Below are 69,709 nucleotides of genomic sequence, written 5' to 3' on the forward strand. Positions count from 1 at the left end.
CGTCAATATTGAAGGGGGGTTTGGGGCGATTGGGATGGCGGAGAGAGGGAGGGGGGAAAAGAGAAGATGAAGAGAGTAATAGGGAGTTTGGGGTTCGGTCACCGGCAAGGGTTGGGCTTCGACAGGATAGCACGGGAATGGGCTCCGATGGAGGTAGAGAGAGAGAGGGTGTGTGTTCAAATTTGAAAGAGATGAGAGTGTGTGTGTGAGAGAGAGAGGGTCTGTAATGGACCAAATAGAGAGTGAGTGACCTTTTCAGCCTTGGATTGAATTGAATCAGCGTGCGTGCTTGGTGGTTTTTTTTTTTTTTTTTGGTAGGAGTTTTTTTAGTTGTAAGATATTATTGGATAAAAAATTGTTGTGTGAAGGAAGATAGTTAGATTTTTTTGTGTAGTTAGATGTGATATTTGTGAGAGAAAAAGTGAAATGATAAGGGATTTGATGTAATATTTTGTTTGGATTTATTTTTTTTGATTTTGTAATCAATATATCTTTTAGTGAAAAAAATTAAAAAAAAGAAAAATCCAAAAAATTTGTTCCCAAACAACACTAATGGTATAAATTTTGACAAAGGGACAAAAGTCCCATTAGCAATTTGAGGTTGTTATTTATTTATATATATATTTTTTTGTAATGTATAATTATTTGATAGTCAATAGTATTATTTTTAATATTATAAAAATTAGTAATTATGATTTTACGTTCTTTTTAATATATATATATTTTTAATATATAATAATTTTTTTATGAAATGAGATTTGTGTTTTTTTTAATGTATAATTATTTGTTATGAGATGAGATATAGGTAGGGGTACAACTTGGGCGGGTTCAACCCGAACAACCTGAGCTTAGCCCGAATTTTTTTAGGACTTTGACAAAATATTTTCAAATTTGGTACGGGCTTAGGTAAAAATTCAGAAGCCCGAATTAAATTTGGGCGGACTTGTGCAAAGACGTCAAACAACCCAAGCAACTTGAGACCCAAGTTATATATATATATATATATATATATAAATATATAAAAATATTAAATATACATATAAATTTTAGCCATTACATGATATTAAAGTAATTTATATTATTAAATCATATTGAATATATATCATATATACAAATAACATAAAATCTTACTTTTTTTTCTTTTTATTTTCACTCATAAATTGTAAAGATTACTACAGTGGCACCTCTCTTATATTATATAAATTATTTTGATGGTATTAATAATTTTCTATAAAAACAAAAAAAATATAAATAGAGTCAAATTTTAATAATTTAATAATGTATCTGCAAAATATATATATATATATATATATTGAAATTCATTTACAACTCGGGCAACTTGGGAAAATTGGGTATAACTCGGGTTGGGCTTGGCCAGATAACCTCAAATTACAATTCAGGTTTGGGTAGACTTGGGCAGGTCTTCGCACAACTTGAGCTGGAATTGGATAACCTTCCAATCCGACCGAATCCGCATGAGTTACACCCTAGATTTAAGAAAGAGATAAATATTAAAGAATAGATTTTTGAAACTTGTAATTCAAAATTTTAGGTAGTTTTTTCTTTTATTTCTTTAATCTATAATTACTTTGTTAGCCAATAGAATTAATTTTAAATATTTTTAAAATCACAAAAATTAGCAATTTTAAAAATAAAACTTTAAAACTTTCACAAGCTTTCTCACTAAAAACTCCATTTTTCTTATATAATATACTAGCATATCATCTGTGCTATGCACAGAATAAAATAATATATTATTTATTAAAAATACGATAATTATATTTATTTTTTTATATTTTGTCGCTCTTAAATAAAATTTTACATATAAATTTAAAGGTTTTGTTTCAAATGTTCATTTACTATAATATATAGTATAGATAGAGGCAATTAATAATTTAAATTATGCTTTGTTATTAAAAAAAATGACATAGTTCTAATACTTCACTGTTTTAGAATAAAAATATATGAATTTTAAAAAATTATCATATTGGTTTTTCAAAGGAAATAATTAAAGAAATTTTAAAAACTTAATGAGTAAGAAAGAATTATCATAACATGTAAAATCACTAAAATCAAGGTTAAACCAACAAATCATTCAAATAAAAAATGGTTTAGCTTAATTAGTTAGGTCAAAAGACCAAACAGTTTACACAAAAACTAATTAATTAAAACTTTAAAATTTTATTTTATTAAAATTTCAACTATCATTAAATATGGAAAGTAATCTATTAATTTAAGTTTAAAATCGACATAATATAAATTTAAAATTATAATAATCTATCTCATAATTTATAAGTTTTAAATACAAATTTAAAATTATCATAATTATTCCATAATTTTTGTATTAAGGAACAATAAGAGTGATATTGAGATTATCGATATATCTGTATATTTTATAAAAGAATACTCTATTTTTTCTCCTTATTTTACCGATGTGGGATTATCATCAAATAAAAGTTAGTCAATAGAGATTTTCTTAATTGTTCAAAATTAATAAAATCAAGACAATTAGTATGAGATACTGAAACTTTCACAATGCTTTTCTCTAAATGGAATTGGAGTATAAGATTTACTTTTTATGAATAAAACAACTCATTTTTTCATTATTTTCTCGATGTGAAATTATCAAATAAAAATTTGTCAATGGAGATTTTCTTAATTGTTTAAAATTAAAAAAATCAATAAAATTTGTATGAGATATTGAAATCTCACAAGGCTCCTCACTAAATTTAAAATCGACACTATATAAATTTAAAATTATAATAATCTATCTCATAATTTATAAGTTTTAAATACAAATTTAAAATTATCATAATTATTTAATAATTTTTGTATTAAGGAGTAGTAAGAGTGACATTGAGATTATCGATATATCTATATATTTTATAAAATAATACTTTTAAGGAGAGATATTATGAGAGTTTCAAAATCCCATACAAAATTATTTTTAAAATCAAAATCTCTATGTGAGATTGTAAAATAAAAGTTAAATAGAAGCTAGCCAATGAGAATTTTCTTAATTGTTCAAAATTAAGAAAATCAAAAAAATTAGTATGAGATATTAGTCATAAGGCTTCTGACTAAATATCTCATTTTGCTTAGATAAATGGGAGCATAAGATTCACTATATGTAAGTGAAACAATTTATTTTTTTCCTTATTTTCTCGATCTGGGAATATAAAATAAAAATTAAATGGACGTTAGCCAATGGGAATTTTGTTAATTGTTTAAAAGTTAACAATTGGTTAGACGGAAAGTTTATTTCGAATCAAACAATCTTAGCCATTTAGTCTTTAATTAGGTCAATTTTTAATTTATTTCGAATCAAACGAATTTAACTAATATATTTTGATAAAACTGTTAAAATCGTAATTAAACCAACGAATCAGACAAGCCGAAAATGGTTCACCCTATCCGTTAGGTCAAAGTACCAATCAATTCATACAAAAATTAATTAATTACAACTTTTAAATTTTATTTTAATTTTAAAATTTAAATTGTCTTGAACTGAAATATACACAACACTACAATATTAAACAGGAGCACAAGGTTTATATAGTAAAACAACTCATTTTTTTTTTCTCATTTTCCTAATGTGGGATTGAAAAATAAAAGTTAACAGTTGTTAGATAAGAAGTTTATTTCTAATTAAGCAATCCCAGTCGTTCAATTTTTAATATGGTCAATCTTATTTTATTTCAAATGAAACAGATCTAAGCAATATATTTTGATAAAATAATTAAAATCGCAGTTAAACCAGTGAATCAGCCAAATCGAAGAAGATTTAGCCTAATCGACTAAGTAAAAAACCCAACCAATTTACAACAAAATTATTAATTAAAATTTTAATTTTATTTTAAAATTTAAACAATTTTGAACTCAAACATGTACAATACTATAATATTAAATGAGATTAAAGATTCACTTTATATAAATAGAACAACTTACATTTTCTCTTCTTTTTTTTTTATGTGAAATTGTAATTATTTTAAAGTTAAATATTATGAGAGTTTCAAAACCTCATACAAAATTATTTTTAAAATCAAAACGTCTATGTGAGATTATAAAATAAAAGTTAAATTGAAACTAGCCAATGGAGATTTTCTTAATTGTTTAAAATTAAGAAAATCAAAAAAATAAGTATGAGATATTGATCATAGAGATTTTCACTAAAAATCTCATTTTACTTATATAAATTAGTTTATTTCGAATTTAATCAATATATTTGATAAAATCACTAAAGTCCCGGTTAAACTAACGAATCAATCTAATCAAAAATGATTTAACCTAATCAGCTAGGTCATAATTAATTAATTAAAACTTTTAAAATTTGAAATATATTGAATTGAAACATGCACAACAGTAAAATATTAAATGGGATGGGAGATTCACTTTATATGAGTAAAACAACTCAGTTTTTTTTCTTTATTTTCCCGATGTGGGATTATTAATTAAAAGCTAACCAAGAAAGATTTTCTTAATTGTTTAAAATTAAAAAAATCAAGAAAATTAGTATGAGGAAACTCTCACATAACTCTTCACTAAATGTAGTCAATCAATAGAGATTTTCTTAATTGTTTAAATTATGAAAATTAAAAAAATTAGTATAAAATATTGAAACTCTCACAAGATTCATCACTAAATGGGATGTGAGTATAAGATTTACTTTATATGAGTAAAATAATTTTTTTTTTCATTCTTTTTCCGTTTTAAAATTATCAAATAAAAATTAATCAATAGTTGTTTTTTTAATTATTTAAAATTTAAAAAATTTAAAAAATTAATACGAGATATAAACTCTCATAAAATTTTTGACTAAAAATTTTATTTTTTTATATAAATAGATAGATAAGACCGTCTGATCTAATCCTACATAAATTATAGATGAGAGTGTCCGACTATTTGGAGGAGCTCACCACGTTTTGGACTTATCGGCCCACTAGCGATTTGAATGGATTGGAGAGTCCATTCTCCCATTAAGATAATGTTCAACTACTTCATGAGTTCTTTCATTAATTCAGGTGGAGCCCATATTTATGAATCAATAGCTAATTGGTTGTTGGACATTGGCCCGTTTAGTAGAGCGGTGTGAAAGTGATTATAACTTATATCTTAATAGTTTATAGCTTAGAACTATAAACATAAACTGATTTTTGACTTATAAATTAAGTTTTTCCTCCCCACTTAAAGAATAAGTTGATTTTTGACTTACAAAAAGTTATAAACTGTATTGTTAAGCTGAACCAAACATATCAAAATAGCTTAAATTAAGCTAAAAGTTGAAATAAGTTAGAAATAAGGCTTACCAAACAGGGCCATTGTAACCAGGGGCAAAATAATAAAATAAATAAAACAATTAGGCTTTGGCATATTTATTTTATTTTATTTAATCTTTTTTTAAGTTATATTATTTTTTATAAAAAACTAAAAATATATTTATTTAAATCATTCATAACAATTCCTTAGGCCAAGTTTGGCATGAGACAAAAAAGATAAAAAGTCAAAAAGTCACTATCCTATTTAAGTCACATCATCTTATTTAAGTCACATCACCTCTCTAACACATCACTTCAAACCCAACCCAAACCCAACCCATATTTCATAAAAAGTCAAAAAGTGCACTTATTTAGTCTTCCCAAACTAGGCCTTAGTGTTTTAAAAATATTTATAAGATCAGTAATGTTATACAAATAAAAAATATATAATTTTTATACATAATAATATAATTTATTACTGATCTTTTATTTAAAAATAAAATATTATTAAAAAAATTATTATTTGTAAATAATTTTTTTTTAATAAAAATATTTGTCTATTCAATAATGAAGAGTTACGTGACAAAATAAATGGGTATAGAGGCCAACAAGGAGGGGGCAATGACCTGGCAAAGCAAGAGTGACGCCAGACTGGCATCCTGGGCACATCATCGGTGGTTCGGTCCCACATTGCCGCACTTTCCTCCACTGTTGAACCACATGCCTCCTCTCTCCCCCTGTTCCCCCACACACTAGATCTCAATCCCCCCTTCCGTCCCAACACGACACAACGCAACACACCTTTCAAAATTTAATAGTTGTTTTCATGTGTTAAAATAATATAGGTTATTTTAACATATTATTTTACTTAGGTTATAATTATTTTATTTAAGTTATATTATTTTTTTATTATATTATTTTAAATTTAATTTATATTTTATATTTTTTTTAAAAATAAAAAATATATTAATTTAGTACTTTCTAAATAACTTTTTATTTAGGGATTGTTTGTAATGTCTTAAATAAGTATATTTTTTGATTTTTTGAATTAAAAAGTTAAGAAAAAAATATGATTATTTAAGTTAATTTTTTGAATTTTTATAAAAAAATGTGTATTAAAAAATTATATAAATTAGTGTGTAGAAAAAAATTAGAATTAAGAGTTGTGCAGCCGTAATTTTTGACTTTTGATGAATAATAATAATTTTTTAATTTTTTGAGTGACTTTTTAATTTTTTAACCACATGCCAAACTTGACCTTACAGTATTTGATTGCTAAAAAAAAATAATTTATTTATTTATTTCCGTACTAATTAATAATAAATAAATCGGAATTAAAGATCCTCTCTCTAAACTATCTTGAAAAAAAAATAGATTCTCTCTCTAAAAGTCACACAAATCACACACCCCACCGCCTTGTTGATCCCATCTCTTTCTCATCTGTTATCGGCCGTCTTTGGCCAATTCACAATTCAGTGTCGGCAATTCCAGTTTGGAATAGCGATTTTATTGAGCTGATTAATGGTAATTATGTATGATTTGCTTCATATTATACATGTATATAGAGGGCTATATATATGTATAGTGTCTTTGTTTCTTTTTTTCTTGGGCTGTCGCTTTCATTCACCATCTGTTCGTATAGTAATTAATTGAACTAGTACCATTTTTCCCTCTTCTTCTTCTCTGCCTTCAGGTCGAGTCACTGTTGTTATTCACTCTCCTAGTTGCTCGTGGGTGGTCCTGACTCAGACCCAAGAAAAACAACACATTCATCATGATGATGAAAAGGCTAGTAAGTACGTTTATTTTTCTGCTTTTAATGTTTTTGCTCTTACTTTCTCTTCATTTGTAGTTATGGTTTATTGTGATTAATTGTCAAATCAGCATCTGGGTATCTGAAATATATGTTGTCATCCGACTTTTCATTTCTAATTCCATTCAATTCAATTCATTTTTTTATTTTATTTATTTAATGCTGCCCAATTGTTGATTTTGATGGATTGGCTGATTCTTTGCCGTGAATTTGAGTTTTAGAGTGCGTTGCAATGCTAATTAGAAAATCCCATCTTATGTAGTCATGTTGTATTGTACTAATTTGCTGGGTTTCTGATATATATATATATATATATTCTGGGTCAAAATCAACTTGATCTTTACATTTGTTGTAGTGTTTATTCATTTTTCTACTTGGTTCTACTACATTGTTTTTGCCCTTGAAGTTCACTAACCAAAGAATGAGATGCAATGTGTTCTTTCATGGAAATGGATTTAGGTTTTGTTTTCTTTTTTCTGAATGTATATGATGGTAAGGAACTATGTTTGAGGTGCTTTTTTTTCTTCTAATTTTCATTTTATTGCTTTGAAATCAATTGGCTGCACAAACTCTCAGATTTACTCTTTATTTCAAGATTTCAACATTTAAAAAAAAAAAAAAAAAAAAATTTCTGATACTTCGAGTTACAGCTCCCTTGTTCTTCATGCGCAAGCAGGTAAAACTCGTAACAGGACAGAAGAAGGCCTCACTTAAGATGGCTTTTGTTTGGATGGATTTCTTTCTCGGATTCCAGGATGGATTTCCTTCTAAGGACCCAAATTGTACTGAATATCTGTAGATTTTGTTGAACTTATTTTTATAATATAGTATCTATTGGTTTGCTTGTGGCTAGATGATGTACATAGCTCTGAATTACAGACTATGAGAGTTGTATGTTCTTTTATTTTCTGGTTAAAGTTTTCATCATTGTTGGCTCATATTGATTTCTTTTTCCTTTGATGTGAGTATGAGAATAATATTAGTATAGTATATATTATAGTGAGGTTAATAAATTTTCCTGAAATTGTTGAAAACTTTGCACAGTTTTAGTATGACTATCAGTTTTAGTGATTTTGCTAGTTGAATTGGCCTTCAATATTTTTCCTATTTAATTTTTTTTTTTTTTTTTTCAATATGTAATTAGTTAGGATTCTTCTTTAATTGTTAATCTATAAATATTGAAATGGTATAACAGTTTCAGCCAAAAAGAGAGATTGTAGGGACTGCTTGCAACTGCAAGTTGAATTTCTGTTTTACAATGCTCTTTACCTTTATCTTTTGTTCCCTCTTCTTTTCAGGTGGCACTACTTTTGCTTCTGGCATTAAGTGATGCTGTTGGAACCCTTGGGGCTCAAAATGAAGGACAATGTGAATTCAACGGGCCTTTGGAACCCAGACCTCACAGTGTGTCCATCTTGGAATTCGGGGCTGTTGGGGATGGGAAGACGTTGAACACAGTTGCTTTCCAAAATGCTATTTTCTACCTAAAGTCATTTGCTGACAAGGGTGGTGCTCAGCTCTATGTTCCGAAGGGCAGGTGGCTTACTGGAAGCTTCAATCTTACGAGCCACCTTACACTTTTCCTGGCAAGAGAAGCTGTAGTTCTGGGATCGCAGGTTCTTATTTTGGACTTAATTTTATCCATTTCATTAGAAATAAAAGAAAATTGCATTCTTCTTGTGATACAACTAAGAGTCCCTTAGTTATGCTGTGGTAGCCATGGAAACTATTGCGTTAAGTGCTTGGCTTGGAACCATACTTGCTACTTTCTTTCTCAGTATTTGTTTACGGGGGTTATATGCTATGTACAAAAGTGGCAGCAGTGCATGATCATTTTTCTAAAAACCAAAAAACCCTTGACTTTCATTTGGGGTTGCATGTTATCTACCTGTTTATTTTTGCCAAATATGGGACAAAAACAATCATGTATAATGTTGATCTCACACATAACCAATCCCTTCGTCAATGTGTATATTTTTATGGGGATGTGGAACATTTTGGAATTCTATGCATGATTTGTTTTGTTTTACCATCACCTGAATTAGATTCTAGCATACTCCTATTTAAACCTATTTAATGGATAGAAAGATGACATGTCAATTTGCTGCACGGAAATGATACTATTTGTTTATTTTCTGTTTTTAGTTTGGCGGGGTATCGATAAGAGACAAACTGGACAATTTTCTTCTGCCGAAATTGGTCTTTTATCTTCCATTCATTTTGCTTGTGGTAAAATCAGAATTTTTTTTCTTTCTTTTAGGCTTTTAGCCCTTGTTGGTTCTTGACCTCCATCTTCAATGCTTTTGCTACAAAATCATGTCTTTATTCCAATTGCCAAAAATATAGTAGCTCAACTGGTAAAATTTTTTTTTCAGTAACTCGAAGAAAATTTAAGGGCTTGTGCTTGACTAAACAAGAAATATGGACATTAACAGAAAGCCAACAACTAATGGGGCAAGATAAGGATATAATACTCATTCAATAGGTGTGATTTTTCTTGTTACGAGAGAATTAATGTGCAGTTGGAAAGAGGCCAAGATAACAACAGCCTAGAACTTTCCAAAACCAATCTTGTTGTGCGCCATAATTTTCTCATGCTCCTATTTAATAACAATTTGGCCAAGCCAGTGTAAAAAAAGTTGGCAATTCACTGTCATATTTTGCAATTTAGCATATCTTTTCTAGCTAATGGATTTGTAATCTGAATTAGTTGATCATATCAATACTCGCATCCTTCAAATAAAGGTGAGTTTAGTTTATCCTTTATTTTTTTCACATTGCAGGATTTATCTCACTGGGAAATCGTTGAACCTTTACCATCTTATGGCCGGGGGATTGAACTGCCAGGTGGAAGATATCGCAGCTTGATTACTGGATATAATTTAACTGATGTGGTGATAACAGGTAAGTGTATCTCCTCATTTCTTCTTTTTCTGCCTACTCTTTCCGTTTTGGTAGTTCGTAATTTTTCTTTTTTACATACGTCCGTTGATTGCACCAGGTGGCAACGGAACTATTGATGGCGAGGGTTCTATGTGGTGGAACCAGTTCAGTTCTCATTCCTTAAACAACAGCCGTCCACCTCTCGTCGAATTTATTAGCTCTAGTGATATTGTTATATCAAATATAACCTTTTTAAATTCACCTGCATGGAACATCCATCCAGTATATTGCAGGTATCTTGGCTAACCACCTCTAACGACTAGTTTGTCTCTAATGGATTCTTAACTTTAAGCGTTATAAAGTTTAGTTTGATTGATAATAACTAGTGGATATGATGCAGTTATGTGCTAATTCAAAACATAACCGTCCATTCTCCTCCCAATTCTCCTTACACTAGTGGAATAATCCCAGGTTCGTACGAAAATATTTCTTTATTTATCTTAGTTCTTGGTTGCATCTTTCACAGAGAATTTTTATTTTTTTTATTTTTTTTTATAGGCTTTCACTGGGGATAGGACTGTTATGTATTGATAATTTTCCTAATTATTGATATTTTGGCTTAAATATAAGATGAATGCAAACATTCAAAAAACCAACCCGCTATAAGTACACAAAATGTTTCACATGAGATATTGGTTTCGTTTTCTTTCCTTTCTTTTATAAACCACCCCCAATAATCGTGTTTCATCTACAACAATGCTACTCGTAATATCACTGAACCATTATTTTTGCCTCTTCTATATATTGGTGTAAACTTATGCAGTTTCTTTCTTAATATTGAGTGCAAGATTGTTGAGATCATATAATATAGATTATCTTTTTCTAACAAAAGATGAAATGAAATTTATCAGATTCTTGTGACCATGTGTGCATCGAGAATAGCAACATTAGTATGGGTTACGATGCCATTGCGCTCAAGAGTGGATGGGACGAGTATGGAATTGCCTATGGCAGACCAACCACAGATGTCCACATCAGGGATGTTCACCTTCAGTCTTTTTCTGGCTCTGGTCTGGCTTTTGGCAGTGAGATGTCCGGTGGCATCTCTAACATACTTACCGAGCACCTTCACATATCCAATTCATTCATTGGCATAGAAGTGAAGACATCAAGAGGTCGGGGTGGTTACATAAAAGATATTCTCATATCAGATGTGGAAATGGTAAATGTTGATATCGCTATTGAGGCTACAGGTCAATGTGAATCGCACCCGGATGACAAATTTGATCCTTATGCACTTCCTGTTGTCAAGGGCATCACTTTTAAGGACATAGTTGGCACGAACATCACTACCGCGGGGAAGTTTTCAGGAATTGATGAATCTCCTTTCACTTCAATTTGCCTATCAAATATTTCCTTTTCCATTGCCTTTGATCCTTCTCCTTCATGGGTATGTTCCAATGTGTCAGGTTTTTCTGAGGCAGTGTCTCCTGAACCATGTCCTAATCTTCAGACCCCACTTTCGAATTCTTCTTCAGCTTGCTTCATTTTCTTGTATCCAAGCAGTCGCATAGCGATTTTATGATACCAACACCTTAAATTACATTTATCAGTTTCATCCAATCCATACAATGAGGTTCTAAATGCGTCTTTGGGTTTCTGCTTTGAATTCAAGTGGATAATCGTCGAAAAAGTTGCAGATTCAGCATCTTCCATCGATTTAATTGAACATTGTCAAGTCCTGCAATGGAACCCTTCCAATCTGGCATCTCATCCAGGTCGGTTGCTCATGTACAGCCTCATTTTCTTCATTCACGTTTGAGGAAATTTTTGGCAGTGCACTAAGCACATACTTCTTTTAATTTTTTTTTTTTATAAAATTATTTTATGATGTTTACTCTTTAAATTTTGTTTTGTTACTTTATGTTACACTGTGAATTTGTGTATTGGTGATGGCCAATAGGATTGTGTAGTAGTGGATGGGCAAAGGGTGTTCAAGGAGTGATGTTGTTCTGTCAATAAAAAACAAAAAGAATAGAAAAGGGAGTGATATTGATATTGTTGGAATAAAATTGTCTTTTATAGCTTGTCAATAATTATGATTACCGGCTGGATCTCAAACAGTTTATTGATTATTTATTATTATTTTTTGTCTGCATTAAGATATGTTAATAATTGTTGCAATTTCTTCGTCAAAGAACAATACCAAATAATTCTCTATTTGAATTTGAATGGAGCTACTAGGCTTGGATTGTTTAGTCTGGATCTGCCTGATTTGCAGATCAGGTGTCCGATTCAAAATATCCAACCCGATCCAATTATCCAATCCCAATTGGATACGCATATATTTGATCGACTATATATATGATCTAATTATAATATTCAAGATTTTAGTATCTTCAAAGCTTTTGCTGCAATTTGGAACGTTGCAAAAACAAATTGAGAAACTTGACGGATAAACTTGTCATATATAAAAGGGTAAATTATATTAACGGTTTTTATAATTTTAAGTTTGGAATTTGTGTCACTTTAATTCTTGACTTTTCAATTGTAATATATTTGATCTTAAATTTTGAGTCTTGCTTTAAATAAAAACAATTGAATATATCATTAATCAATTTCAAGGGAAAAATCGTCAATTTATTAAAATATAACTAATTTGACAAAAATAAATGTTAGTAAAATATTTTAAAATTTTTAAAAATTATTTATACCCATCAAACATAAAAAGGTAAATTACAAATACATCTGCTGAGATTTGCTTAAAATATATATTCCCCTCTTATTAGAATTTTTTATTTAACATAATTAACTAAAAAAATGAAATTCATAATTACTCTCTTATACAATAATAAAATTACCTAAATTATTAATTGAAACATATTTTTTAACATCATTAAAAACTGTTAATTGACTTGATGATTTATTAATAAAAGTGATGTTTTGTTATGAAATTAGAAACCTCAGGGAGTGAAATGTAATTTTTAAAATTACAAGGGGCGATTTGTATTTTAATCAAATCTCTGGGGGTGTATTTGTAATTTATCCAACATAAAATTATGTAAAATTAATAAATCTTTTACACATTTATTTATTTACCAATTAATTTTTATTATGCGTTTGGATAATGATCATGTAATGGATGGTCGTTTTTATTTTCATTAAATTACTTTCTTTTTTTTCAAAAGTCAAATATGACGACAATTTTAATATCATTGTTAAATCAGTCCATTAAATCAAAAAATCCAAAACTAAAAACATTTCATATATTAAATTATAAAGCTAAGAAAAACCAATACAACCGACAAAACCGATTGAACCGGACCAAACTAGCTATATTTGGTCTGTTTTTTAATAAGAATTAGTCTGTATGGTTTTTAAATTTGAATTTTTGTGATTTTCGATTCGGTATCAATTTAAGTACCTAATGCACCAATCTAAATCGAAACCAACCGCTTCAACATATATTGTATTTATTTATATAATCTAATGATATAATGATTAATAAATATAATAAATTATTGACCTTAATTAATTAACCTTATCATCTTTATAGTCTAAATTTGTAAACTCTTATTACATATAATCTTAACTCTACTCATTATTCTTGAAACGTTAGTATTTTTAAACTTTTTTTTTTGTTTTTATTTTTGTTAATTTAGGAATTGAAAAGTATGTATTAAATTGGATATGTTTGGAATGGTAGACAAATAATTAATTTTAATATTTTTTATATAGATTAATGATTATATTTAAAAGTGGCTTTCGTTTAAAAAATCTTAAACCGATTAAACCGCACCAAACCGAACCGTTTCAACCGGTTTGATTGGAAAAGCGATCTGTATCAGTGTTCAAAATAGTAAAACTGACATTATCGGTTTGGTGTAATTTTTTATCTAAATACCGATCGTACCGAACCGATTACACCTATATTAAATATATTGATTTCACATTAAAAGTCGATTATCATCTAAACACATAATAAAAATTAATTTGGTAAAATAAATAAATAAATAAATGCATAGAAGATTTATTAATTTTACATAATTTTATCTTTGGTGGGTAGAAATAATTTTAAAAATTCAAAAATATTTTTTTGACATTTATTTTTGTCAAATTAGTTTATATTTTATCAAATTGACTACTTTACCCTTGAAATTGAGCAATTGTATCTTCAATTATCCTTATTTGAAATAAGATTCAAAATTTAAAGTCAAATGTGTCACAATTAAAAAGTTAAGAACTAAATTGATACGAGTTTCAAACTATAAGGATTTGTTAGTATAATCCGCCCTATACAAATATAGATTACATAAGCAAATAACGCAAAACAATTGCTACATTTGTGGCAACTCATCATGTGTCACAGAAAATCAAAATAAATGACAAAAAAGAAAAGAGAAGAAAAGAAAAGAATAGATAAAAAAAGGGAGATTTGGTGATAGCCCTCTTACTATTTAATTTGTCTTTTAAAAGGACAAGAATTATATAAGTTCTTTCAAAACTCCATAATATTTTAAAACATGTTTCTTTTACTATATTACCCTCATATCTATCAGCTCTCCTATTAAGCCATCTTCACTGTGTATTTCAGAGTAAAATTTTACTCTGTATAAAAGTAAAATTTTACTCTGAAAAACTAGTAAAATGTTAGACTCTACACAAAAATAAAATTTTACTCTGTATAAAAGTAAAATTTTATTCTGAAAAACGAGCAAACTGTGAGACTCTGAAGCTAAAAGTAAAATTTTACTCTGAAAAACTAGTAAAATGTTAGACTCTACACATATTTTACTTTTACTCTGTATAAAAATAAATTTTACTTTGAAAAACAAGCAAACTGTGAGACTCTGAAGCTAAAAGTAAAATTTTACTCTGTATAAAAGTAAAATTTTACTCTGAAAAATTAGTAAAATGTTAGACTCTACACAAAAGTAAAATTTTACTCTGCATAAAAGTAAAATTTTACTTTGAAAAACGAGTAAATTGTGAGACTCTGAAATTAAAAGTAAAATGTTACTCTGCACAAAAATAAAAAAGCGAAGGCAGTGTTTGTGGCGGCTGAAGTGTTTGGCAATGACCACCTCTTGACAGTAAAATTTTACTGTCATTCTAACACCAGAGTAAAATTTTATTGTAATTCTCTCAAACAAAAAACAGAGCAATAGAACAAGAGTAAAATTTTACTCTGATTATCTGAACCAAAAAACAGAGCAATGGTTCTTCAAATAAAATTAGATCAAAAACAACAAAAATAAATCAAAAAAAAAAAAAAAAAACAAACAAAAACAAAACAAATTAATCAATAAATCAACATATCTAATTAAGAAGAAAAACTTCTAAAACTCGATCAACAATCACAAATCTCAATGAAAAGAATACATGTGTTCAACAACACTCATACACACAAATATATATATATATATATATACATACATTCAAAACTCAAATCTGTGTTTAAAAAAATATGTATAACCAAACAACTCCACCAAACATGCCTCAATTTAGAGACGATCTGTTTCTCCTAGTAGACGATCTCCTTCGATTCCGGCACCGGAGGACAACTTTCTGGCCCGTAGTTGATTTCGTTCCCGATGTTCTTGATGAGTTCATCGTAGAGATCGGTTTCGGCATTGTTGATCGCCGGAGTTTCGCCTAATAACTGACCGGACTTGGCTAGGAGAGTGATGACGATGACGTTGTTATCATCCCCGGAGAAGAAGAAGTTACCAAAATTGTCAAGAAACAGCGCTTTAGATCTGGAAGGGAATCATCATAGTCGTCGTTGCTATCATCGCTGGAGAAGAATCTAGAAGTTTCTGACGGTAATCTAATCATGTCACGGTCATCGACGGCGATCGAGGCAACTAGAAGGAGGAGGAGCACATCGGCGGAGAACAAAGTCAGAAGGGAAAGAGGGAGGAGAGAGACAGAGAAGGTGGGAAGAGAGGGGTGGAAAAGGTGGAAAAATTTAGTTAAGGGTATAATAGTCTAATAAAATATTTAAATAATAAATTTTGTCCTTTATGCAAGACTTTATAATTATGAGGAGGTTTAGAAAATATAATTTTTTTCTTAGTTCTTTTAACAATGAAAGGAAGGTAAAGAGGGTTTATAGCCAAATTTCCCATAAAAGAACTCCCCAAGCCCCAATTGGAAAAACAAGTTGGAAAAACAAAAAGCATCCTTGTCAAAATTTCATATGTATATTATCAAGGTACTGGAGCAGATTGGGAAGCAAACTGAACCCAGCCAAATTCCTCTTTATAAGCCCCGGTTCCCTCGCAAGAGGCTTCACATGCACAGACAACAATAGTTGCCCAATCAAGAGAATTCACATAATTTTTCACGCCAAAATAATAAAGCAACTGTGGCAAAATCTGGAATCATAAAAAATCCAAACATAAGCAAAAAGGTTTCAATGGAAGATCAGATTTTATTAAATGTTGAAGAAGAAAAATTTCCACACCTGAAATTCGAAACCTTGGGGACCACCACAATAACTGCATTTTGTAATATCAGTCTTCGATGGCCGGCCACTAGAAATGGGCCACAAGGGTTTAGCTCTTTCATAATACCTGCTGTTGATGTAAATTGTAAATAATAAATCACCACTCCACCTACCACCTCCACTACCACCCACTCCACCTACCACCTCCACTTCACTCCACCTACCACCTACACCTACTACCACATTTTCTTCTATATATATGATCATTGTAAACATAACAATACACATCAATTAATAATACATACAATTTATTCTCTCTCTATCAATGTATTTAACATGGTATCAGAGCTAGGTTAACAACCTAGTCATTCTGCTTCACCGGCGGGCGGCAGCCTCTCCTTGGCCGCCCGCCGGACCTCTACACATACCTTCACTCCGCTGCCACAAATTCCATAGCTGCTCTCTTCTCTGATGAAGGAATCCCACCACTACTGCTTCCTATGACCTCATTTGTCCTGCACTAGAGCACCGTCACCACAATACACGGTGATACGATCAGAACTAGGTGTGGAGATCAGGCTCTACAAAGAATCCTCATGGATGTCTTCTGTGGTCCGTGGCGGCACTTCCTTCGAGACGTCCACCAAAGAAGGCTTTCATAGGTTGTATCATTTCAGATCTACTAGTGCAAATGAAATCATAGCTCCCTCTAGTATTCAAATCAAAATTTACGGAACTGCCTTCAACTTTAAGCTTGATGTCTTTCCTTTCCTCTAATATTGTTTGCAAGTACTTCCCTTGGGCCTCTATTCTCATCTGCAACTTCTTTTGTACCTCGAGTTGCTCTTGTAATCTTTTCTGTACTTCAACCTGACACCGCAGTGCCTCTGCAATTGGCAGTTCTCCTTGTTCAGTATTCACTCCCAGTGAATGGGTAGTTGCGCTTGAGGAATGCACTTGGTAATCTCTGTAGGAACCATCATTGTTCTCTCTGTTTTGTTCTATAGTATTGTGTTTCTTGGCCTGCTGCCCAAGTCTATACTTCTGTAAATGACTCTTTAAATGGTACAACGTCAAGCCCATTTACGCCCATCACTCTCAGCACCGACTTGGGAGTTGCTTTGTCAGGGCCACCAAGCTTGGTGACTGCATCGACAAATCGGTCATGGAGATCGGCGGTCCACCTCAGCCTGGGCTTTGGGTCTCTGGACATAGGCTTTCAACTCCACCACCACCACCACCGCCACCGACATCCACCGCAGCACCAGCTCCGGCTCCGAGACAACCTGGACTACCGCTTCCTCCTCCGTCAGCCACCTCGGCCCCGCCATCGCCGCCGCAGCCGCCAAGCCCCACACTCCCTCCGGCAATCCCTGCTGGGACGCAATCCGCCACCCCAGATCCGAATCCTCCTCGGGCCAAATCTCCCTCCCGGCCCTCCGATTCATCCACCGCCTCGGCTCCGATGACATCGGCTCGGTCTACTTGGCTGAGCTCAAGTGCGGAGCCATCAACGGAGAAGCAGTGTTCGCAGCGAAGGTGATGGACACGAAGGAGTGAATGAAACAAAAAAAAAAAAAAAAAATTGAAGCTAAGACGACTATGCTTGGCCTCCATCCCATGGCACAGAAGACCAAACCCAGCTCTCTCTCTCTAACAGAGCTCTCTCACTCTCTCGGCACCTCTCTCTCAGACTTCTTCCTTTATTTTCTTTTTTATTTCCACCACCTCCCTTTCTTTTTTTCTTTTTTTTTTAACCACTATTTTTGACCAACCCACCCAACAACCCATGTGCTGGTTTTACCAATTCCTCCTTTATTTTATTTTTTATTTCCACCACCTCCCTTTCTTTTTTTTTTTTAAACCACTATTTTTGAACAACCAACCCAACACCCCGAATCTTCTTCTTTTTCTTTTATCTGTTTCTTTTAATTTTTTAATTCCTTCCCCTCTTCAATTAAATAACTCTCTCTCTTCCTTTTGGCCGAATTGCATACCCACTATCTCATATTTTATTATACTATCAACATACACAACACTACCTTTTTCTCTTCCGGCCAGAGAGCACTTTATTATATAACCCTTTTTCCATTCTCACATATTCTCCACCCAAAACCATCATCACATTATCCACACTCATACAGTGTCTTGTACACCGGTCAGCTTTATCAATCCCTTTTCAACCTCAAATAGGTTTCTATCTTCACACCTATTTAAGTTTGAGGGGGGGTTATACACAGTATCATGTATAAGTCGCTCATGGCGCACTCCCTAAGTCGCCCCCTTGGTGCACCACCACAACCTCTGCTACAACGGTCCGACATGACCCCGTAAACTGTCTTCTACAACGGTCCGACATGACCCCATAAACTGTCTTCTACAACGGTCCGACATGACCCCATAAACTGTCTGCTACAACGGTCTGACACGACTAGGGGTGAGCAGCGGATATACCGATCCGCCAAAACCGACCGAACCAAACCGATCCGCCGCATTTTGGATGGATGCGTGATGACGAGCGGACGGTTGCGGATTGATTTTCTCAAATCCGCCAATTTGGCGGACGGATGGCGGATTTGAGATTTTTTGGCCGCAACCGAACCGCCAAACCGCCAAATCGCAAGCACCCCTAGTAATTTATAAGACTTTGTATTTTTAATTTGTTTAAATATTATATTTGTGTTTTCAATTGAAAAAGAGTTTAAATATTCTGTTGAAAAAAAGTTTTCAACTTGAATATATTTTTTGAATTGAAAAAAATAAACGTATTATTCATATATATTTTTTAGTTTTTAAATGTATCTCTAAAAATAATAAATAGAAAATATGATATATGTTGGTTGGTTTTTGTTTTCAAAAACATATGTAGATGTAACAATACAGAGACATTCAATCTCTACTACTGCTCTGTTCATGGTTTTGGTGATTTGAATTGTTATTATATTTTAAGAATCACAGATTGTAATACTTTATGGGGATGAATCATACTGTGATTGTAATATGTGGATGAGGCATGCAGTGATCATGATATTCTAAAGTTTCAAACTTTTTTTCTTTAGATAAGGCATACAGTGATTGTAATATTTTTTTAAGTCATTGACGGTAATACTTTCTTTTTATTTTTTTTCTTTTTTCGTTTGAGGAAGTGCACAAGTTGAATTATGTTGAAAATTTATAAAATTTTAAACCGCCAAACCGATTCGCATCCATCCGCCAAACCGCCAATCCGCTCAATCCACATCCGCCGGATTGGCGGACGGATGCGGATTGATTTTCTTCAATCCGCCAATCTGGCGGACGGATGGCGGATTGGAGGTTCCGTGGCCGCAACCGACCCGCGCCCACCCCTAGACACGACCACACAGTGTCTGCTACAACGGTCCGGCATGACCTCGTAAACTGTCCTGCTACACCGGTCCGACATGACCCCATAAACTGTCTTCTACAACGGTCCGACATGACCCCATAAACTGTCTTCTACATCGGTCTGACACGACCACACAGTGTCTGCTACACCGGTCCGCCATGACCCCGTAAACTGTCTGCTACAACGGTCCGACACGACCATACCGTGTCTTCTACAACGGTCTGACACAACCATACAGTGTCTCCTATCCCATTTTTAATTTTATTTGTCAGCTTATTTTTCTGTTTTGTTACTCTCTCCAAACTCAAGTTGGCTAGTACCTATCCTCCTTGAGTTTGAGGGGGGCTGTTGATGTAAATTGTAAATAATAAATCACCACTCCACCTACCACCTCCACTACCACCCACTCCACCTACCACCTCCACTTCACTCCACCTACCACCTACACCTACTACCACATTTTCTTCTATATATATGATCATTGTAAACATAACAATACACATCAATTAATAATACATACAATTTATTCTCTCTCTATCAATGTATTTAACACCTGCAATACCTGTTATATTCAAAGAAATAAATGACTTAACAACCAACCAGATGAATATTATAGTCCAGTCAATGAGTGGAAGAGGGGGAAAATTAAAAATGATTAATGACTCCAACATGTGACTTGGCTAATATATATATATATATATATATATATATATTTTAGATTTGCCTTGGCTAATAATTAAATTTAAAAAATGTCCCACCTCAAAATCACACTGCCAAAATCATGGGTGGTTAGTCAACAAGGCCAGTGCTAGCAAAAGAAAATTTCAAAGTATTCTTTAAATTACATATTTCCATATTATAGACAGGGCAGACTATCCTTCAATTAGTAATGTGATGCATATATATTACATAACGGCTTGAGCAACAAATTTTTTATTTTTTTCCCAACCAGAGACGTATATGTTTCACCAGTGTAAGAACTGCGGTTAATAGGCCTACAAGGCCAACAGTGGTAAAGAAAATTTCAAGGAAATTCAAAGTTTTCCTAAATCATGCAGCCTAAAGACCTACGGTGGTCAGCCAACGGCAATGTAACCAACAAAAAGTTTCAAAGTCTTTTTTGCTGCTCTTATTTATTTTTCTTGACTACAACTGATCAAAATATATATAAACAAGACATCTACTTTAGAAATGATTTTCCCCATGAAGGCAAGAGGTCACAAATTTTCCACTAGATCTTATATTGTTTCCCAAAATCGTGTCGGCTTTCAATTTGTTTATTTTTATTTCACATGCGATATGGTGCAAAAGCTCATAAAACAGAACGATTTGCATTCTCATATTAGAGGTAAGAAATCACCTCAAAACTTGTTCAGGTGCCCTGGCTATGCGTTCTTGGAAGGAGGCCCAACTCTTTCTGTCACCATCACCCTGTTTACCAGCAATGAGACAGAACCTGTGCATTAGATAAAATTCCGACATCATTTATATAGCAATCCATACCTCAAAATTGGCTAGCAAATGAATTGACGGTTTCATTTTTTCGGCTCCCTGAAACCAATGAATTAGCATATCCATTATCTTTAGACATTTGTGTGTCAAATTCACATTCGTCTTCGTTTATGATCCCATCTCAATAATGTTAGGTATCATGAAAACAATGTCATGAAAAGTTTTTATGAAGATTCTCCATCCTTGGATTGGATTATAGTGTTTGTAGTGTTTTATTGTATGTTATGCATTCACCCTTGGATTAGTTTCATGAAGTTTTTCATGATATTTATTTCATAATACGTAGCATTATCCATCTCGTATTCGGGCCATATGCTGTTGCTTGCAACTGTTCACAAAGAAAAAATTGTTTGGTTGTGAAATTCTGCAAAATACAGTCTCATAGATAACCTTTGCTAGAGAAGCACCAGATTAAGAGCTAATGCTCACTAAATAGCTTATTTATCCCCAAATGCTTCCAACATGGGCAGCAGAATATTACAAGGTACCTCCAACTCCAGATGGTTTGTCAGTCCCATCATGTCTTGGGGGTTCACTTGAGTAAAAAGAATTTGAGCGGGCCAGTTGGCCACGAAAAACCATGGATGAACACATGAATACAAAAGATGCAACTTCTGCAATATATAACCTACACATGGGGCTTTAGTAGAAGTTACATTAGACAATCTTTTGGAGTCTAAACTCGACATGAAACAGAAGGTCGCAGTATAGATCAATAAATCTCTAGTCATTCATTGTAATAATTTCTAGCCCCTACGTAACATTCTTCTTCATTTTCATTTATTTATTGAACAAGCATCTACCCTCGCACTACAAACCAGGATGACAACTAAAAATGCTAAGTCATTTGAAGGGTCATTTGAATCATGAGAAGCACTCATAAATTGGCTATTGGACAAGTAACAATGCATGTGAAGCAAAGGTGGGAATGCTGGGTTCATAATAGCCTATCCCTACGATTATGAATTGAATAGTTTATACCACTATAAATGGCTTCGGACGTGGTAAAAAAAAAGAAGGGTAAGTCAGCATTCCTGCTTCCTAATTTAGAGAGGAAAAAAAAATGCAAAATTGCTGAAAGAATTGCCAGACTTTTTATTTTTATTTTTTTAACAATTTGAATAAATTTAAAAATAGGAACAATTTACCAAAGTGAAGTGTACACCAATAATTTTGTGTGCAATTGCGAGAGCCCAAAAATGATCAAAGATGTAAATTAGATTTCGAAAGATTGTTTCACGCTGCTATAGAAAATTGTGTATGCTCATCTATGTACATTTTTCTTCTTTCATCTTCTTCGGTGAATGAGGAGAGTAGGGCTAGGGTTTTGCCGCACCTCAACCCGCCCCATCTAATTAACCCATTATCCAAACCCATCTCGTTTGAGTTGGAGCGGGTCTGGACATTGCCTGTTGGACTTATTGTTTGGTTTTAATTGATTTTTCTAAAATTGAGTTTTTTGTTTTACTTTTAGTAATTTTTTAAATTTTTTTTTTTTTACTTTTTAGATGTACTAACTTACACACATAAAAAGTAAAATCTTTGTAAAAGTATATATTAAAAAATAATAAATACAAAAAAAATGAAAATATACTATATATATATTTTTTGTATTTGATGATTTTGTTAAAGATTTTTTTTTACAACATATTATACTTTTAAATGTACCTAGATTAGTTGTACATAAAAAGTAAAAATATTATGTAATATATTTTCTAAAAAAAAAAAAAGAAAAAAAAATCAGTTTTCAAACCAGAAAAAACCAAAATTGAAACTGACAGTTTTTTTTTTTTCTTTTCAATTGGCAATTGATTATTTATAATATGAAAATAATTATATTTTAACAATCATAGTCTAGTCTTATAATAGGAGATAAATTATCAATATTATATTTACTAAGAACAATTTTCTTGATAAAGCAATTAGTTTAATTTCTGATCTTCAGTATTGAGCATCTTTTCACTATGAGGATGAAATCAGTTGAAATTTCAATATAAAATACTGTGTTTAATTAAATGAAACAGATATCACAATTAGCTTTCCTAACACAACTTTAAGGTCATGTTTGATTCACAATACTAATAGTGAGGTATTAATAATCCTATCAAATTAGTGTGGTATTAACTATCCCACCCCTACCCTATTACTAATAATCCTACAAATTTATTGGATTAATTATCCATTGAATTAATAGTCCTAAACCAAAATGTCAAAACAAACATAGGATGATTGGGCCCACGGATTAATAATCCTAATCCCATGCTTTAATCCTTCCAATCAAATATGCCCTAAGGTCATGTTTGATTCACAATACTAATAGTGAGGTATTAATAATCCTATCAAATTAATGTGGTATTAACTATCCCACCCCTACCCCATTACTAATAATCCTACAAATTTGTTGGATTAATTATCCATTGGATTAATAGTCCTAAACTAAAATGTCAAAACAAACATAGGATGATTGGGCCCACGGATTAATAATCCTAATCCCATGCTTTAATCCTTCCAATCAAACATGCCATAAGAGTATTAAACTTCTTATTTTATTCATTTTGGTTTTACATGCTTCAATTCTAGTACACTCAATATCCAACATTAAAATAAGAGACTTGCTAAACACCTATTTTGGAAAGTAAGTTAAAAGCTACTTTCTAATTTTTAATCCACTTCACTCTCTCACAAAAAAATTAAAAAAAAGTCAAAAAGTAACTTTTAAGCATCTTCTCAAAACACCCTTTATTCTCATGCTAAAGGTAACTCTTCAAAAAAGAAACCAAAAATTCACACCTTCAATTACAACACACTAATAGATAATAGTGAAGTAATTTAACTGAAGCAAATTTTGATTCAAGCGTAGACATCTGGGTTTGCGATCAGATAGTCTTCGACAACCTTGAACATTCCCATGCCCTTGTCCTTTCCGGCTGCCATTTCCTCTTCTTTGAGCTCAATGCCACCCTTGGCATGATAATAGCTTATGCTTGTCACCTTAGTCTCGCATCCATTACCAGTAGGCTCAAACTTAACCTCATAAGAGAGAGATTCCAACTTGTCATCCAATGCATCCCCTTCAATCACAGTGTACTTGCACTTATAGTTCTCAACATCAAGTAAATCAATCTTGTGCTTCAAACACTTCATTGGACTTCCTGCAATAGCACAAAGATAACAATCATTTATTTCAGTATCTCTACTCTCTTTGTTAATTCTATTGTCATTAAATAATAATAAAAAGTAATTTTATGATAAAAAATCATAGCAAGTGCAGAAATTGAGAGATATAGATAAACCAACCTTCAGGGAAGTTGGTTTGCTTGATACTTCCAGCACCACCATCACCTTGAATGTATTCGATGCTCTTGATGGATTGAGGGAGAAGCTTAGGGATGAGATTATGAGAGTCAAGCATCAAAGCCTTGAACATTCTGTTGGCTGCTACTGAGGTGGTGAACTCTTGGGTATAAGTAGTGACACCCATTTTTTTTTTTAATTTTTTATCCTAAAGGAATGAATGTATAAAGTGGTGTAATGTGGCAAATGAGAATCACAGTAGGTTGTGGTGGGTTGTGAAGAAGTGCATTAAGACATGGGTATTTATAGACTGGGAACAGAGGCATCTTTTGGTTGGGTATAGTATATTCTTCTTCTTCTAGTTGTCCATATAAAATTCAATAGTCATAGCACTCCAATGTAGAATAATATATAGCTCTCTGTAGCCTTCTTGACCCATTCTTCTCTTATCCATATTATGTCACATATTCAACCGTCTTAGCCCACCTTGTAAGATGATTGGCCATTTACTTCTTGTCCTGACTTTTATATTCTAGAGTCATTACAGCTCATCAATTCAGCTTTTCTCATTAGGTAGTATTGGGGCAATATTTTATATGACACTAGTCATTTTGTTTTTCAAAATCAATACAAAAATATTCGAATCCACTATTTTGATATAGACTTGTGCCAAGAGAATCATATAATTTTGGAGAAACTATCAATAAGTGAAAGGTTGGAGAAATATTTACCAAAATGTGAGAATTTTTTTAAGGTGCAAGTTTTACTTTATATATATATATATATATAGGGAAAGAGTTGCACCACATATTTATATAAATATTGTTAGTCAAACAAGCTTATTTGTAAATTTTCCAATAATTTTCCCCTATGTTAACAGCAACTGTATCCATCATGACTTCATTTTTTCCTGCATCTTTTGTGTGCAATGGTTGATTCACACCGGCAGATTTTTGGCTGATTGTAGAGGTGTTTGTCCAGGGGGAGTTGTTACCCATTAGAATTTTAAGTCCATTTCCTAATTTGTGTATTTTTTTACTACTAGCTTTCTATTGTCACTTTCCTAACATGAGATTAGATGAGAGCTATGAAATTGGATCTAAAATTTGCTCAACATCAAAAGTGGGTGATATCATTGAATCCAGATTTATTGAATTTGGAATCACAACTGTCCTGTGGAAGAATGTTAAACCTCACTGAAAAATATGGAGAAATGGTTCATAATCTCATGAGAAAAATGAAGGAAGAGAGAATGATTGGGATATTTTCAATTTTATTGCTCCAGTTGGAACTCTAAATTCAACAACTGTAAATTCATTTCATTGTGGTAATTGAAACTTCTAAATTTTAATGTCCGTTTGTCAGAATTCTTGTACCTCGCTAGGAGACAAGTGTTTTTTAATGTCTTCTCCATGATTTTTTTTGAGTTTCTCACTCACATCTTTTGATTTATTTGAATTAATTGGATGCTATAATTGATTTATATTGCGATTGCATTAATTAAAATAAACTTATAATGCTAAGGACATATTCCCTCAAGCATTTAGAAGTCAATTTAGAGTTGCACAATAAATCAATTTTCAGAGGAAGGTAATTTTCCTACGTAAGAATCACTTCTTCACCCATGAAGAACTTAGGTTGAGTCTTAGGCCTCGTTTGGAAAGTAATAGTTTTATCTTAAAAGTCAAAAAGTTATTAAAAAAAATTAAAAAGTCTATAACTTATAGCAAAAAGTTAAAGATTTCTTTTTTTCTTTACTTTTTGTATATCTTTTCGTAAAAAATTAAAAAATTATTTCAAATATACAATTTTTTTATCTTATATTTTAACTAAAAATTAAAAAGTTACTAAAATAATTTATTTCTAAACGAGGGCTTAATATCCTATTTCATCTAATATGTGATGCTATCAAGTGGTAACATGTATATTGAGTTTGCCTAATGTTTCTTGAGTCGACAACAAAGATGTTTTTAAAAATAGATATTGTGCAATATTTTTTGATATTAAATTAAATAAATATTGAGAGGGTGATTTATGCTCCGGCGTTGGGCCGAGGTATAAACCGAACAGGTTGAGGGCCCAGCAGAGCATTGGGCCGAGATGATCGACTGTTCACCCGGAGATGGGCTACCAGAACTTGGGCCGGGCAGAGTTTGGACTGTGTGCTGCCCCGAACCGTGCAGAAGGTGCTCGGCCAGGAAGTGACCGGTCAGACCGGGATGCTCGGTCCGAGGATTGTCGAGACCAGACAGACCGAGAGGCCGGCGCTCGGAAAGGCGCGGTCAGCCGAGGTAGTTGACTGACCGGCGAGAAGACCGACCAAAGGAGGAGCCCGGGCTAAGCTTTGCCGAGATGCCGCCTAGCCCGGTCCTTCATTCGGTTATCCGGTCAGGCGCTTAAGGTATGAAGCATGGTATGACCGAGGTAAGGCAGCTCGGCTGCCGAGCTCCAGCTATGCTGGCAGGCAGTTGAGAGCAGGTGATGAACGGCATGGTTTATGCTGACAGATGGGATAGCAGAGCCACGTGTCAGGAGATGACAGGGAGTGGATATGGGGCACAGAAGGTATATAAGCATGTCTGCGCCCCCCATACGAGACACACGAACACTCTGTAAGGAATTTCTTACACTCAAACACTCTCTCCCTTCTCTCTATTCCCTCTAAGGTGTGTGCTAACTTGACCGTCGGAGGGTTTTTCCGGCCACACACCGCCGGGTAGCTCACCATTATTTGCTCGCAGGTGATCGGACATCGACGGAGCTCGGAAGAAAGGAATACGGGCACGCCGGAATATTTGCTCCCCGTACAATTGGCGCCGTCTGTGGGAAACTTGACAGACAAAACCTTGTCTTCCAGGTTCATCTGATCGCCGTCCATGGCAAACAACGACGAGTTCCCGTTGAGGTGCGGATTGATGCCGAGCAGCCGGACAGATTCTTCTTGCTCGGTTCAAGTCTCTCGGCCATGGAGAGAACCGAGATGATTGAGTTTTTGATGGCAAATATCGAAGTCTTTGCATGGTCGCCCTACGACATGCCCGGCCTTGACCCAAGTTTTATCTGCCATCACCTCAATGTCTTCCCTGGCGTAAAGCCAGTCATCCAGCGAACAAGGAGGTCGGCACTGCATCACGCCGAGGTAGTAGCAGAGGAGGTAAAAAACTTGCTTGAAGCACGAGCAATACAGGAAGTGCACTACCCTCGGTGGATTTCCAACACGGTGGTGGTGCCTAAGAAGAATGGAAAGTGGCGAGTTTGTGTTGACTACAAGACAGTCAACCGAGCTTGTCCAAAAGACAGCTTCCCTTTGCCGCGCATTGACCAGCTAGTGGATTTGACGGCTGGACACAATCGGCTCAGTTTCTTGGATGCGTACCGCGGCTATCACCAGATTTCCATGCATGGACCTGACCAAGAGATCACCTCCTTCACGACTCCAAGGGGACTCTTTTGCTATCGAGTTATGCCTTTTGGTTTGAAAAACGCCGGGGCAACCTTTCAGAGGATGGTGACCAAAATGTTTGCTTCTTTGCTCGGTCGGACAATGGAGGCTTACATCGATGATATGGTGGTAAAGAGCCGTCATGAGGCAAACCATTTGTCCGACTTAACCGAGATGTTCGCCATTCTGAAGAAGCACAAGCTGCGCTTGAACGCCTCTAAGTGTGCCTTTGGTGTGGGATCCGGGAAATTTTTGGGTTTCTTAGTCACGAACCGGGGCATCGAAGCAGACCCCACTCAGATTAGAGCCGTGCAAGAGTTGAAGCAGCCCAGCTCGGCCAAGGACGTGCAGCATCTGGCCGGGATGGCCGCCGCGCTCAATCGATTTATAAGCCGGTCATCAGATCGCTGCCGCCCTTTCTTTCAAGCATTGAAGTCAAAGTTCTCATGGGATGACGAGTGTGACCGAGCTTTGGCTGAGCTCAAGGATTATTTGTCTTCTCCGCCACTGCTGGTTACACCAGAGCCCGGTGAGGAACTCTACCTTTACCTTGCCGTCTCCCAGCACGCAGTGAGTGCGGTGTTAGTCCGGGCTGAAGGGATCAAGCACCTCCCAATTTTTTACGTCAGTAAGACCTTGCTGCCGGCTGAGACGAGGTACTTGCCTTTGGAAAAGCTTGCGTTGGCACTGATGATGGCTTCGAGGAAATTGGCACATTACTTTCACGCCCATCCCATCGTCGTACTGACCGAGTTCCCCCTAAAGGCCTTGTTTGAGCGCGCAGACTTTTCAAGCAGAATCTTAAAATGGGCGGTCGAGTTGGGACAGTTCGATGTGAAGTTCCAGCCGCGCACTGCAATCAAGGCCCAAACCTTGGCCGATTTTGTTGCCGAGTTCTCACCTGGCACTCATCCGGTATGCCCGGTCGACATTGCCGGGGCAGATGATGAGACGCCCACAATGCCAACCGAGGAACTAGCCGCTGCAGAAGGTAGCGCCGCGGAGTTAGTGCGCACCATCGAAATTCCCTCAGTTTGCACGGTCATACCTCCCGGTGCTGCGATGACGGAGTTGTGTATCACCAACCCATCTACTCCGTCCGGTACCGCATCACCAAGGGGGGAAGGAATGGTTCCACACAGCTCAGAACTTGACGATTCGCCTACGGACTTGGGCATTCTGAACCAACTTGCTGAGTCCGGTGCCGAATCCTCAAGAGAGGAAGGAATGGTTCCACACAGCTCAGAACTTGACGATTCGCCTACGGACTTGGGCATTCTGAACCAACTTGCTGAGTCCGGTGCCGAATCCTCAAGAGAGGGAGGAATGGTTCCAGGCAGCTCAGAACTTGCGGCCGGCTTCACACCGCAACCTGGTGTTTCGCCTACGGACTTGGGCATTACGGACCAACTTGCTGAGTCCGGTGTCGAATCACCAAGGGGCACTGACTTTGAACCGGTCAACACCAAACTTGACACCGCACAGCCGAGCAGTTGTGATCCCATTGCCCTTCGCAACTCTCAGGACCCATCTGACTGCTGGAAGCTTTTCGTGGGGGACATGTGGAAGCTTTTTGTTGATGGAGCGTCCAACCGCCATGGTGCCGGCCTAGGTATTGTTCTTATATCCCCGGACGGCCTAACCATAGAGCATTCTATCACACTCGGCTTCCCGGCGTCTAACAACGAGGCTGAGTACGAGGCGCTTCTTGCTGGGCTCAAGAGCGCAATCCAAATGAAGGCTGCCGAGCTTCTCGTATATAGTGATTCCCAGCTTGTGGTTAATCAAGTTTCCGGGATTTATGAAGCGAAGGACGACAGGATGGCGAAGTACCAAGCTCTGGTCAGGGACCATATCAAGCAGTTTGAGGCAATCAGAGTCCAGCAGATTGGCCGGGAAGAAAACAGCCGGGCTGATGAACTCGCCGGCCTCGCTTCCATGGTAGATAGCACATTTCCAAACCCCCTGTTGATTGACTTTCTTCCGCGGCCAAGCATTGAAAACGCCGGGCAGACGGATGTACTCTGCGCCGAGCTAGGTCCTTCATGGATGGACCCCTTGATCTCGTTCCTCAGAGACCGGACTCTTCCAGCGGACAAGAAAGAAGCACACAAAATCCGGGTGAAGTCCGAGCGGTTTTGGCTCTCTCCATCAGGCGCGTTGTATAAGAAGTCCTTCACCGGTCCTTATCTCAAGTGCGTGCACCCGAACAGTGTGGAGGCCTTCTTGTTTGAAATTCATGAAGGCAGTTGTGGCAGCCACGTCGGGGGACGGTCCTTGGCCTACCGAGCTATTTCGCAGGGATACTGGTGGCCGTGCATGCAGGCCGACGCCCAAAAATATGTCCGCAAGTGCGAGAAATGCCAAAAATTCGCCCATCAGATCCACCAGCCTGCCAGGGAACTTCTTCCCCTCACCAGTCCTTGGCCTTTCGCCATGTGGGGGCTAGATATAGTGGGACCGTTGCCAACAGCACCGGGCAACCGGAAATTCTTCATCGCGGCCACAGATTACTTCACAAAGTGGGTTGAAGCTGAGCCCTTGGCAACCATCAAAGAAAAAGACGTGAAGCGATTTGTCTGGCAGAACATTGTCACGCGGTTTGGCGTCCCCAAGATTTTGATCTCTGACAACGGTACCCAGTTTGACGGTCGCCTATTCAGAGGATTTTGTAAAGATCTGAAGATAGAATTCTACAACTCCACCCCGGCCTACCCGCAGTCCAATGGTCAAGCCGAAGCATCAAACAAGACTATACTGGATGGGTTGAAGAAACGGTTGGAAAAGGCTAAGGGCAAGTGGGCTGAAGAATTACCGAGCGTCCTTTGGGCATATCGAACAACCCCGCGACGTTCGACCGGGGAAACTCCATTTGCTTTGGCTTATGGCATGGAGGCGGTCATACCCTTGGAAGTTGAAATGCCCACCCTCAGAACTGAGAGTTTTGAGCCCGAGCTAAATGCCGAGGCTATTGCCTTGGAGTTGGACCTAGCGGAAGAGCGCCGGGAGAAAGCCCTCATCCATGTTGCCGCTTACCAACAAGAGCTCTCCAAGAAGTATAACAAGACAGTGCACCCCAGACCGTTCAAAGTTGGGGATTGGGTTTTGAGGAAGATTATGGGCAACACCCTGGTGCCAGGAGAAGGCAAACTTGGGGCAAATTGGGAAGGACCCTACAAGATCACTGGTCTGGCAGGCAAGGGGGCTTACCACTTGGAGGATCTAGAGGGAAGAGCCATACCCCGGCCATGGAATGCGGCCAACTTGAAATTGTATTATTTTTAAGCTTTTTACTTTCCTCTTTTTTGTAAAGCAATTTTTTGGCTTGCAAAGCAGAATGTAATTCTTTTTGTCAAATTATAGAAGTCATTTTGCATTAGCACTTGGATTGTTCTTTTAATGTTTAAAACCGAGATGATTTGCTCCGGTTGGAAGAGTTGGTGTTTTGTCCAACTTCGGATCCCCAACCGAGATGATTTGCTCCGGTTGGAAGAGTTGGTGTTTTGTCCAACTTCGGATCCCCAACCGAGATGATTTACTCCGGTTGGAAGAGTTGGTGTTCTGTCCAGCTTAGGATTCCCAACCGAGATGGTGTATTCCAGTTGGAAGAGTTGGTGTCTTGTCCAACTTAGGCTTCCCAACCGAGATGGTGTACTCCGGCTGGAAGAGTTGGTGTTTTGTCCAACTTCGGATCCCAACCGAGATGATGTACTCCGGTTGGAAGAGTTGGTGATTTGTCCAACTTAAAATTCCCAACCGAGATGGTGTATTCCGGTTGGAAGAGTAGGTGTTCTGTCCAACTTGGGATTCCCAACCGTGATGAAGTACTCCGGTTGGAAGAGTTGGCGTCTTGTCCAACATGGTATCTTGTCCAAACTTAGCAACAACCGAGATGGGTATTTCGGTGCATGAATTTGTTTAGTTATGCTCAAGTGCTTCGACCATGTTATGGACTCCGGTCGACCAAGTGTTCAAATGATAAGTCATACCGAGATAGTTTGCTGAAGATGGAATTAATTACTACCGGGCAAACACTTGGCGAAAATTCAAAATTTTGCATTGATAAAGAAATTCATTACAAGAGGTGGGGACAGAGCCCGGTTACATCTAAAGTATTGAAAGAAAAAATGCAAAGAAAAGAAAACTAAATCAGGGGGGATAGATTGGTGAATTCATCCTCGGCAGTCTCAAGGTTGGTGGTTGGGCTCGCTTCTTGGGCACCGGGCTCAACTTGACCGGGCTGCACTTCCACTACGGCGTCTTCAGCCTCCGAATCTGTCTCATCACTCCCTTCTTCAAGCCCCTCCTCGGCCTCCGCTTGAAGCGCACTGAATACATCATTTGCATATGGCACGAGGTAGACCGGTAGTGAAGCTTTGGGAGGATTGGCAAAAACGTCGGTGTCAGAGCCCTGGCCGAGCTGTTCGCAAGCGGATTTCCAGCCAGCCTTGAAGTATATGTCTTGTGTTGCAAAGACTTGCTTCTTGTAATTCATCTCGGCCTCGTTGAAACCCGCATTGTTGGCAGCCCGGCAAGCCTTCTTCTTCGCCTTCTTCAAAGTGTCAACCTCGGCCTGGAGCTCGGTTTGTTTTTTCTCGGCTGCATTCAGTTGACCGAGCAGCCTATTATTGTCATGGTTGGCCATCTCGAGAGAAGCTTTAGCCCGGCCGAGCTCGGCTTGAAGGCTTTCAACATGGCTGGCAGTGTCGTTGGCTTTCTGCCTAAGCCGGTGGATGCGCTCCAAGACCAAATGTTGTTTTTGAATGGCCTGCACAAAGAAGCAAAGTACATCAGAAAGGGGACCGAACAAAAAGGACCGAGCAAACACTTGAGAAATGTTAAAAAGAACGCCGACTTACCCTGGCCATCGACTTCACGGAAGATTTTACCAGCCGGGTGTCAGGGACGTGGTCACTGCCTACCACGTCGCCCGGTAGGAGAAATGCTTTGGAGAGATCGAAGGCAAGCAAATGTTCTTTGTCTGCCTTGATCGATGCAGTCGCCGGGATGTCCTGCCCCCGGTGCTTCAGCTGAGGACGCCAAGCGGGCACGGGAGCCTGAGTTTCAGCAGGATGTTCGGTTGTCAGCTCGGTGACAAGCTCGGCGGAGGGATCTGCCCTTGGTCTTTTTCCAGCCCGGCGTGCTTCTCTGGCGGATTGCACGGCAGCTGGAGCTGGAGAAGCAAGGGCTACGACGGCTGCACTCGATTGACCGGCAGCCGGGGAACGGGTGGTGACGCTCGGTATCTCGGCTGAGGTCGCGGTAAGAAGGTTTTTGATCCGAGATCTTTTGGCCATTTCTTGCTCGTCGGTTAACCGGATTAATGGGACGTCTGGTAGGGTTGGATCTGGAGGTGGCGAAGGAGCTCTGAGGAAGTCAGTTACTCTACTCCGGCGCGGAGCAGAATATCTGTAAGTCGGTGTGTAGCCGAGCAATTCGTTGCAGTCTCGGTGACGGTACCTAAGCACGGCCCGAATTGCCTCGACGTTGGGGAATTGGTAGTTGGCTTGCAAGGCTTGGATAGCTGCAAAAGAAACAGGGAAACCGGTTAGTAAAACTAAAGAATAAAGTTAACCGAGCAAGTTTGAGTGGCTTACATGAAGAACCGAAGTCCTTGCTTATGAACCAGCCCGGCACCTCGGCTGTTTCGTAGTTGCCGGACACCCAGAAGAAATCATCATCGTGCATATCTTTGTCCGGGGTGCCGGTTACGATTTTTTCCTTGCCCGGTCTTATTTTCAAGTAGTAAGCCAAGCCGTCACCGGTGTGGCCCATTGTGTATTGCCTTAATATCTCGGCTAGGCCTAAGTTGGTGCCTAGCCGTTGGTTCAATTCGTGTACGCCGTTGATTATTCTATATGTGTTGGTGGACACCTGTGTGGGTGCCAGCCCGGTTCGGCGGAGGAACTCGGTTATGAGAGGGTTGAGTGGGAAACGAAGACCCCCTTCAACGATGGATAGCACGGTGAAGGGGCATTCCTCCCTACCCCAAGGCGTGGTCTCTTCTTCGGCCAGCTCGAGATGGACGTCGGCCGGGACGCCGTAGTCCTCTCTGAAAGCGGCTAGCGCGGCCGGAGTATCCACAAGGAAGCGAAACTTCCCCATTTGTGGCCGACTTACTATAGCCCGGTTGATGGGTTGGGCACGGTGATAAATTGCTGCAGCTCGGTCCTGAGAGGTTCAGGAATGACAGGGGTCCCCTTGGACTCTGCAGGAAAAGGACGGTAAGTGTAAGTGTGTGGTTTCGCTAAAAGAGCTAGACTTCAGCTCGGTCGGTAAGGGGGCCAAACTACCTTGGTTGTCTGATTAAGGAGCTCGGTCGCCCAAGCAGACCTGATGTTAGCCCGGTTAAGCGACCAAGTCCTTTGGTTATCTCGGTTTTTGCCATGATTGGAACAAACACGTTGTTTGCCCGGTTTGGCTAACTTTTTGGATCAAAAGAAGGCCCAGAGCCCGGTTCACCCCAGTTCTTCGATGTTCTTCAGGAAGACGAAGAACACCAAGAACAGTGGGAGGTTTAGGACGTTTTCTATGGTCTAAGCCCTAAAAGCTACGTTTTTGGGTCCTAATGTGTGCAAAATAAGAGCAAATAGCAACATAAGAGAGATTGGGTATCTTACCTGTGAAGGGCTGAAGGTGTTCTTCCCAAACACGAAGAATGGCAAGATGGCAGTCGAGCTTGGGCTTGAGAATCGACAGAGATGGAGGCAGCAGTAGGGAAAAAATGGAACGATGGAGGGCGAGTTTGTACAGGCGAAAGAGACCGCCCAAATTTAAAATCTGACAAGAACGGCGGGTTGCTTCTCGATAACCAATGGGAGCACGCCACGTGTCCCCATTTATGGCTTTGGCAGGACTGAAGCGACGGGTTGAAAAGACGAAGAGCCAACCGAGCTACTTTCAACAAGAATAGGTCAGCCGAGGAATATAACCGGTCAAATCTGCGGACGATTACGTCAACTAGCTCGGTCGAGTCTTGGCATCTTGACGACCGGAGAAACGTTATCTCGGACGAGGTGAATAATCCCAGTCACGCTTCCGCGGACGGAATTAAGGGGCAATTGAGAGGGTGATTTATGCTCCGGCGTTGGGCCGAGGTATAAACCGAACAGGTTGAGGGCCCAGCAGAGCATTGGGCCGAGATGATCGACTGTTCACCCGGAGATGGGCTACCAGAACTTGGGCGGGGCAGAGTTTGGACTGTGTGCTGCCCCGAACCGTGCAGAAGGTGCTCGGCCAGGAAGTGACCGGTCAGACCGGGATGCTCGGTCCGAGGATTGTCGAGACCAGACAGACCGAGAGGTCGGCGCTCGGAAAGGCGCGGTCAGCCGAGGTAGTTGACTGACCGGCGAGAAGACCGACCAAAGGAGGAGCCCGGGCTAAGCTTTGCCGAGATGCCGCCTAGCCCGGTCCTTCATTCGGTTATCCGGTCAGGCGCTTAAGGTATGAAGCATGGTATGACCGAGGTAGGGCAGCTCGGCTGCCGAGCTCCAGCTATGCTGGCAGGCAGTTGAGAGCAGGTGATGAACGGCATGGTTTATGCTGACAGATGGGATAGCAGAGCCACGTGTCAGGAGATGACAGGGAGTGGATATGGGGCACAGAAGGTATATAAGCATGTCTGCGCCCCCCATACGAGACACACGAACACTCTGTAAGGAATTTCTTACACTCAAACACTCTCTCCCTTCTCTCTATTCCCTCTAAGGTGTGTGCTAACTTGACCGTCGGAGGGTTTTTCCGGCCACACACCGCCGGGTAGCTCACCATTATTTGCTCGCAGGTGATCGGACATCGACGGAGCTCGGAAGAAAGGAATACGGGCACGCCGGAATATTTGCTCCCCGTACAAATATAAAGTAGCTTTACTTATAGATCTTCTATTAGACTTTGTCGGTCCGAAGAAAATGCTCGAGCTATGAGTATCTCGGTGGATTAAGAAGAAGGTTATTGTTAATTGAGTAAAGGTAGATATCATAAAAAAAAAAATATTATGAAAATAATCATAAAAGATTTTCCATCATTAGATTACACACACGAGAAAACACCATACACTAATCAAAGAATGAAAATTTTTTATGAAGCATTTCATAATCCCTAGTATTATTCTTGTTAATTAAGACCTAATTTGGGAATTTAGTGGCTTTTAATTAATTTTGAGTCACATCACCTTTTTATTTTTTTACACATTTAAAAAAAAAAAAATTTAAAAATCAACTTCTAACCAACTTCCAAAACAATTCTAAATCTTAGGGATGGCAATTTGAATCCGATCCTAATTAGAACGATTTTTTTTTTTTGAAAAATACCCCCAACATGCTGAAGATGGTTGATGGGTCGTTGAACACACCAAAATTAAATACTAAACTATACCAAATTCTATCAGAATAATGGCAAGTTCAGGTATCGATCCACAGGGACTATTGTGAAATTAAACTAATTTAATTGTTAAATTCCTAAATTAATTTTGATAAAAGATTGGTTGTTTATAACCTAATTTAATAACGAATAAATTAAACTAAGGAATTAAATTATCAATAATAAATGAAATTGGGTTTACTGAATTAGGGAAAAATCCTAGGGTAGAGAATTCACCACTAACCACATAATTAGGGTTTCCAATTGAAATCAATTATGCTATGGTTTGAACGGATTAATGCTTCGCAACTACAAACTCAAAGCATTTAACAAGAAGATCATCACATTCAATGTACGAGCACGAACCATCTCAAGTAATACGAACCGTTCACTCTAAACTAAGGTAGTGATACGACTCGTTCCTCGTCGTATGGTTCGTCCCATACCTTGAATGTGAAGGAAAAGAAAACAATTGTATGGATAACATTTAACAATCACAGAAAGTCAAATATTCGAAAGAATAATGAAAATTATATAAAACAAACTTCTAAATCACCATACAAATGTTCAAACTTTTACATAATTAAAAATAAAAAAGAAAACTAAATAATTACATGGCTAGGGTTTCATCAAAACCCTAGAAAAAGGAGACTAGCCACTCATGGAGGAGTGAAAGGAGGTAGATGGAGAAGAAACCACCAAGGGAGACATCCTTGAAGCTTTTTGTTTCTCTTCCCTTCAAAACCCTAGCCTCCCTCTTTTGGTCAAAACAACTTCCGAACCCTAATCCAGCCTTTTACTTGCCTTTTTATACTTCCAATCTCGTCCAAACAGATTTAAAACGTTGGTTTGACTTTCCCAGAAAAAGTCAATGCACGTGCGGGAAAGTCAACACATGTGCGGAAAAAGTCAACGCACGTGTGGGAAAGTCAACTCTGCCCAAATTCTGTCTTTTTGCTCATTTTATGCTCCGACGATGTACAACCTGATTGACACTCAACACACATAAAATATACAGTTTGACCAGCAAGTGAAGTTAAGAGATTCTAATTAACGGCCTCAATGACGTACATTTCGGCCTTAATCACATCCCCCAACTTACTACTTGCTAGTCCTCAAGCAAGTAAAATAAAATAAAATAAAACAAAATCTATCTATTTCCTCTTTCGTGGGAAAACGGTTGCATTTAGCATATGCAACAGGCCTTTAAACCACAAGGTTACCCCAAGTGGATGAGTAAAGTCTCGTGAGGGTTTCCAGAAATGATACCCACAAACATTAACATGTTCATATATACTCAACAACAAATGACTACACTACTCCACCTAACAATCAACTTATGTGGCACTACAGTGTGATATTTAGACATCATGAGTCATTAAAGACACAGTGGACAAGCATGAAGGAACCTATTGAGTCAAAACCACAATTCAGTTAATACAAAAGTAAAGTTCCTATACTTGTGCATGCTAGTAGACAAGTCATGAGTATCCTCGGTGTAAAGTGCAATCTCAATATTAGTTAACTATCCACTATAATAGCTCAGTGTAACTCATAATAACACCCATCATATACAGAAAAACTAACCTGTTGCAGCCAAGATTTTCAAAAGTTGTTTTTTTATTTATTTTTTATTTTTTATTTTTTAAATGACTGTGTAATGTCCTGATCCATTAAGCTTTCTAATCAACCCATGTAACAAGCATTGGGCCAATGACTTCCAAACCAAACGGTTTTAGGGCACTAGGTGTAAAGACACCCCTACGGGCTTAATAACTCGAGTTGAAAAGGCTACGAATCTGAACAAGTCATTCTTCTTATTTTTCCTTAACCGTGCAATGTCCGTGTCCCTTAAGCTTTCTAATTAACCCATATAACAAGCATTGGGCCAATGACTCCCAAACTAGACGGTTTTAGGGCATTAGGTGTAGAGACACCCCTACGGGCTTAATAACTCGAGTTAAAAAGGCTACGGACCCAAACTAGTCAAGTGATTTTTTTATTTTTATTTTTATTTTTTTTTTAAAGAATCTTGGCTCCTCATTTATTCTTTTCTGCAACTCTAGCTATTATCAATGATGTACACCAGGGATTATAATAAAAAGATCACTGCTATGATAGTGTGCTCATGTGAATTAAGGCATACTCATGACAAGTGTACTAATACCACAAACATAGACAACTCTCTTCGTGCAAACATGGCATGCAAGTATCTACCTAATAAATCTTTTTCATACAAGTCTACTATGTTCTCTAATTAACATATGCAAATATCATCACTCTACTAGCAAAAAGTCACATCAAGTGGAGTAATGCAATCAAATGAAACATGTATAAGCATGAATTATGAGCCAAATAGCAAAAAGAAAATATGACCCTCATCCCCCAACTTGAATATAACATTGTCCTCAATGGAAAAGGAAAGAGAAATGAGAGAAAATTACCAGAATTGTAGGTGCACATCCAGGTAGGCAGAGAGTAACATATACACACTTCACCTTTTTTTTTTTTTTTTGGAAGAAAAGAAAAAACGAAAAAGAAAAAGGAAAATAAAAATAAAAATAAAAGAGACAAAGCAGTATACAGGCGGGTACTACGGAGAAGCCGGTGGTGGTGGTGGTGGGCAATGCTGGACAAACAAGGCTTGCATCAAAGCGCGCGTCTTGAAGGCGTCATCCTGACCCTGTTGTTGCCGGAGTCGGAGCTGCTCAATAGCCCAAGTAGTGTCCTTGTCACGCTGGAAAAATGACAGGTTGAACTGCGTGAGCTTGTGAAGAGGGCGTGAAGCCCACTCCGGCCGTGGCAAGTCACCTGGTGGTGGTGGCGAGGATGGTGGTGACGGTGGTGGTGGTGGTGCTGAAGAGGATGCACCCCTGGCCTTTTTGGAGGCCTGAGTAGAGACACGGCGACTCATATCCTGCACACACCAACAATAAATACAGATACCCGTGAAACCAGCATGAGAATCAAATAAAATATGAAAGCACAAATTTGCCCACTAATGTACCACATGCAATTCCCACTCTTTTTTTTTTCTTTTTTTTTTTTGTAAAAACGAACTTAATTAAATAAGTGAAGGAAAATGTCAGTAAATTAAATTAACTAAGCTATAAAATAAACTAAATTAAACTAAATTATAAAATAACTAAACTACAAAATAGACTAAAGTATAGAATAAAACAACCAGAAATAAACTAACTCATTAAACTAACTTATTAAACTAACCAGAATCACTACAAAGCAATTTACACTAAACAAATAGAACAAATAAAAAAAAACTAAATTAGGATTAGTGTTAGTACCACTATTTATAAGGTTTTTTTTTTTTTTTTTGCCCGCACGTGCGCCAAAAAGGGCCGCACGTGCGGTGCTCATCTATCTCTGATGCCGAGTTTGGTTCTGGTTTGTTTTTTTTTTTTTAAACTAATAGACATGCATTCTACAACTAAAGGAACACAAATAAAATTAAAAAAAAAATCATAATGACCACTAAAAATACTAAAAAGAAGTAGATCAGTCATGGCTAAGTTTTTTTTTTTTTTTTTTTTTTTTTTATTTTTATTTTTAAGATGAACACCAGATCAAAATAAAAATAAAAAAAATCAAAAAGAATCAAAGAAAAATCAGAAACTCTACAAATTGATTCCTACCTTCACAAATCTATGCAAAAGAAAAAGAAAAAAGAAAAAAAAATTACCTTGAAAAAGTGGAGAAAGAGAGAAAGAGAATGGAGGTTCGCCGGAAAAAATGGTGGTCGCCGGAGTTTCGTCGGACGGAGAGGGAAGTGATGTCGGTGGTGAGACGATGGTGGTGAGGAAGAAGAGAGAAAAAGAAAAGGGAAGAAGAAGAAGAAGAAGAAGAAGAAGAAGAAGGGAGAAGGAGGAAGAAAGAAGGTGGGTTTGTGTGGGGTTGTGAAAGTGAGAGAGAGAGAGAGAAGAGAGAGAGAAATCTCAGATGGAGTGGGATTGGGAGTGTGTAGGTGTAGATAATTTTTTTTTTTTTTGAAATTAAATAAAAATAAAATGGAAATTCCCGTACCTGCCCCGCACCTGCTTTTAAAGCAGAGTACAACTTGTTCAAATTGCCAATTTCCTGCACGTGCGTGGCCTAGGCCGTACGTGCGGCGATTTTTCTCCTCCTCGCATTTTTTTTTTTGGAAAATCGGCGTCCCGCACGTACGGGAGTCAAGCCGCACGTGCGGCTAGTCAACGCACGCCGTTTCCCGTACTTGCTTATTTAGCAGAGTGCAACTTTGATTTTGCCAAATTTTCCCGCACGTGCGGGGCCCAGGCCGCACGTGCGGCGATTTCAACTCCGCGCGAATATATATATATATATATATTTTTTAAATCAGCGTCCCGCACGTGCGGGGCCCAAGCCGCACGTGCGGCTTGGTCAACGTAGTTGTCCTCCGCACCTGCTTATTAAGCAGAGTGCAATTTGATTTTCACCAAATGTCTCGCACGTGCGGGGCTTAGTCCGTACGTGCGGTAATTTCACCCTTTTTTTATTTATTTATTTAAAATTGAACAAGTATAACACCCTTTCTTTTTTTTTTTAACACAGAAAATAAACATGAAAGCATGCTTTTAAACACAGAGAATAAACATTTATACCTTCAATTGACATCCGAAATAAATATAGCACAAAAGAACATACGGAATGCCCACTAAAGGTATAATCTTCACACGAAAACCATGGGTACTACTTTTCTCCCTAACTGTATTTGTAACTTTCCCTATTCTCCAACAAAGTGACAGACTAGGTTGATTTGATATCTAGAATCGAGGCGCATAAAGCTACCTCAACCTATGGGGCTGCCATACAGAGTTCAAGCCGAGGTAGTTTTGAAGCAATCTCCACACCCCTGGGTATTTAAACCAGGCTTTAGTCTCGGAAATCCCAAACCTTTGTGTTCTAGGCTTTGCCATTTGAACTCTAGTTTCCACCGTCTCAGCTGGTCTCCTAGGAACTCACTATAAACACGGTTAGGTGGCTATACCAGACTGTCAGATGTCGTTCGGGCACGGCAAACACCAAAGGAATTACACCTTTAGAGGATTTAAAGTCTCCTAGACGCAAGTAAAGCATAACGAGAACAAAGAAAAACATAATAGCATAGAAGGGAAAGAAAAGAGAACAAGAAATCAATCTATCAATCATAGTAAAATAGGTCCATCAAAGAAATGGACTCAATCATATCCCCATTCCCAATCCCCTCTATATATGGTTTCAATCTTTGGCCATTCACTTTGAAAGTACGGCCAGTTTTTGGATCTTGCACCTCAACAGCGCCATGACTAAATGCCTCAACAACCTCAAAGGGGCCATCCCATCTTGATCTTAGCTTACCCGGAAAGAGTCTTAATTTTGAATTAAAAAGCCACACTTTTTGGTCGGGTTCAAAGGATTTTCTATTAATGTGCTTGTCATGGAATTCCTTAGTCCGAGCTTTAAAAACTCTCGAACTCTCATATGCATCATTCTGGATTTCCTCCAGCTCATTGAGTTGCAATTTCCGGTTAAGCCCAGCCGCGGCCATATCGAAGTTAAACTTCTTTATGGCCCACAATGCTCGATGCTCAAGTTCAACCGAGAGATGACAAGCTTTGCCAAACACCGCCCTATATGGTGACATCCCAATGGGTGTCTTATAAGCAGTGCGGTAAGCCGATAATGCATCAATTAACCGTTGTGACCAATCTTTCCTATCCGGTCTCACCGTTTTCTCAATTATGTGCTTTACCTACCTATTTGAGACTTCTACTTGGCCACTAGTTTGAGGGTGGTATGGAGTGCCAACTTTATGGGTGATAGAGTATTTCTTAACTACCGACTCAAAGAACCGGTTACAAAAATGTGTACCCTGATCACTTATTATGGCTCTAGGAAACCCAAAACGACTAAAGATATTTTCATGCAAAAATTTGATTACCACTCTATGATCGTTTGTTCGGGTAGCTATTGCCTCCACCCACTTAGACACTTAATCTACTGCCAAGAGAATGTACTCAAACCCGAACGACGACGGGAAAGGGCCCATAAAATCAATCCCCCAAACATCAAATATTTCTACCACAAGAATAGGGGACATTGGTATCATGTCACGCCGAGACATCGAACCCATTTGCTGACAGCACAAACAAGTTCTACAAAATTGATGGGCATCTTTAAAAATTGTGGGCCAATAAAACCCGCTTTGTAAAATCTTGGCGGCTGTTTTATGCCCACTAAAATGACCGCCACATGCAGAAGAATGACAAAATGTAAGAATGCTATGCACCTCACTCTCCGGCACACACCGTCGGATCACTTGGTCGGAGCAATATTTAAACAACTCCGGTTCGGTCTTTGTCTTGTTTAGACCAATTCTGCGGAGTTTGCCCAATGGCCAAGTAATTCACAATATGTGCAAACCACGGGGGGCTCGCTTGTGACAGCTCAAAAAGTTGTTCGTCCGGAAACAAATCATGCAAAATAAGAGGGTCGCTATTATACTCAACGAGGATTCGGGAGAGATGATCCGCCACCACATTCTCAGATCCTTTCTTATCACGGATCTCTAAATCAAATTCCTGAAGAAACAAAATCCATCTAATCAACCTAGGTTTGGTCTCTTTCTTAGATAGTAAATACCGCAAAACGGCATGATCAGTGAAGACTATGACCTTGGAACCTAGGAGATAAGACCAGAATTTGTCTAAGGCAAAGACCACAGCTAGCAACTCTTTCTCGGTGGTAGTGTAGTTCAATTGAGCATTCGAGAGAGTGCGACTAGCATAATAAATAGCAAATGGTGCCTTATTGACCCTTTGGCCCAACACAGTTCCGACAGCATAATCGGAGGCATCATGCATGATTTCAAAGGGAAGAGACCAATCTGGTGATTTCATGATTGGGGCGGTGGTCAAGGCCATTCTTAGTGTTTCGAATGCCTTTAAGCATGCCTCATCAAAGACAAAAGACGCGTCCTTAACTAGTAAACTACACAAAGGATGTGATATCTTACTAAAGTCTTTGATGAACCTATGGTAAAAACCTGCATGCCCTAGGAAAGACCTAATTTGACGCACGGAATTGGGTGGAGGAAGGCCTGCAATGAGGTCAACCTTAGCCTTGTCAACTTCTATACCTCGAGGGGACACAATGTGTCCCAACACTATACCCTCACGAACCATAAAATGACTCTTTTCCCAACTCAAGATTAGGTTTGCCTCAGTACATCGTTCTAACACTCTAGTCAAGTTCCTAAGGCATTTCTCAAAAGACGGTCCAAACACTGAAAAGTCATCCATAGAAACCTCTAAGAATTTCTCCACCATGTCGGAGAAAATGGCCATCATACACCGTTGAAAGGTCGCCGGTGCATTACACAGCCCAAAAGGCATTCGCCTGTAAGCAAAAGTGCCAAAAGGGCATGTGAATGTGGTCTTTTCCTGGTCAGCGGGGTATACCGGGACTTGATTATACCCCGAATAGCCATCAAGAAAACAATAGAAACCCTGCCCCGCTAACCGCTCTAAGATTTGGTCAATGAAAGGTAAGGGAAAATGGTCCTTCCTAGTCGAGGAATTTAGTCTCCTATAATCAATGCACACTCGCCACCCAGTAGTGGTTCGTGTGGGGACTAACTCTCCTCTTTCATTCTCAACAATAGTGATGCCCGATTTCTTGGGCACTACTTGTGTGGGACTCATCCACTTGCTATCTGAGATGGGGTATATGATACCAGCATCCAACAATTTCAAAACCTCCTTCTTCATCACCTCTTTCATGTTAGGATTCAGTCTCCGTTGTATTTTGCGAGAAGGTTTGGTGTCCTCCTCTAGGTGTATATAATGCATGCACACGGAGGGATCTATCCCTTTCAAATCAGCCACTGACCACCCTATAGCACTCCGATGTGCCACGAGAACACTCATTAACTGACTCTCCTGCGCTGCAGTCAAGTCAGATGCAATGATGACCGGTAAAGTATCTTGGGGCCCTAAAAATGCAAACTTGAGTGTGGCCGGAAGTGGTTTCAACTCAAGTGTAGGTGGTGTGACCAAAGATAGTGTGGCAGGCTCTCTCGACAGAGGAGGAAGTGACTCAAACCGGGCTTTCCATGGAGGAAAATCCGGTGTAGAAGAAGAATTAAGCAAGACATTCACCTCCTCAACTGACCCATCTATATCAAAATTTTCAAACCCAAAATGAGCTAGACAAGCCTCCAAAGGGTCCTCTACAAGAATGGAGGGCAAAGCCTCCTTAACAATCTTATCCACAACATCCACTAATAAGCACTCTTCTCTCTCATGAGGTTGTTGTGATGCTTGGAAAACATTAAGTTTCACTTGCATGTTACCAAATGAAACTTCCATAACCCCGGTCCGACAATTAATGCATGCATTGGCCGTAGCCAAGAAAGGTCGACCCAAAATCACCGGGATTTGTTTCCTCGAACTGGCTACCGGTTCCATATCTAAAACCAAAAAGTCAACAGGGAAGTAGAACCTATCAACCTTAACTAGCATATCCTCAATCATGCCTTGTGGCACTTTGAGGGACCGGTTAGCCAACTGAAGAGTAACAGTAGTGGGCTTCAACTCGCCAAGCCCAAATTCCTCGTACACAGAGTACGACAACAAATTAACACTAGCCCTTAAATCCAATAAGGCCCTATCAATGAAGTGGTCCCCTATAATGCATGCAATGGTTGGGGCACCTGGGTCCTTAAGCTTAGGAGGTGTGTCATTCAACAAGATGAAGCTTACTTGCTCCGTGAGTAGGACCTTTTGGGATACATGTGTCCTAGATTTACGCTTTTACGTACAAAGGTCCTTCAAAAATTTGGCATATGATGGTACTTGCTTAATCGCCTCCAACAGGGAGAGGTTGATTTTTACCTGTTTAAAGACCTCCATCATTGCCTCCATAGATGCCGCCTTCTTATTAAAAGGAGACGGTGTATCAAGGCACTGTGGAAAGGGTGCCTTAGGCACATATGGTGCCTTGGGCTCAAATGAAGTGTTGGGGACTAAGTTATCCCTCTTAAGTGTTTCCCCCTCACCCTTATTCTCCCTAGGTGAACCACTGTGGTCACCCTTCCTAACTCTAGTTGCATCAGACGCAACTGACTGAGGCTCTAACTCCCTACCACTTCTTAAAGCAACCACCGCCTGCACTTGCTCATGTTGCTTACCATTCCCACCCGAACTCTCTGCCCCGTATTGTCCCTTAGGGTTGGCCACAGTTTGACTTGGTAATTTTCCCTCATCTCTTCGATTCATGTTATTAGCCATTTGACCCAATTGGCCTCTAGCTTGGCAATAGAGTGAGTATGTGAGTGAACTATCAGTGCTAACCCCTTAAGTTCTGCGAGAACTTCCAAAACTTGAGTCTCAAAGGTAGAGTTGCCCTGAGGAACAGGCGGGGGTTGTGGTTGTCGGTACGGTTGTGGGGGTCGATAAGGTTGCGGTGGTCGGTAGGATGATTGGTTGGCAAAATTATTGAAATTCTACCTTGGTGGTGGCGGATTGTAAGAAGTGCTTTGTGAAGGGGGTCTCCATGAGAATTAGGGTGATTTCTCCATCCCAGATTGTATGTGTTGGAGTATGGATCAGTACCCGGGTTGGAGAATCCTTGAGCCGTATTCACATGCTCTTGGACTAACTCCGAAAATTGTGATGCCGAAGGGCACTCACTCAAGTCATGAGCAGGGCTCGCGCAAATAACACATGCCTCGTGAAATTGAGGCTGATCTTGCTGGGTAGGGGCATGTCCCGTAGCTAATAATTGGTCCATCTTGCGGGACAGTGCCTCTACTTGTTGTGCTAACTCTAGATTTTGCCCGACCTCATAAATGCCCCCTCTTTTCGGGGCTCCAACTACGGATTGCCGGACTTGCCGGGCTGCGGATGCATGGTGAAGGGAATTATCACTTAGGTTCTAAAACAATTGCCATGCCTCGACATCATTTTTAGACATAAATGTCCCACCACAGGACGAATCCACCATTTGGCGGTGCGGCTCAGTTAAGCCATAATAAAATGTTTGAACAAGTTGCCAATTAGGCACTTGGTGGTGAGGACACTGTTGGAGAAGGTCTCTAAGTCTTTCCTACGTCTCATGGAATTGCTCGCCATCCGTTTGAGCAAAGTTTGTGACGGCTCGCCTAAGCTGGTTGGTTTTACCTATGGGAAAGTACTTCTCCAAGAACTGTTGCTGTAATTGGTCCCAAGTTGTGATTGAATTAGCAGGTAAAGAATTTAGCCAGTGTTTGGCTTTATCCTTTAACCAGAATGGAAACAATCGCAATATTAAGGCCTCATTTGTGAAATTCTGGATCCTCACTGTCGAGCAAATTTTCAAAAATTCATTTAAATGCTTATAAGGGTCATCATGAGGTAGTCCATGGAATGATGGGAGCATTTGTATAGTGCTGGACTTAATCTCATAATGAGCAGCAGTGGTGTTGGGTAATTGGATACGTGATGGTGATGTATATGCGGTGGGTGTAAAATAATCCTTAAGTGTCTGGTTAGGTACATTCGGGACATTAGGATCTGCCATCTCTAATGGCTCAATGTATGAATATTCAAGCCTAGGAATACGGGCAGAGGTCTTAAGTCTCCTAAGGGTCCTTTCTAGTTCAAGGTCCAAACTCCACAATTCAGGGTGACAAGAATGACGCCTGTGCATACACTACCCAAACACACACACAAGTTTCGACTCTGGGCACTAAGTATGAAAGCAAAATACCAAAGGAAGAAATACTCACAGGGTTTAACGAAAACGCTTTACTCGTCTTGCGGATGCTTAACGTGTAGACGTTGTCTCCAACCTCTGTTTGAGCTTTGACTTCCGTTTTAGCACTTTGGTGCTTTGCTTGTGAGTGTTTGCTTCTGTTTACTCACTTTAGCGCTGCGGTTTTTTTTTTTATTTTTAAAGTTCGGCTGCGCTCCGCTTGCACTTCAGTGATAGCTCCAATTTCAAACGCTCTGCATACTTAGCAACACCAAAAGCATAAAATCCTAAACTAAAAATTAAAATAAGAATGTAACTTTAAATTAACTAATTTCGCCAGAAGTCCCCAGCAACGGCGCCAAAATTTGATGGGTCGTTGAACACACCAAAATTAAATACTAAACTATACCAAATTCTATCAGAATAATGGCAAGTCCAGGTATCGATCCATAGGGACTATTGTGAAATTAAACTAATTTAATTGTCAAATTCTTAAATTAATTTTGATAAAAAGATTGGTTGTTTATAACCTAATTTAATAACGAATAAATTAAACTAAGGAATTAAATTATCAATAATAAATGAAATTGGGTTTACTGAATTAGGGAAAAATCCTAGGGTAGAGAATTCACCACTAACTACATAATTAGGGTTTCCAATTGAAATCAATTATGCTATGGTTTGAACGGATTAATGTTTCGCAACTACAAACTCAAAGCATTTAACAAGAAGATCATCACATTCAATGTACGAGCACGAACCATCTCAAGTAATACGAACCGTTAACTCTAAACTAAGGTAGTGATACGACTCGTTCCTCGTAGTATGGTTCGTCCCATACCTTGAATGTGAAGGAAAAGAAAACAATTGTATGGATAACATTTAACAATCACAGAAAGTCAAATATTCGAAAGAATAATGAAAATTATATAAAACAAACTTCTAAATCATCATACAAATGTTCAAACCTTTACATAATTAAAAATCAAAAAGAAAACTAAATAATTACATGGCTAGGGTTTTGATGAAACCCTAGAAAAAGGAGACTAGCCACTCATGGAGGAGTGAAAGGAGGTAGATGGAGAAGAAACCACCATGGGAGACATCCTTGAAGCTTTTTGTTTCTCTTCCCTTCAAAACCCTAGCCTCCCTCTTTTGGTCAAAACAACTTCCGAACCCTAATCCAGCCTTTTACTTGCCTTTTTATACTTCCAATCTCGTCTAAACAGGTTTAAAACGTCGGTTTGACTTTCTTAGAAAAAGTCAACGCACGTGCGGGAAAGTCAACTCTGCCCAAATTCTGTCTTTTTGCTCATTTTATGCTCCGACGATGTACAACCTGATTGACACTCAACACACATAAAATATACAGTTTGACCACCAAGTGAAGTTAAGAGATTCTAATTAACGGCCTCAATGACGTACATTTCGGCCTTAATCAATGGTATTTGAAAATGAATCTCTGACAAATTTCAGGCCAGGGACAATGATACATTCTCCAGCCCCAGACCTGGCCTGGCCCTTGCCTATTTTCCCGATGTGAAATTACGATTATACCCCTCTATATATAAAACAAACCCTTACACAACCTCACCTCGCACTCACACAAACAGACTGACCCACCTCCTCTCATCTCTCTCTCTCTAAAACCCTTCCATCATCGCCGATCTCCCTTCCTCAGCTGTCATTTCTTTCGATCTCCCTCCTCTCATCACCGTCGATCTCTTTCCTCCTTCGATCTCGGTGAAAGTGAATCATCGCCGGTCTCCCTCTCTCCGCTGTCCTCTCCCTCATCCTATCACCGCCAATCAGCCTCCTCTTTCGATCTCGGCGAAAGTGAACTTAGATCTCACTACAACAAAAAGCATTTTTGGCGACGTTTTTTAGCAACCAAATTGAATTTAGTTGCCAATTGTATATTTTTGGCGACAATATACGTGTTAGTCGCCAAAAAATACACCATTAGCAACAAATATCTCAATTCTTCGCCAAAAATGGTTGGCGCCAATTTAATTTTTTGCGCGGGAGCGCTAAAAAAGTTTTGGCGACAAAATTAATATATGGCGACGAAAATGTTTGTCGCCAATTTAGATTTTTTGGCGACAGAATTAAAATAGTCGCTGAAAGGTGAATGATATTTATAGCAACATAATGATTTTCGTCGCCAATAAATTTCTTGTCAAAACGACGTCATTTTTAATCTGTCTTTTTTTTTTTTAATGACCGAATAAACAAGATTGACCTAAAATGAGTCTTCTTCGTCTTCTCATTCCACAACCTGAAGCGGCACAACAGAAGACAAAGAGGTATGTCTTCTCTCCCTCTTCTTCGTCTCTCTTTCCCTCTCCCTCTCCCTCTCCTTCTCCCTCTCACTCTCACTCTCTGACACCGTCTCATCTTCCTCTCTTTCTTCTTTATCATCAATTTCATTCTCTTGTTCAGCATTGCAGAACACAACACAATCAATGGGACTGATTTTTCCCTCACACTCCACACTCTCTCATCTTCCTCTTTTTCTTCTTTGTCATCAATCTAATTTTTCGGACTGATATTGTGATTTTTCGGACTGATATTGTGATTTTCGGACTGATATATTCTAATTTTTGGACTGATTTTGGAACTGATTTTCGGGACTAGTATATTCTGAATTTCGATTTGATTTTGGAACTGATTTTGTATTTTTTGAGGACTGATTATAATTTTAGGTATGGATCATTTGGTTTAGGAGGGTATAATAGTTTCAAGCTCTGAATCTAAATTGTGAGCTGGTTTCTTTTAGTCACTACTAGTGTATTGGGATATAAATATTTTGGCATTTTGTCTTGTCAACATAAGCCAAACCCAATTTGTAATGCGTATGCAATGTGTTTGATGTTATTATTCAACCACATTGTGTCGTAACCCTAATGAATCGTTGAGTTGTAACTGGAAATTGCGATCAATGTGGTTAGTGTGTGGTAATGATTAGTTTGTTTTGGTTTTGTTTGGTGCAGGCAGGGGTGGACTTGGTGGCAGAGTTGGTGGGAGTGACATTGGGTCCAAAGGGTAGGAATGTGGTGTTGCAAAACAAGTATGGACCTCCAAAGATTGTCAATGATGGTGAAACTATTCTCAAAGAGGTAACTCACAATTTTGCAGGCATGGACTGCCCTTCATTTCTCTTTATCCTTGGTGTAAAAATTGATTATAGTTTTTAATTATTATTGGACTTTTGGTGATTCAAATCTTGAAGATAGTGGTTCTAACTTCTACATATGACAAAGAATTAGTTGCCATTCCAATTATGAGTGGTGTTAGCTTTTGAACAATGAAGATTGATGGTGTGTTTTATGGCCTTCTTGTTTTTCAATTTATACTAAACTTCCCCTTCATTTGTAGGAAAACCCTTATATGTTACCTTTAATATTTGTAAGTTCTCAAGTTTTAAAAATTTCGATTAATTTCAGCTCAAACTTTGGTACTTCAAAGTTATCTTTAAGTTTGTAAAGGAAACTTTTGGGTTCTTGGTATTTTGCTTCTGTTGGGGGCCTGGATCAACCCTAGAATATGTTCGAAGAAATGCTAAAGAAAACTTGTTCTAATATAAGAGACCAAGATAGTATATATCGAGCTTGCTATTTGAGTTATTTGAGTTTTTTTACATATAACTTATATATAATTGTAGACGTCCCCGAACGCCCCGGGAGGATGAGTCCCGTTCTGTTCATTTGTGGGGTCACTACAGCTCGGACTCTCAAATTGTCACGGTTCTTAATCTGAACCAAAGAGTCCAAATCCGGCAAATCATTTTGAGAAACAGATTTTTGAAAAGAAGTGCCAAACATGGACTGCTTTGCCAGATACAGAGTCGCCACCTAAATATTTTTTATGGGGAATTTAGGAAACCTTGATTCGGTGCCGAAGGCCACATGTCCGTCATCACTAGAGTTGCCTCGGCTCGGGAGCTAGGGTACGATTGGGGAAGGTCAGCTATGAGCACCCCCTCTCGCCCGATCCGAAGATTGGCCTCTACTAACCATGATATCCGTTTTTGAAATCGTTATGTGTTCTTATTCTGGTTATTAGCCTAGAATTACTATGTTATGCGCACAGCAAACAAGTATAGACCAAATCGCCTAAATTGGAACAAAACATTTCATGTTTGTTTTGAAAATGGTTTGCTACCCGCAAGTAGGCTAAAATGCAGGTTTTGCCACCCTCAAGTGGGCTTTTAGAAAAAATGGTTTTGCCACTATCTAGTGGGCTTTAAAATTCATAGTTTTAATGTGTTATCCCAATTTAAGCAATTCGACCTCCATCCACAGGCATTCAAGCAGTAATATCACGTAAGCAACTAGCCTCATGGTAATCATGCTATCATGGCAACACTCACACGCATGCAAGGATGCTAAAGCATAAATACTTACATCGTACTCCGTGCCAAAACAAAGAACTCGTTAGCAATCAATGCATGATCCAAGTCCATGTTTAAATGCCTAATGCAACGCACACGGAATGTCACTAGAGTAGGCTCGGCTAGTCTATGAATGACATGTGAAAATGCGCAGGTAGCATGATGCGCCGAGGCCGGTGCATGTAAAACAAACGGATGAATGCACGCATGCATAGCATAAGGTATGCTAAATTAAACATGTCCTAATACTAACCATCATAAGCTGGTAAATAAAAGGGAAGAAAGACGTGGGGTTGGAAGACATACACACACTCACGCACACTTATTACACAATTGCCCTCACTCGGAGGGTCCGAATAAATATTACAGTACGAATAATAAACAAATAAATTATTACAGAATTTCTAATTAATTATCAGAATAAATGCAAGAAGAGAAGTGGCCACGGCCCCTGCCTCGGGATGCGCGAATGATGCATGCTCGAACCCGTCTCGCCCGGAAAGTCCGCACCATACCATTGCTGCCTCTGTTTTTACTGCCTTGCTTCTCTGAAAAATGCCAAAGTTCCGGGGCAGGTCCCTTGCACACTGCAGAATATCACCGGCTGAAGGAAATGCCCACCGGCAATACATAATTTCCACCGGCAGTTAATGAAGCCCTCGGCCCATGAAGGATTGTCGGCCGGCACTGAATGATGCCGATCGGCATAAACTTCCTGCAGAAGACAGTTTTGACAGCAACAGAGGGCAAGCAGTGTATGGCATGGAATTTTTAGGCAAATGTATGCATGGACACACTCCCTATCATGTAATGGACTCAAGGGAGCATGGCCCTCGACCCTCGGGCCACCAATCACGCATTTCGATGCATGATGGCCAAAGAGTCAAGTATGCATTTCAATGTCAAATGCAATGCACACAAAACATACAAGGGACCCAACCTCAATCATGATTGGTCAAGAGGCGAGGCAATGCACAACAATGCACATGCGACCTAAGCATGCAAGCAAACATACAAACATGCAATACAACTACATGACACACACAATGCTAACAACATAACATGCACAACGCATTGAAACATGGCATATACAATGCAAGAATGGGCTTACACCAACATGAGAGAGCCTCAGCCACACTCACATAGGAGGCCATAAGATGAAAATGAAGTGCCTCGAAATGCGTGCACACGGGCACGCAAACCAAGGCAATGGCATATGCAATGCAATGGCTAAAATGGCATATAGAATGCAACATGGACTTATACTAACATGAGAGAGCCTCAGCCACACTCACATAAGAGGCCGATGGATGAAAATGAAGTGCCTTGAAATGCGTGCACACGGGCACGCAAACCGAGGCAATGGCATATGCAATGCAATGGCATGGAAAATGATATGCAAACATGCTAATGGGATTTCAGCACTGAAATGTGGGGGAAAACAGCCCCGAAATGAGGCGAAAGTACACCCGATGCATGGAGTAGTCCCGAAACATGAATTTTGGCACCCGAAATGGCCTATAGCTATACCAAACATGCACAATATGGACATGCAATGAATAGACAGTAGCAAGGCAGCCCCAAAATAAGCATTTTTCCAGTTCAAAGCATGGTCAAACAACAAACATAAATAGGGCAAAACTAGTATGCAAAAATGGTCCTAAATATGAGATTATGAAGCAACTCACAGCTGCTGACTCCAAACAGGTTAGGGCCCTTCAACAACATTTAAGAGGGGCCCAAAATATGCACATTTACAGAACTGTAAAAACCCCAAAAACAAACATAGGTATGGCTAAGTTCTTATGCAAGAAATGGGCCAAAAGGTGGCCAAAGAAGCAAGTATACAAAAAATTCATCAAACAGCCAAAGACCCTTAATAAAACATGACAAGGGGGTCAAAATATGGCTGTTTTTAGTTCGGACCAAAGTCCAAAAACAGCAACATCAGGGGCTGCCAAGGCATGCAAAAATGGGACCCAAAAGAGAATATAAAGGCAAGTATAGCATGGAGGTCCCAAACAGTGTTGATCCCTTCTACAATGTTGAAGAGGGGATCAAAATAAGCCTATTTACAGTTTACATCATACTCCAAAACAGATCACGTATAGGCCAAGAATAACATGCAAGATAATGGCATTTAAGAGGGGTAATGAAGCAAGTGCAAGCTACTGTCCTCAAACAGTAAGAGGTCCTCAATCAAACATGAAGAGGACCTCAAAATATGATGATTTACAGTTTGGGTCGGAGCCCAAAAATGCAAGCAATCATGGCTTAGATATGAAGCAAGAAAAGACTAGAAAAGGGAAGAGGAGGACTCACCCTTGAAGACCAGCAAACCAGCACCTCTTGGACCAAGTTTAGGTGCTCCTAAGCTCTGAAGAACAGCCTCAAGTTGCTGCAATGGAGTAAGGATGCCTTGTGCTATGATTTGATGAAGAAATGGCCCAAGAACAAGGGTGTTTGATGGTTGAATGGGAGAGATATAGCGAGAGATGAAGGGATATATGTATGTATATATCAAATATATCTATATATCTCTGGTTTTTTGTTCAAAACATCCAACCAAAACAATGGAGGAGGAGAGGCCCCTTATATAGGCAAGACTAAGCTTCTAAGACAAGCTACAAAGGGTCAAAGGGGTCTAAGGGGAGGTCAAGGCTTATTGGAGAAGCTAGGACAACTGGTAAGCTTCTTGGGGAAGCCAAGACAAGAGGTCAAGGCTTCCTCAAGAAGCCTTGAGCAAAGGGTGCAAGAAAAGGGGTCAAAGGGTGTGCAAAGGGTGCAAAACAGCCACACACGTGCATGGGGAGCAGGGTCTGTGCATTCCAGCTGCCACAGCTGGCATCCATTCAATCTGTAGAATACTCCGGAAGGTCATCGGCCAGCAAAAATGGCCGGTCAGCACAATAAATTGCCGATCGGCACAATAAATTGCCGGCCGGATAAATAGATTGCCGATAGGTGCTTCCAAGGTCAAAAAATGGCCGGTGGGTGTCCAGATTGAAGCCCCGGAAGTTAGCTTTCCAATGGCGCAAACCTTGCATTAAAATTCGTCCTGTGGAAAAAGTTATGCCCTTCTTGGTGAAGCCGCGCAGATTCGATCCAACCGGGATGATGCCCAACTTCAGCTGCTCATATCTCCCCCACCCGGACTTGGCTTTAAGAGATTCTTGAGTGCAAAATGAAGCCCCGGAAGTAAGCTTTCCGACGGTGGTGGCCCCATAGCTAAAATCCAAGTGTACAGATAGATAAGCCCGATTTAGCGAGGGCTGCTCGACTCGCTTCTACCCGGATTCATGCCGAACTTCTCCCAAACTAATTTTCTCCTCTCCTTTCCTCTCTTCTTCAACTCCAAACCCCTAAACAAAGTGTTTTGAAGGATTTGCCTCTCTCCTTTCCGAAGAAACTGAACATTTGCCCTGCACACCTTTCTCCCACCAAGTAAAACATCAGTGGCGCCCAAGTCTTAAGGGCGGCCAAAAATGGGGTGTCTACAATAATGTTAATTCAAAATTGTGCCAAAAAGCTTACTTTTTGTCATGTTTTCCGATGTGAGTTCAAATCTATGAAAATTATTTTTATTTTACATAACAGGAAAAAACTTTGTATTCATCTTAATGTTTTCATTAAAATTTATGAATAGGTTCTCCATCTTATTTGAACTGTGTGGTTTACACTTAAGAAGAGCAGTAACACATGCTTTGATGGTGTTAGAAATATTAAAAGCCGTGGGTTTAGAAATCCTCAACCACATGAGAAGAAAGTAACGCCGCATCAAGCCTTCTCCTTTTAAATGGCTTTAATTTGCCTTAATTAATCAGATAGAGCCGGAAGACCCTTTGGAAAATGTTGGAGTGAAATTAGTGAGACAGGCTGGAGCTAAGACAAATGATATTGCTGGTGATGGTTCGACAACGTTAATAGTGCTCGCTCAAGGCCTAATCTCTGAAGGTGTGAAGGTATGACTGGGATGCCATTATATTATGAGTTGTATATCTCTCCCATTAGAACAATAAAATTACTTGTTTTTCATACAAATTGTTGTTGAAATGCAGGCTATATGTTAGATTATTAGTGTCAGTTGTATTTCCAAGTTACTCTTTCTATCTTTTATTTTATTTTTTTTTTCAATTATAGGGTTTGTATGGCTGTTTCTAGAAGTTTTAAAAGACATGAATGTTGCTATTTCTCTCCACACAAGCTTTGTGTTATCTGCTATTTCTCAAAGATTTCTATTCTCTAGGTTATTGCAGCAGGCATGAATCCCATTCAGATATCCCAAGGAATCGAGAAAACTGCAAAGGCCCTTGTTTCTGAGCTCAAACAGATGTCCAGAGAGGTATACAGTAATTCCATTCTTCTTTTAGTTCCCTGGGAAAGACTAATGAATTGGGTAGAAAGAGAATTATGGCAAAGCAAAATATAAGTAGACATTTATGCTCCGTTTGTTTAGGCGGGACTTGGGCTTGTTTTTCATTGACAATGGAAAACATTTTCTTTGAACTTTGATTTTTCATTGTACCAAATGCCAAAAAATGCGGAAAATGTTTTCCACTTTTAGAAGGTGAAAAACGTTTTCTGGACTAAAGAGTTATCAATGTCACCACACTAACAACTCCACCACCACTGCCACCCCACCACCTATGTCCTAAAAAGTTTCTGTAGAATTTTTTTTTTGTTGAAAAATGTATTCTGCCGAAATAAATGGAGCATTACTCAGTAGTTCATGCACTCGTGCTTGCCAAAATCAACTGAAAATATTGACTATATTGCAGGTTGAGGACCACGAGCTTGCAGATGTTGCTGCTGTAAGCGCAGGGAACGATTATGCAGTAGGAAACATGATTTCTGATGCTCTTCGACAAGTGGGAATGAAGGGAGTAGTAACAATTGAGAAAGGGAATTATGCAGAGAATGCTTTACAGATTGTAGACGAAATGCAATTTGATCGTGGATACTTGTCCCCTTATTTTGTTACTGATAGACGGAAGATGATAGTGGAGTTCCACAATTGCCAGGTAGGGCTGTTAACACTTTGTCAAGCATAGCATTTGCAGCATTGTCCCGCGGGGAGTATTCATAGGGTGCTTTGGTTGCAGTTATTTCTGGTCGATAGAAAAATCACAAACCCAAAGGTAGTTGATGACATCGCTATCTTGACTGGAGGTAGTTGATTAACCACTACTTAGATGACATCGCTATCTCGACTGGAGGTAGTTGATTAACCACTAAAATACACCACAATTTGTGTATTTGAAGTAAATAATGTCTATAATAAATCAAAACAGAACATTATTATAGCAGAAATACATTAATATACACTAGTTGGTGTTTTATATTATCTGAAGGCACAAACTAGGACTGACTATAATGATGATTGAGGTGTTGATAATGATGATATCATGGGAAAAGTGGCTAGAAAATTTGAATTTAGTTAGTTTTAAATCCTAAAATTGACTTTGCATCCATAACAAGGTAAATTTGGTCAAATTGTGGGTATATTTGTTAAAATTCCTCACATATTCATGTTATGAGCTCATGTCTCGCAGGAACTGTAATTAGGGATGACATGGGTTTGACCCTAGAGAAGGCTGGAAAGGAGGTATTGGGTACTGCTACCAAGGTGGTGATAACTAAGGATTCTACATTGATAGTAACTGATGGGAACACTCAAGCGGCTGTTAAGAAGAGAGCCTCTCAGATCCAAAAGCTTGTTGAGGAGCATAGAATATTTTCTGAAATGTTATCCATATAGTTTGATCGTTTTTTTTTTCTTTTTTTTAATTAAAAAAAAAATTCCCAAGAGTTTTAGTTGGAGCATCAATTGTGACATGAAAGAACATAAATGCATAGTACACAAAAGTAACCACATTGACTTAAAAGGCCCGTTCAGGGGCCGAAATTGTGAAATGACCACCGAAACTACCGAAACTTGGCACGGACAGCTTGTTCAAGCTTAAATAGACTTGTAGGAACAAACGGGACCTCGATTGTAAAATACAAGACTTAAAAGGCCTGTTCGGGGGCCGAAATTGCGAAATGACCACTAAAACCACCGAAACTTGGCACGGAAAGCTTGTTCAATCCTAAATAGACTTGTAGGAACAAACGGGACCTCGATTGGATCTCCAGTTAGAAAATTAGAAGGAAAATTGTAAAACACAATACTTAAAAGGCCCGTTCGGGGGCCGAAATTGCGAAATGACCACCGGAACCACCAAAACTTGGCATGGACGGATTTTTCAACCCCAAATAGACTTGTAGGAATAAACGGGACTTCGATTGGATTTTCGGTTAAAAAATTAGAAGGAAAAATGTAAAATACAAGACTTAAAAGGCCCATTCGGGTGCCAAAATTTTGAAATGACTACCGAGACCACCGAAACTTGGCACGGACAGCTTGTTCAAGCCTAAGTAGACTTGTAGGAACAAACGGGACCTCAATTGGATCTCCGGTTAGAAAATTAGAAGGAAAATTGTAAGACACAAGACTTAAAAGGCCCGTTCGGGGGTTGAAATTGCGAAATGACCACCGAAACCACCGAAACTTGGCACGGACAACTTGTTCAAGCCTAAATAGACTAGTAGGAACAAACGGGACCTCGATTGGATTTCTGGTTAAATAATTAGAAGGAAAAATGTAAAACACAAGACTTAAAAGGCCCGTTCGGGGGCCGAACCAAACCTTGGCACAGACAGCCTTTTCAAGCCTAAATAGACTTGTAGGAACAAACGGGACCTCTATTGGATCTCCGGTTAGAAAATTAGAAGGAAAATTGTAATACACAAGACTTAAAAGGCTCGTTTAGGAGCCGAAATTGCGAAATGACAACCGAAACCACCAAAACTTGGCACGGACAGCTTGTTCAAACCTAAATAGACTTGTAAGAAGAAATGGGACCTCGATTGGATTTCCGGTTAGAAAATTAGAAGAAAAAATGTAAAACACAAGACATAAAAGGCCCGTTCGGGGGCCAAAATTGCAAAATGACCACTAAAACCACCGAAACTTGGCACGGGTAGCTTGTTCAAGCCTAAATAGAGTTGTATGAGCAAACAGCACCCGATTGAACTTCCCGTTACAAAATTAAAATCAAAATTGTGAAGTTCATATCGAGGTTTTTTTTTTTTTTTTTTTTTGTCAATCTAATATTGTTTTTTCTTTTTTCATGTGACAGATTGGCAATGGTGGAAAATAGTTCAGGCTGCATCAGAAGATTTGATTTTGTGTTTTTGAAAATATTTTGACATAGGATTTTGGTAAATGATTTATGGATTAAATGTTTAGCATCAAAATATTTGGTGTTGTGTTTTTGCAAATATTTTGACATAGGATTTTAGTAAATGACTTGTTGGTTAGATGTTTAACATCAAAATATTTGGTTGTAATTTTGAAAATATTTTGAAATAGGATTTGGTAATGTATTTATGGGTTTGATATTAGTAGTTTGTAATTACTTTGGTATGCATGTTTTAGATTGTCAGAGAATTGTAATTATGTTCATTGGAATTTTTCATAATTATTAATTTTGAATTAGTATGAATGTCTTGCACAGGTGCATTATTATTTACATTACATTTGTGTATATATTGTGCACAGGAAAACAAGTGTTTTGGATTATTTTGAACAGAAAAATTATTAAAATCAAAATTTGTGTACTGAATTTTTAGTGACAGGTGGTATTTTGGTCGCTGTTAATATATTTGGCGACAACATATTGTTTTTGTCGCTAAAAGTTAGTGGTTATTCCAAGAACGTTTAGCAACCAAAACTTACTCGTCGCTAAAAACGTGAGTTTTAGTGACCAAATTAATTTTGTCGTTAAATAGTACTTTTGGCGACGCATTTATTTGCCGCTAAAACTACATAGCCTATCCAAATTTTAACCTTTTAGCAACAAATTGTAATTTATAACGACAAAATATATGATTTTTGGTGACCAATTTTGCTCGTCGCTAAATGTCTACATACGGTGACAATTTCTGATTTCGTCGCCAATACTTTTAGTGACAGGCCTTTGGCGACAAGTTGTATATTTGTCGCCGATTCTTTTGGCGACTGAATTTGTACTTTTGGCGACAAATTTTTGGGTCGCCAAATGTGTTTTTTGTTGTAGTGATCTGCACAACGATCGAAGCTAGAACAAGGCGTCGCCGCTGGTGAACAAGGTGTCTCTCTCTCTTTCTCTCTGATCTCACTCTTCTTCATCCCTTTTTGTAGATACCATTTGATTTTTATGGTATATATGTTGCGATTTGCTTGTAACTTACCGATTGATTGCGATTTGCTTGTAATTTACAGATTGATGTGATTTTTTGATATATCCTTCATTTACAGATTGATGTAATTTACAAGGAAATGTACAAGTTAAAAGGAAACAAATTGCTTTGCTTGATTTTGTTTCGGATTCTGATATATCCTTCATATGTTGTGATTTGCTTGTACTTTACAGATTGATGTGATTTACAGATTGCTTGTTAAAAGGAAACAGATCAGTTGTAATTTATTGTTTGTTTGTAACTTACTGTTTCCTTGTGATTTCCCTCAAAAATATCACATCCAAAAAAATCAATAATTTACATATTGCTTGTAAATTTATCTTTTATCTATCTTCCCTCAGCCTAAAAAAAAAAAAGTGCAAGAGATTTTTCGGGATTGAAGAAATCGATCCCGTTAAAGGGTTGGGCCGAGGGGTGATGGGTTTCTCACTGGAGATCGGGGCAGAGACATAAAGTCTTTTACATTCGGAGATCAAAAATGAAAAGTGTAATCCTGATCTCGCCTCGACTCGTTGTCATTTCTATCTTACAGTTTGTTGTTTTTGGAGAAAAGTCAATTGTGAGAGATTGATTATGATGGCTTTTCAAATATGTTAGCATTATTGTCACATCAATGGGGCTGCTTTAATTAATAAAATATCTCTTCTAAAGAAGTTGCACTATGAAATGTGATTTCAACCATGTAATATCATAATATTTTATTTTATTTTATTTTAGTTTTAAGAAAAAGCACAAAATGACTAGAAAAAAAAGTTGCTTTCTAACCAATTGGTCAATTTGTTGACTACAAACATTTCACTTCGGTAGAAATTGTAGAACTTTAATATTTCCTTTGTGTATGTAAATTGTATTTCTCTTATATTTTTTTTGAATTTTTTTTGAGTTTTTATTTATTTATTTTATAAACAATAAATAAATATTTTAAAAATCAAACGGTGAGCAAACCGAAAAAGAAATTGAGTATACAGATCATTAGTTCAATCATCGGGTCGAAGCGGTCGAACAATGATATCATAATTAATTTTATATAATTTAAAAATATAATTATAAATTATAAATAAATAAAAATATATATAAGTATTGAAATAATAAAAAAAATGTTACATAGTATTTACTAATAATATTTAATAAAGTCATAATTGATAAAAAAAAAAAATGCTAGGGACCCCATTACTCAAAAAAAGAAAAAAAAAGTCAATAGTTTTAAAGAAATTAAAAAAATTTAATATTCCCTCCAAACAAATTGATTGAATGCTAAATTTAATTTTGGAAACAAAATGAAATTTTCAACTCTCCCTTCAATCAAATATGATTCAAACAATTTGATTGAATCCCACATTGAATTTTTAGATTCTCTTTGAACAATCTCTTCCTATAAATATGAATAGACTTTCATAATTTCTTTATGTTTCTAATGAGACTCTTCTTCATGAGAGAGGAGACTCTTAAAATAAGAGTTTTTAGTCAAAAATTTGATATATATATATATACACATATATAAATATATAAGAAAGGAAGAAAAGAAGAAGAAATGGAAAAAAAAAATTCAACTGCCAGGTCGGTCGGCAATTAGGATCGATTCGCTGATTTTATCGGTTGAACCACTGGTTTTCTTGGTTCCAACAAGGCCAGTTTTTGGCCTAGGCCAATTTCTGTGGATCATTCGGACCGGAACTAGGTTTGGTCATCGGTTCTACCGGTTGAACTGACCGGTTTGGCCTGTTTTTTTAAACATTGTGATAAATTATAATAAACAAAGATATACTATTATTTACTAGTATTGTGATTTATCAGTCTTTATTGCAATATGATACACTAATAAACAAAGTTGCTCCTTATTGTCTAGTTTATTTGTTTTTTTTTTCTTTTTTTGCCAATCTATTAGAGATAATTTACAAATATCATGAAGACTTGAACATTTAATCGTGTTAAAAATTCCAACAACAAATTACCAATTTACCATACTTGATGCAATGAGTTTCCTGGACCGGAATGCAAACGACTCGATCAAGGACTATAACCCAAACAGATTTTGTTTTTGTTATCTATTTCGAATGAATATTGATTTGTGGTCCATTAATATTGTTCACAAAACCAATGTAATTAGGTTCATTTCACTGTAATAGCCATGAAGAATATCTAGGAAGAAAAAAAAAAAAAATCAATTCTATAATCCACATCCAACATTGAAGCAACAGTCTTGCAACATTATTCTCAAGCTATAGGTAGCTTTTCAAACAACTTAAAAAGAAAAAACAAAATAAAACAAAACAAAACAAAAATTCACACACCTTCAAATACATAACAGAGGAACAGATAATAAAAAAAGTGACTCAACGACAATAACAAATTTTGGTTTAAGCATAGATATTTGGGTTTGCGATCAGGTATTCTTCAACAACCTTGAACATCCCCATGGCCTTGTCTTTTCCACCTGCCATTTCCTCTTCGGTGAGTTCAATGTCGCCTTTGGCGTGATAGTAGCTTGTGCTTGTCACCTTACTCCCGCCATCAATAGTCTCAAACTTGACCTCATAAGAGAGAGATTCAAGCTTGCCGCTCAATGCATCACCTTCAATCAAAGTGTACTTGCACTCATAGTTCTCCACATCAAGTAAATCGATCTTGTGCTTCAAGCACTTCATGTGACTCCCTATCATAGCACAAATAAAACAAGCATTGTTATTAGCAAAATAATATAAAAACGATTATAGCAAAAGGGTTTAAATTGAAATATATATACAGGGTCGGCCCTGAGGTTTAGAGGGCCTAAGGCGAATTTCAGAAATGAAGGCCTCTCTTACATTGAAAAAAAAAAAAAAGTTCATGGATAAAACGGTAAGTTAGAACTTTTTTATTTGTTTGTAGCCATAAAAAAATTTATTTGCACATATAATCATTAAAATTATAAATAAAACAATTTAATGAAACAAAATTAGGGAAAAAAAATTATTCAATTAAAATTGATAAAGACCTAGGTAAAAAAATTAGGACAAAATTATTTATTGCACTAAAATCTAATAGATAAAGAAGGTAAAAAAAAATAAAAAATAAAAATTTAGGACCCATATATTGTATGTATTGTTCTTCTTGGGCCCAAACACTTTTTTTTTTTAATATATATTTTCATTTTAATATATATGGGCCAAACTACACTTATAAATAAATATGGACTAAACTATACATGGACCCAATAAAATATTTTGGGGCCTTTTAAATTGTTCCTAAAAGAATAAAAATAAAAAACATGGGGCCTATAACATTTTACTAAATTTTAAGCCCTATTTTTAGGCCAAAATTTTGGGGCATAAGGCACAGGCCTTACTGGCCCTAGGCCAGGGCCGGCCCTATATATATATATATATAAAGCTATATATATACCTTCATGGAAGTTGGTTTGCTTAATGCTTCCAGCACTGCCATCGCCTTCAACGTACTCAATGCTCTTGATGGATTGGGGGAGAAGCTTGGGGATGAGATTGTGGGAGTCGAGGATCAAAGCCTTGAACATCCTATTGGGTGCTACTGAGGTAGTGAACTCTTGGGTATAAGTGGTGACACCCATTTTTCTTTTTTGGCTATTGGAAGAAAGGAAAGAAGGAATAGAGAGGTGTAGGAAATGAGAATGAGTTGATTGTGGATATGAAGAAGTGAATTAAGACAATGGGTACTATTATATAGACTTGGATTGGGCATCTTTTGGAAAGAGTACAAATATTTCTTAATTGTAAGTAGTTCCATATAATATAATTGAATAGCCAGCCAAAGCCATCAATTGTAGAATAATAATAAGGGATTTTCATTGATAAATTAGAGGTACTTTGGTAATTATGTCACTCATAAGATTTATTGAAACATAAGAAAATAATGTGAACTAAATAGAACATAAGTAGATGAAAAATATATTTTGGTTTTCTTATCTCAAATAGGACTTAATAAAATAGTCAAAAAAAAATATAAATTAAATAGAATAAAACTCTTAAAAATTGAATTTATCAAAAATGTTCCATCATAATAATAATAATAATAATAATAATAGCTGTCTCAATTATTCTCCAGTTCACATATCTATTCAGCGCCCGCCCGCCGTCAAGTTCTAGAATGCCTCGAATTTTTAGCGTTGGAGGTCCGTTTCACAGATTCCAAGTTCAGAATAGTAATAGACGAGCCATCATTTCAAGATCAATAACGTCAAATTCACAAAAACATAACACAAAAAAAAAATATAGAAAATGTATCGTGTGAGCATTATAAAAGTTGCTAACTGTAGAAAGAGAGGCTGGCCCCATAATTTTTTTTTTAACTAAATTTTTTTGAGGTAAAACACCCATCATCAACTTGTTTGGTTGCAGTTTTCAGAAAATAATTTTTAGAAAATTTTATTTTTTTATTTTTCGTATTTTAATATTTTCAATGAATTTTTTTAATATTTTAAGTAATTTTTTTTTTAATTTTTAGACATATCTAACATAAATATACCTAAAAAGTAAAAAAATTATGAAAACAACCTTTTAAAAATTCACTGAATACCAAAAATACAAAAAAAAAAAGAGAATTCAGTAATTTTTTTATATTTTTATGTATTTATTAATTTTTTAAAATATTTTTTTACAATTTTTGTACTTTTTAGATACATCTAAGTAAGGTGCATCTAAAAAAGTAAAAAAAATATTTAAAATTTTAAAAATATTCACTAAAAATAAAAAAATACGAAAATAAAAAAACTCAATTTTTAAAAAACTGAATTCAGAAAACTGAAACTAAAGACACTGAATAAAACCTTAAATGTGATTTTACAAACTATTTAGTCATTTCTTTTTCTTTCTTTTTTAATGAACCCAAAAGTCTCATTAAAGTATAAATTACACAAAAAGGTAGTCACCTACCCGTTTGGATTTAATTTTTGGAAGATAAAAGTGAGTTTCTCTAAATGTGAAGTTACACATGTAGACAATCCGCACTATAGAAGTTTTGAATTTTCTCTCATTCTGGAACAAATTTCACATTACGAATAACAATGTAACAATTCAATGTAATACTCGAATAACGTAATACTCCAATATAATATTTCAATAACGCATACACTAAAAAATCTCTTAGTATACTTTTTTCCAAACGTAACAATATAATACTACCTTAGAAAAATTTTTAGTATACTTTTCCCAAACATAATACTCAAATGTAACACAAAAAAAAAAAAAAAAACTCCTTAATGTACTTTTTTTCAAACGTAACACTGCAATCAATGTAATCGCAAACGTAACACTCCAATCTAAGACTGGAGTGCTACGTTAAGGAGTTTTTTTAGAATGTTATATTAGAGTGTTACGTTTAGGAAAAGTACAATAAGGAATTTTTTTGTATGTTCCATTGGAGTGTTATGCTAAAGAGTTTTTTTGAAGTGTTATGTTTGAAAAATGTACACTAAGGAGTTTTTTTTTATGTGTTAAATTGGAGTGTTATGCTAATGAATTTTTTTAAAGTATTATATTGGAGTGTTACATTTGAAAAAAATACATTAAGAAATTTTTTTAGATTATTACACTAAAGAGTTTTTTTGGAGTGTTATATTAGAGTGTTATATTTGGAAAAAGTACACTAAGGAGTTTCTTTGGAGTATTACATCGGAGTGTTACAGTTTGAAATTATGCATTTATCCAAAATTTATTAAGGAGTTATTTTGTACTCTTTTTAAAATGTTTGAAGAATTCTACGTCCTTCTGAAATGTTTGAAGAATCTTATATTTCAAGTCATTTTTGTACTCCTTTTGAAATGTTTAAAGAATCTCACATTTCAGGCTATTTCACATAAAAAAAATTCTCATATAAAAATTCATTTCAAATTTGATTCTTATAAGTTGTGTATCTTACATTTCTAGCACAAAAGAAAAAAACGAAAAAGGAAACATAATAGAAATAAATCTAAATTCTAAATAATATATTAAATCTACATTTTCAAAATTAATGAGACTAATTGGTCTATAAAAAAATCTTTACGATTAAACGAATTATCATTTCTCAAGATAGAATTTATTGGTAAATTTTCTTTTTCAACATTTATATTTAAGTAAATTCTGTAATTATTACACATACCCTTTAACTACGTTATTAGAGCATCCACTCACTTTCTGAATTAATAAATATTTGACGCACAAAATTAGATTTAACTTTTATCAATTTGTTTTTTTTTTTTTTAAAAAAAAAAAAAATCATATAACACACTTTTAAGACATGGGTATTACATAGACTGGGATTACAGGCATGCTTTGGCAGATTATAATTCTTTTAGCACTCCACATTTGAATAGCCATAGCCGTCCAATGTAGAATAATAGCTTTATGGCCCCTTGACACATTGATAATCGATCAGACAGAAGGGGGCCTACTGAAATTTTGTAGCATTGAGAAAAAAAAAAGAAAAAGGATAACGTTTTATAATAAGTCAATTTTAAAACAAAGATTGAGGTGGCAATGTCGACGATTTTGATAACTTCCAAGATTAGGATATATTTTTCTTTTTAATCTTATCACCTGGATTTTAATTTTTTTATATATGACTTCTACTAATTTTAAGCGTGATTAGATAATTTCAAATTGTTGAATAATTTCTAAAAAGGTTGGCTTCTTTTCAATTTATAATCTTTATTGAAAGGTGTTGTTCAGACTTGTCAGATCATAAGTCTTGATTTCATATTTAAATAGTTCATTTTGTAGAATTTTTTGTATATATTATCTACAAAAAAATTAAATTAATCTAATAATTATTGTCTGTTTAATTTATTGCAGATGTCATCAAAGAATTGATTGTCTATTTTTAAAAATATTTGTCATTCATTTTTTTTTTTTGGATACAATTGAGATAAATTAAATAATATACGATTATTGGATCATTCTAAATTATTTTTTGTAGATGATAGTTATGAAAGATCTTACAAAATAAATTGTTTACATTATCAAAACGAAACTTGTGGCGAGTCTCATGAACCCGAACAACACCCTTCAATCCGAAATTGGGGATGCTGTGTGAGCAACTCACAACAGCTTCCTGTGATGCTCTGGCGGAGGTCTTTCTCAAGTCTTTTTTGATAATTTAGACTGTTAATACTATAAGGTTCGTTAATTAGCGCATCTATACAAAAAAATCAAATTGATTAGACATCTATAACTCCATAACGAGAGCACATTTGTTTTTTAAAAAATAAACAATTAACTTCATCTTTATAATTTTTTAAAAATAATTAGCATTTGATCATGGGATTATAGATTTTTGATTAATTTAATATTTAACATAGATAATATACTTAATAAATCTTATAATATGAACGATTTAAATTATTAAAAAAAGGCTCCCAAAAAGCTTCCACTAGAACACCACGAGAAGCTGCTGTGACAGCAGCATTCCCAGTTCCTTTCCATCCATATTGTAGACCCGAATTCTGATAACAAAAAAAAAAGATTGTAGACCCGAAAAAATCCAACTCCTTACTGAAAATGTGAGCCCATCCAATATAAGATCAATGCTGTTAAAATAAATGTTTTGCACTTATTTGTGAAAAAAATTGGAAAAAATTATATACATAAAAAAAACACTCTAAGATTTGACACTTAAAATAAAATAAACCTTAAAATTTTACATTATTTCAAGAAAATTAGTGAACGTTTAGATTGAAAACAATTCATTAGATTAGACTTTAAATTAATAAAATTAAAATTTTATTTTGTTAAAAAACTAAAATATTGAGATATTTTTTTTAATAGTCTCAAAAATTTGTGTTCATAGCATTTGTATTTTGGTAAAATTAGGCCAAGTTTGGGAAGACTAAATAAGTGCACTTTTTGTCTTTTTGGACTAAAAAATTGAGATTGAAAATATGGATGTTTGGGTTAACTTTTTGACTTTTTATGGAAAAATGTGTAATAAAAAATTGTAAAAATTGGTTTGTAGAGGAAAATTTGAATTGGGAGTTGTGCAGCCGTAATTGTTGACTTTTGGTGAATAGTGTTAACTTTTTAACTTTTTGAGTAACTTTTTAGCTTTTTGGCTTATTTGGGACTTCCCAAACTTAGCCTTAGTAAAACTTCTCTCTCCAGCTTTGTATAGTAGGAGAGGTCCAAAATATATTTTTATTAGCTAAAGTCCTTCAACATTTTTACAGAGAAAATTCGACCAAGAGAAATTTCAAAAATTTTCAGTAAAAATTGAAATTTCTCTGTGTTGGGATGAAATTTTTTTGAATCGGATAAAATTTTTTTGAGTCAAATTTTTTTTATAGAAATATTGAGAGACTTTAATTATTATAAAAATATTATATATTTTTTATTTAAAAAAATCTTAATATCAAGAATTTTAAAAAAAAATTCCGTGTAGGGGGCTGAGAAGAAAGTCAACGTCACTTTTAAATCCTAAGAATGGCCTCATCGATGGACTGTCGTTATCAGTGAAGAAAAGTCAGTTGAAACTGCATGCGTGTTTGATTTGACGGACTAATTAGGGGATTAGAATTTATCGGACTTGAATTATAAGACTGTGAATCTCTCGGATTATTTGATTAGATTAGATGTGTATATCGTATTTGTTTTTCCATAAGATTAGATGTCTAGAAAGAATTATTTTAGTAAATTTAATATTTGATTGGACGTATTGGATAAGAATAAATGTTCACAAGATTATTTTACCCTTATAATTTATAATTTATATTTTTTATTTAGTATATAATTTGAATTTATAATCTATAATTTATAATTTATAATTGAAAAATGAATCAGACCCCCCTTTGTGGAGGACCCCCACAACCCCTTACTGATCTACACCATTCATGATGTGTGGGGTCCACATCATGAATGGTGTGGATCACAAAGGGGGTTGTGGGGGTCCTCCATCAAGGGGGTCTCTATCATTGCTGTTTATAATTTAATAGCACTAAAATTTTTTAATTTATAAGACCATAATTTTTAATTTATTATTTTTAATTTAATTAAATTAATAATTTATATTTTTTATCTAATATATAATTTTAAATTAACAATACTAAAAAAATAATTTTATTTAATATATAAATTTAATTTTTTAACAACACTAAAAAAATTTAATTTGTAAGGTCATAATTTTTAATTTATTTTTTTAATTAAAATTTAATTTATAATTTAATATATAATTTTAAATTAAAAACACTAAAAAAATAAGTTATAAATGTTCAAAAGACTATATTACCTTTGTTCAATTGTTTACTAAGTAATAGTATAAGGGTAAAATGGACATTTCATACATTAGTCCCTTGGGATACCAATCCCATGGAAATAATCTCACACCCTCTAGGATTGTTTAGTTCCTTATATGAGGGATATGGGGTCTGGCCGGACTCTATGTTCGACTAACTAAAAATCCCATGAAACGATGGACATTCTCTTCCATGGGATAAACAATTCGCACAGTAAATAATCCACCATAATCCCCCTAATCAAACACACCCTAAATGTATCTCCAAGGAATGTATGGACTTTTGAAGTCCACTTTTGGACATGGATTAAAAGTCACTTCTCAATTTTTAATTCATTTTGGATCACATTATTTTTTATATTTTTTTATATATTTAAAAAAAGATAAAAAAAATTAACTTTTAACTATCTTTCCAAAATATCCTGGAAATCGTAGGCCTCCCTATTTAAAAAATGATTTAGATAAGAAGGCCTCCCAAATAATGTTATTGTTTTTGTCATTAAAAAACAATTTTATTAAAAGAATTTAGTTTTGGAATTTTTAAAAATATTGTTGTGAATTTTTAAAATTTATATTTTTTAGACTTTTTAAATATTTTAATAATTTTTTTTTACTTTTAAATTCACTTAATTTAGATGCACTTAAAAAAATATTTTCAAAATTCACTAAATATAAAAAAATTGAAAAAAAAAATACATTCTACTACTTTTTGTA

At 36.7% G+C, this 69,709-nt stretch overlaps 5 protein-coding genes and 1 long non-coding RNA gene across 7 annotated transcripts; 3 read left to right on the forward strand and 3 right to left on the reverse strand.

Moving 5' to 3' along the window:
* Positions 1-6,580: 6,580 nt before the first annotated feature.
* Positions 6,581-12,047, forward strand: LOC114271837 (putative polygalacturonase). 2 transcript variants are annotated; one of them, XM_028213473.2, is made up of 7 exons: positions 6,581-6,779; positions 6,949-7,047; positions 8,367-8,684; positions 9,852-9,972; positions 10,070-10,244; positions 10,352-10,422; positions 10,863-12,047. In XM_028213473.2, the coding sequence occupies exons 2-7, from the start codon at positions 7,030-7,032 to the stop codon at positions 11,534-11,536; spliced, it is 1,377 nt and encodes a 458-aa protein (XP_028069274.2). In that variant the 5' UTR covers positions 6,581-6,779; positions 6,949-7,029; the 3' UTR covers positions 11,537-12,047. The 2 variants fall into 2 exon arrangements, with proteins under 2 accessions (XP_028069274.2, XP_028069273.2); XM_028213472.2 differs by lacking the exon at positions 6,581-6,779 and having other exon boundaries at positions 6,837-7,047.
* Positions 12,048-23,186: 11,139 nt separating this feature from the next.
* LOC114271836 (uncharacterized) lies at positions 23,187-24,435 on the forward strand. Its single transcript, XR_014350898.1, has 2 exons — positions 23,187-23,339; positions 23,810-24,435. It is a non-coding gene; the product is annotated as an uncharacterized LOC114271836 (long non-coding RNA).
* Positions 23,812-24,958, reverse strand: LOC114271835 (pathogenesis-related protein STH-2). The gene is made up of 2 exons (XM_028213471.2): positions 24,579-24,958; positions 23,812-24,433 (listed from the first exon to the last, which is right to left on the reverse strand). The coding sequence occupies exons 1-2, from the start codon at positions 24,760-24,762 to the stop codon at positions 24,132-24,134; spliced, it is 486 nt and encodes a 161-aa protein (XP_028069272.1). The 5' UTR covers positions 24,763-24,958; the 3' UTR covers positions 23,812-24,131.
* A 7,198-nt stretch (positions 24,959-32,156) lies between these two features.
* LOC145807793 (uncharacterized) lies at positions 32,157-33,029 on the reverse strand. The gene is made up of 2 exons (XM_082906666.1): positions 32,877-33,029; positions 32,157-32,785 (listed from the first exon to the last, which is right to left on the reverse strand). The coding sequence occupies exons 1-2, from the start codon at positions 32,883-32,885 to the stop codon at positions 32,162-32,164; spliced, it is 633 nt and encodes a 210-aa protein (XP_082762792.1). The 5' UTR covers positions 32,886-33,029; the 3' UTR covers positions 32,157-32,161.
* Positions 33,030-50,029: 17,000 nt separating this feature from the next.
* On the forward strand, positions 50,030-57,254 carry LOC114271911 (chaperonin 60 subunit beta 4, chloroplastic). Its single transcript, XM_082905292.1, is given in 7 exon segments — positions 50,030-50,222; positions 55,321-55,458; positions 55,743-55,838; positions 56,275-56,517; positions 56,599-56,665; positions 56,668-56,712; positions 57,049-57,254. Coding segments are annotated over 7 exon segments (954 nt in total). The 5' UTR covers positions 50,030-50,063.
* Positions 57,255-61,965: 4,711 nt separating this feature from the next.
* LOC114271834 (major strawberry allergen Fra a 1.06) lies at positions 61,966-63,534 on the reverse strand. Its single transcript, XM_028213469.2, has 2 exons — positions 63,161-63,534; positions 61,966-62,432 (listed from the first exon to the last, which is right to left on the reverse strand). The coding sequence occupies exons 1-2, from the start codon at positions 63,342-63,344 to the stop codon at positions 62,137-62,139; spliced, it is 480 nt and encodes a 159-aa protein (XP_028069270.1). The 5' UTR covers positions 63,345-63,534; the 3' UTR covers positions 61,966-62,136.
* Positions 63,535-69,709: the final 6,175 nt, after the last annotated feature.

The sequence above is a fragment of the Camellia sinensis genome, chromosome 14 (assembly GCF_055761805.1).
Source record: "Camellia sinensis isolate YWXY chromosome 14, ASM5576180v1, whole genome shotgun sequence".
In the NCBI taxonomy this organism is placed as follows: Eukaryota; Viridiplantae; Streptophyta; class Magnoliopsida; order Ericales; family Theaceae; genus Camellia; species Camellia sinensis.

Bases quoted from the DNA above. Each gene is read 5' to 3' on its own strand.
- LOC114271835 (XM_028213471.2), bottom strand. From the start codon at position 24,762: ATGGGTGTCACTACTTATACCCAAGAGTTCACCACCTCAGTAGCAGCC. The intron at 24,434-24,578 runs GTTGGTTTATCT...GTGCTATTGCAG, and splicing joins GCAAACCAACTTCCCTGAAG to GAAGTCCAATGAAGTGTTTG.
- LOC114271834 (XM_028213469.2), bottom strand. From the start codon at position 63,344: ATGGGTGTCACCACTTATACCCAAGAGTTCACTACCTCAGTAGCACCC. The intron at 62,433-63,160 runs GTATATATATAG...GTGCTATGATAG, and splicing joins GCAAACCAACTTCCATGAAG to GGAGTCACATGAAGTGCTTG.
- LOC114271837 (XM_028213473.2), top strand. The intron at 9,973-10,069 runs GTAAGTGTATCT...TGATTGCACCAG, and splicing joins AACTGATGTGGTGATAACAG to GTGGCAACGGAACTATTGAT. The intron at 10,245-10,351 runs GTATCTTGGCTA...GATATGATGCAG, and splicing joins ATCCATCCAGTATATTGCAG to TTATGTGCTAATTCAAAACA.